The sequence below is a fragment of the Podarcis filfolensis genome (assembly GCF_964270895.1).
Source record: "Podarcis filfolensis genome assembly, chromosome: 3".
In the NCBI taxonomy this organism is placed as follows: Eukaryota; Metazoa; Chordata; class Lepidosauria; order Squamata; family Lacertidae; genus Podarcis; species Podarcis filfolensis.
This window is the reverse complement of record NC_139606.1, coordinates 43,203,371-43,266,040: the sequence shown is the minus strand read 5'-3', so window position 1 is coordinate 43,266,040 and position 62,670 is coordinate 43,203,371. Positions and strand designations below refer to the sequence as shown.

Below are 62,670 nucleotides of genomic sequence, written 5' to 3'. Positions count from 1 at the left end.
TCTAGTCATACTCAACAATGCTGCAAAGTAATGGCTGCATCCCAGAGCCAAAAACTTTCCCTAGAGTCAGATTTCTACCAAACATAGGAAATTAAATTAGAGAGGTTTTAAAAATTGCAGCAAGAATCCAGGCAGCCACTCCTACATAGCAGGATTTGTCCCTTGGTAGATGATGCGCTTGTGATGCTTTGAGACATCAGAAACTGCATTGGGCTGGATACACATTCCTGTTTATTCTGCACCCAGTGCACTTCCACTGCTGGTTTGGAATGACATTAGCCCATTAGCCACAATCAGCATCCTGTATCTATCTGGCCGTTTCTGATGAAATACAGCTTTTTGGTACAATTTCCCCGAAACCAGTTTTGATCTGATTTGTGAAAATTAACCACCTAACTGTTCTGTAAGTAGTAATGTGTAGACGGAGTCAGATCTCGCTGAGTGCAGAGAAACTGGATAGAGCTCATTATATTAGAACTTGGGAACATCCAGTTAAACCAGATATTGGAAGATTCAGGGCTGACAGATAAAACACTTCTTCATACAGCCAGAGCCATAGTTAGGTGATCTTGCGCCCTTGGCTGAACCATCCAGATTGTGCCCCCTAGCCATGAACAAATCAACTCGTCTTTCCAACTCTCCTCCAGCACCCCCCCTCCACCCATTCAATTCACCCTCTATTTAAAGCCTTTTCTTATGATGCAGCATTTTTATTTATAGATGTATTTATGGACATATTTTTAGCCAATTTTGTGCGTCCCCTTGCCTGCACCTCTGGCAGGGGCCCACCTCACCACCCCCTAGCTACGGTCCTGCATACAGCACATAATCTATGGGATTCCCTCCCAGAAGCAAGGTCCACCAATTTTGAAAGGTATTGTATTAGAACAAGAGGGTGTCTGCGTTGGAATCGTAGGAAGCACATGTCAACTTCAGAAGAAAACAAGTTCCCATTAAAAGAATGCTTCAGTTGAAGCCAGCTGTGTTGTTGCCATTTATAAATCGCTTTCCATAGATGCAAATTTCAGGAAACAAAATTGAAGCAAGGTGATTGTTGTAATTTTAGGGTAGTGAATCACAATCACTAGATAGCTTTGGGTTTAGAAAGAGAGGAGGATTAAGCAGACTTTCCAAACATTTATTTTCAATCGGAATGATGGGTTGGTGGGATGGGAAGCCCACAGTGATCGGCATGACAATAACTTAAGCATAGAGAAGAAAAACTCAGATCCTAAACCTCTGCTGCCTTGTGGGGAATCTTCAGGAGAAGATAATGTAGGGAGTAAAACCTACACAGAACCAGAGTGCAGTCCCTAAGACAATTGGATGGCGCCCTGTGTGCCTCCTTCTGGCAACTCCTGCAGCCAAGCTGCTGCCAAACATTTGCTCTGCTTCCCTTTGGACCGCATTGTTATCTGGCATCCCAGGACCTCCACACACACTGCCCAGGCTTGCGCCCCAGACAGGTCACTTTGGTGTTGCTAATGGTTTGACTTCGGAGGCACACTCCATTCTATCTCTCAAGACACATGCATGGCAGCAACAACAGAGGTTGGGGTATATCTTAGTAGTATTGGGATCCCACCATTCCTCCAATGGACTCAGAGCAGTTTTCTCCTGTGTCACAGTGTCTTAATGGCTAGGAATGTGTGCCTAGCCCAAAGTCACCAAGTGAGCTTCATTGCTGACACAGGGGCATTGGAGACTGCCCTTCTACCAAGTCATGCCACTAGCTCAGCACCGGCCATGCTGACTCGCCGTGGTTCTCCAGGATTTCAGGCAGCATACACTCCAAGCCCTACCTAAAGATGCCAGGGTTGAACCTTGTACCTTGTGCATGCAAAGAGATGCTCTACCCCTGAGCTATTGCCCTGCCCCAGGTCTAATACACAATCCACTATACCATGCTGTCTGATGAGAATTTTCAAATTATACATCAGTCTTGGGAATCTGAATGTACTGTGTATATATGTGTGTGTGTACATACATACAGCACAGCAGCAATATATGGCTTAAAGCATTTGTTCTTAGTTTCTATTTACCCTGATACTCCTCTAGACACCCTCATTTGAATAGTATGCCTGAACAAATGATCAGGTTACACCTGTTTAGGTTACACTGCCTAGGAAACCATCATACTCCATTTTCAATGCTTGACGCTGTAAAACTCCGTTTCTGGGAAAGCAAATGATTAATTTTTAATGGTACCAGAAACCTGCTGCATGCTTTTTTTTGACAGCCATCTGCTGCTCTACAAGGTAAGTCTGCTTTCCACTTATGATAAAGTGTGCGTATATGTGTGTTCTTTTTAAACAGGATGGAAGTATAACAGCTTTTTAAAATCTTAAGTGCAGCATCAGCAGCAACAGAATACAGCCAAGCAAAAGTGTTTTGCTCAGAAATGTACAAATGCTCATGGAATAGGAGTCGGGGGGGGGGAGCTGGTTGTGGAAGTGGGTGGGTGGGTGTTTTGCTATCATAAGTAGCAAGAAGACCTGTCGTTCTGTAATGGTCAGTTGCGAGGGACTTAAAGCTTGGATCCCGGTCCTTCTCCATTTTTTACTGTGCTGGTTGTTAAAAAGTGTTAGCGTTTGTAAACACGACCACTTGCTTATCGATTACTCTGGGGACTCTCTTTACACTCTATTAACTCTCACCAAAAGAAAAAAATATTTCCAATTCAACTAACAAGAAATTATGATGAGAATTAGTAGTTGTAGCCAAGAATGTGCAGGAAATCTACTTGCAGCATTGCTATATGTACCTTTGTCATCCATGAAAATATTTCAATAAAAACTTTTTTTTAAGTATAACGATACAAAGTGAGAATTAAAAAGGCTAATCCTATATTGCAGGAGCAAATTTAATAGGGGCCATGTCACTTAGAATTGCAGCTGCATCACCACCAACCTTACCTAGGGTGGGTCGCACCCTGTCTTAGGTCACCATGTCACCTTTTTTAAAAAAGGAGAATGAGAAGGAAGCAAAAGAGAAATAATGCAAATGTAAAACTAAGGCAATAGGAGGGCAGATCTAGGAAGGAATAGGTAAGAATTAGCCTTCACCCACCTGGTGTCTGGCCATCACTTGAAGTTGTGGCACCAAATCCTCTGGAGGGCAGCAGGTTGGCAAAGGATGTCTATGATGAAGAGTCTGATGTGAATCCCCTGTTGAAGGCTGGTGTGAAATGCCCCCCCCCCCGGATACGGGAAGGATGGAGGCCATTGGAATGTGTGGTAGAGCTTTTGTGCCTTTGGTAATGATTTAGGAGGGAACATGGTAGAAAGATAAGCTGTTCCTGCATTGTGGTAGGAGAACCTGCATCTGCTGGAATTCTCTTAATGATGAACCTACTGAACTACCCAAGGGGATAGTTTCCTTAAGTAGGGGTGCCCAAACTTTTTTCAAAGAGGGCCAGATTTGATGAAGTAAACATGCGTGAGGGCCGATTTTGTAGTTGGAAAATTTAGGATTTTACCCCAGGAGATAAACTGCCACAGGGGCCAGATTAAACCAACTGGTGGGCCGGATTAGACCCCCGAAATGGACTTTGGACATGCCTGCCTTAAAGCATACGGGACTTCACAATGTACATGATCATTAAAGGCCATTATAAAATATAAAGACAATTAGTTCCTGACAAGACATTGCGCCGAACAGCTTATTAAGTGGAAATAAAAATAAAATAAAATAAATTTTCCAGTAGCACCTAATAGACCAACTAAGTTTGTTCTGGTATAAGCTTTAGTGTGCCTGCACACTTCTTTCAGATGCACACAAAAGCTTATACCAGAACAAACTCAGTTGTTCTATAAGGTGCTCCTGGACAATTTTTTATTTTTTAAAAATTTAATTTTTTGACTATGTCAGACCAACAAGGCTACCTAACTGAATCTACCTTATTAAGTGGTTCTTGTGGCTTCTCCTAAGTATTAGCATTAAGTACTAGCAGGATGGAATTTCACAACTGATAATTATGAAAAGATTGATGTTAAGGTAATAACGTATATGAAAGCGTTCAATGTTTCAGTTCTCTCTCGTGTATACATTTAAAGCGCATCACTTCCCCCCAAGGAATCCCGAGAACTGTAGTTCACCCCTCAAATAACTACAATTCCAAGCACCCTTAAACTACATTTCCCAGGATTCTTTGGGGAAAGCTATGCCCTTTCAATGTGCTTTAGGTGTGTGTGGTGTACATAGCCATCACATACAGAGGAGGCACGTTGGGGGGGAAAGGGCAAAGAGGCGTAGGCAGAAAAGGGTTGATGTTTGCTGGATCTCTCTCCATGTTACATAGCAATGGTTTTAAAATTTTTAGGAGGAAGGGAAGGCTAATCAACAGAATTCTGTCATAACACCTGATCTTACAAGCTGCTTTGCTCATACAAGAACTCACAGGATTGGTCTGTTATGTCCTTAACCCTAATGAGGGTATTGTATTTCCCTGTGGCACACATGCTTCACCTTTTCACCGCCAGGCTAGACAAGCACAGATGCAACAGCCACTCCCTTGCTTGCAATGTTGCTGTGCTGAGAAAGGAAAAGACCCACTGAGTGCCCCAATCTGATACATGCCCCTGGAATGTGACCAGTGTTCTCTGTGCTGTGTGTTGCAACAGTACCTGTGGCAAACATGATCACCTGTAAAGAGTAAAGCAGTCTCCAGAGCCTCCATCAAATGACATGTCTACTTACATTTCTTCATATGATGGGAGCGGCAGCTGCTGTGGAATATTTAATGTTTAACTCCCTGTTACCTGTCAATATTTTCCCATTTTGGTGGACAGTGCTGTTTTTGATTCAGAGTTCCATAGACCTAAGGAATCAATGGCTACTAGCCAAGATGGCAATGTTCTCATGCCACTGTATGCTTCTGAAGGGGGTATAGGGGGTTAGGGGAGGTGTAGTACCTCTGATGGGGGACATGTCATGCTCTTTTTGGGGTCATTTGTCCACCTTTGACCCCCACTTTGCGCTCGGCTCTCACCTGTGGCTCCTAGAAGCTGTCAGCATGCGACAGCGGCCACCAGTGGCGTAGCATGGGTTGTCAGCACCCGGGGCAAGGCAAGTAATTTGCGCCCCCTAACCCGTGGATTTTAGCATTCGAGTCTCTTCCACTAGATTAGCGCGCCCCCCCTCAGATGTTGCGCCCGGTGCGGCAGCCCCCCCCCCCACGCTACGCCACTGGCGGTCACACCCTGGGAATGGCTTTGACTGGCCGGCTCAACCGGGTGAGGGTAGCCGATGGGTTTTGGAGGAAGGTCATGATAAAAATGTAATAAATAAACCAATGATAAAGAAATGATCTTCTACAGAAATGTATGCATGGAAGTGATGCAGTCTACAGCTGCATACACGCTAACCTGTTTGTAGCGTAGCATTTAAAAAATGTTTTTTTTCTCAATTTGCAATTGTTCACGCTTCTCCTCAACAGGCTACTAGATCCTGCTGTCCACAAGTGTGGTTGTGGTTCCTGATACATGTTTGAAAACCCTCCCCTTCATTAGGTTATCCATGCCTTTCCCACTCTGCACATGCCCCAGATGCATAAAGAAGGCACATGATGACTGCAATCTCAGCATACCCACCACAACATTGGACGGGTGTGGATACACACACACACACACCAATTGTGGGGACTGCCTGCACCCATTTTCAAATGGGCGCACTATGGGGTAATGCAGAATCAATCTGCAATGACCTTTTGGGAAAGGATAGCGCAGTTGGTAGAGCATGTAACTCTTAATCTTAGGCTTGTGGGTTCCAGCCCCACATTGGGCACAAAAGATTCCTGCATTGCAGGGGGTTGGACTAGATGACCCTCATGGTCTCTTCCAGTTCTACGATTCTATGAACCCACTTTTCAGGAGCAAAAAGACATGCAATATATCTAGATTGTGTGTGGACTGTGTAGAATAAATAACTACTCAATCGCTATTGAATCTAGAATCAAATGTCACATGTACACAGCCTATATTGCCTTCCATGAACAGGCTACTTTGGATGCAAGCTGGTAGTTTATTAAAAAGGTGCAAACCTTGCAGCTGATTGAAATAAGTCCTGCACTGACCTGCTCCTCTTCTTCATTTGAATTCCCCCCCATCATGAGCTTTCTTTAAAAAATGGGGGGTGGGAGAGACTTGTATTCATGGATGTATTCCATAGGGAAGGCTAATCTTTGGCCTCCAGATGTTGCTGAACATCCTTCATCCCTGACCTTTGCCCATGCTGACTGGGTCTGATGGAACTTGCAGGTCAACAACACCTGCAGGACCACAGGTTAGCCACTCCTCCCCTATTGCCTTCCACCAGCAGCCTGCTCATTTCTCTTAGCGGAAGGCACATCTAGTGATTTCACTGTGCATGTGCACTGGGGTCAGGATCTCCTCCAGTATCCTTATCTAAAGGTTCTTCCTCAATCCGTATGAGTAGCTTTCACAACCCTGGGGAGCTAAAGTTGGCAGAAGTCAGGAGGCAGGGTTAAAACAACGGAGTGCATGTGATGTTCTGTGAATCATTGTTAGAATCTTTTCCAATCACTTTAATAGAATCCTCCTTTTCTTTTTCAAGTATCCACAGCCTAGAGAGTGTGTAAAATCATAGAATTGTAGAATTTGAAGGGACCCCAAGGGTCATCCAGTCCAACCCCCTGCAATGGAGGAATAGGCAGCTGTCCCATACGGGGATCAAGCCTGTAACCTTGGCGTTATCAGAGCACACTCTTAACCAACTGAGCTATCTAGGCAGGCATGACAACGGATAATTAAAGGTCAACTGAAGGAGTTACTAGAAGAGAAATGGTTCCTTGACTTAATTAAGTTCTTTGGATTTGCATGGCTGGCTATATATCCAGGCTCCATCTGTGCTTTACGTTTAATTGATTATAAATAAGATTTAGAAAGTTTCCACTCCACTGATGCAAAGGGCCTCCGCGTGTGATGGGCTTTATGCATCCTGCCATGATGCGCTCTCTCCTTGTATCTGTTTCCCCCTTGTTATTTGCAGCAATCTGTTCTGAATCAAGGCCTCGACTCCACAGTACATGACTTGACAGGTGTTATAGTAGAATAGATGCTGCTCTGGGGCCTTTTATTGTGATACAGCAAGAGAAAGTAACACAGACTAATGATAAAGTGAGAGAACAGTGCCACCTATCAGCAAAACTGTGGAACTGAAAGTTGGTCTACTCTGCAGACTATACAGCAAGGATGGGAGAATCATAGAATTGTAGAGTCGGAAGGGGGATCATTTGTTCCCTCATGCTAATGCTAGGAGCTGTAGGCTAGAACCTGTCAGCCATTTCACTTGCTCATATTTTGGGAAGTCTGATAATGGAAAGGAGTTCTTGCTATGAGAAAACATGGAAAATGACATGAAAGCAGATAGCAGGAGTAGATTAATGAATAGTAAATAATAGGTCATCATCAAGCAATTCTGTAGACACTGAATGATGCTATCAAATTCCTATTTCATTTACTTAGTCAGATTTATATACCGTTTCATCAAAAATATCTCCAAGCGTGAACACAATAGTATAAAATACAGTGGTACCTCGGGTTAAGTACTTAATTCGTTCCGGAGGTTTGTTCTTAACCTGAAACTGTTCTTAACCTGAAGCACCACTTTAGCTAATGGGGTCTCCCGCTGCCACTGCGCCGCTGCAACCCGATTTCTGTTCTTATCCTGAAGCAAAGTTCTTAACCTGAAGCACTATTTCTGGGTTAGCGGAGTCTGTAACCTGAAGCGTATATAACCTGAAGGGTATGTAACCCGAGGTACCACTGTATTATGTAAACCGAAGTACAAGGAGGCCTACAGGTACTATATGTTATTACCTTAACGATCCCTATCAGTCTTTTCATAATTATCATAATTATCCCCGCAAGTACTTGTAGGGCCCCTCAGACCTGGAGCTGCCCTCTATACCCCAGAAGCCTTTGACAAGTCCAACCATTAACATTGTGTGTTTGGCCTAAGCAAATACTTGGGGATGGGGAATTTAGTAAGACTACTGGTTTGGAAACTAGGTAACCATACTAGTCAAATCTAGAATGACCAAAGAAATCATGGACATGAGAAAATAATAAGAGGGCTTTATCCAGTGCTACAGCTCTGATGGCACCACGTGCTTTCATGCATGCCACAGAGTTTCAGATTCCTCTTCTGTCTCCTCCAGCACCCCATGCACCCTCCAAAGCCAGCTCTTGAGGGTTGGGGTACCATATGGAGCAGTTTTGGGGGTGGCACTGGGGAGGAGTGGAGACTGAAGTCATTGGAACTACTAGCATTGGCTACAACTCCCAAATCTGAACTTGGTTTTATTCTTTAAAATCATGCATGACAAAAAGAACTGCCTCATACGTTACCCGAGTGTTGGTCCAGTCGTGACCGACTCTGGGGTTGCAGCGCTCATCTCGCTTTATTGGCTGAGGGAGCCAGCGTACAGCTTCCGGGTCATGTGGCCAGCATGACTAAGCCGCTTCTGGCGAACCAGAGCAGCGCACGGAAACGCCGTTTACCTTCCTGCCAGAGCGCTACCTATTTATCTACTTGCACTTTGACGTGCTTTCGAACTGCTAGGTTGGCAGGAGCAGGGACTGAGCAACGGGAGGTCACCCCGTCGCGGGGATTCAAACCGCCAACCTTCTGATCGGCAAGTCCTAGGCTCTGTGGTTTAGCCCACAGTGCCACCTGCATCCCTGTTATATATGTTATATATATATATACATGTATGTTATATATATATTCATGTATGGGGTGATAATGAACTGTTCCCAGCACCTAAGAATACCCTTGGCATCTACATTCCAATGGGAGGAGCTAATGAGAGGAGTTAAGGAAAGTTTTGTTATTTCCAGTATACAGATGGAATTTAAACTCAAATCCAGCACTTGGTCCCCCTGAACAACCAATTATAATCGTGAGATTGTACAATTGGAGTGAACATCACTTTTACAATCTAACGAGTAATGTAATTCAGTTTGGATGTCCTGTGTGTTGTGTAAATAAAAATAAAGTGAGGGCATTCTCATTTTGTGTATTTGTTTTGTTACAGTTCCTTGCCCCTTTCAGAAGTGGAAGCAATGAGCTGGTCATTCCTCCGTGATGTCCTAAGCGGGGTGAACAAATACTCAACTGGAATCGGCAGAATCTGGTTGGCTATTGTGTTTATCTTCCGCCTCCTTGTCTACGTTGTGGCTGCAGAACAAGTCTGGAAGGATGAACAGAAGGAGTTTGAGTGTAACATTAGGCAACCTGGCTGTGAAAATGTCTGCTTTGACTACTTTTTCCCAGTTTCCCAGGTGAGGCTTTGGGCCTTACAATTGATCATGGTCTCCACCCCATCCCTTCTTGTCGTTCTCCACGTCGCCTATCGAGAAAGCAGGGAAAAAAGACACAGAAAGAAGTTGTATAAGGACCCAGGAAGCATGGATGGAGGGTTGCTATGCACCTATCTCATCAGTCTCATTTCCAAAACAGGATTTGAACTCGGCTTCCTCTTTTTGTTTTACAAGCTGTACGGCGGATTCAACGTGCCCCGCCTTGTGAAATGTGACATGAGTCCATGTCCCAACACGGTCGATTGTTACATCTCCAAGCCCACAGAGAAAAAAGTCTTCTTGTACATTGTGGTGGTGACGTCCTCCTTGTGCATCATCTTAAATGTAATTGAACTCACCTATTTGGTTTTCAAGTACTCCATCAAATGTTGTTTCAGAGGCTACATCGAGAGAGTTCAAGAGTCCAAACGTGAAGACAAAAAGTCGAGTTCTGTGAATCACAATGGAACCACCTTATTTCAGGGCAATGATGAAGTCACTATCTTCGGTATCCAAGGAGATGGAAGAATCTTGCCCACCAGCCAACAGCAAGAATAACAGGCACACAATGTTAATTAAAATGCATTTTAATGAGTTCAGGACAGCTTGGGATTTTAATCAGCAGGCTGTGTTTTCCAGACTTGGGAGTTATTTAGGTTCACCAAGTTTAAGATGCAAAACCTGACATTTCCTCAAGATGTATAAATATTGATATTTATGATATAGAATGCTGAAAAGAACAGTAAATTCAATAGTCACTTTGAATGTTTTCGCACAACAATTCAGTTTAAAAAGACAATTTAATTGGGTGAAATCCAAGATTGTGTAAGTAGAGTAACCGGCTTTCCCCTTCTCCCCCAGGTGTCCTCTAGATCTGCTCTGGTCTCCCATCTATCTGAAACAGATTTTGGAGGGGTCATGAGCTAATGACTGTTCCACTTATACATGGACATCATAAGATTCAAGCCCCCTCTCTTATTTCAAGCCCCAAAGACAAGACCTTAGCCATTAAGGCAACCCTGCCATTGGCTGGTTATAGTAACTTACTAGCCTCAACTGTGTAAGTGAGACTCCGGTTACCATTCTCAGATCCATCCCTGTACTGACACACTGCATTTGCAACTGAAGCTTCTTGCCTCATGTACTGCCCCATTTTACTTATGAGATAGTTTAATTCTGTTTCTACTTAGTTGCTCATATGAACGCTATTGTGTATTTTTTTTACATGTCATTGTTATTTCTACTTATATCTCGTGTTAACCACTTCATTTTTGTAAAAATATTATTAAGCAGTACATAATAAATACTACATTAAATACCTGTCTGGAAGCACCCTAAAACTAGGTTTCTATTTTCCTACAAAAATAAATGCAAATAAATAAGATTGTCATCACGTAGCCCCCATTGGAGGATTGGTTGTGTTTCATCACAGTCTTGGATTTGCATGAAGTTGGAGTAGCGAAAGGGAGCAAAAAGGAACTGTTGCACCACAGCAGTAGCTATGGCATGGGGAGAGGAGGGAGGGACGCAAAGAGGGGGGAAATGGTGGTTTTAAACACTAAAGGGCACAGAGTAAAATAACAGTTTTAAAGAACAGCAGAGGTTTGAATAAAGCAGGGATGGAGAGAAACTTAGTGGCGATTTTAAACAATGGCAAAGGTTTGAGTAGAGAAGGCAGGGGTTATAGGGCAGTTTGAAACAATATTAGAGTACAGTGAGAAGGAAGTTGGAAAACACTGTTTTGTGTTACTTTTTTGCATTAACTTTTGCGTTGTACCCATCCCTGCTCATTTCTCTATGTTCAAACTGGTTTGCTTGTTTTTTAAAAAGAACACCCCTCAGTGTAACTCCACCCCTACTTTACTCAAACTTCTGCCACTGAGTACAGCAAGAAGGGAGCAACACTGTAAGGGGCGGGGTTTTTTTCTGTTTTAAACTTCTCCCTCTTCTATTCCTCATCTGCGGCAGCAGGAGGCCCCATTAGCTAAAGTGGTGCTTCAGGTTAAGAACAGTTTCAGGTTAAGAACGGACCTGCAGAACGAATTAAGTTCTTAACCCAAGGTACCACTGTAAAGGAGACAGGGAAATAGCAGTGATCTGTGTAGGAGAGTTGAAAAAAAGGGGGTGGAAAGGGGGGAATGTAATGGGGGTACGAAAGGGGTTGCAGGGGGAAAAAAGAGGACGAGGCATGTGAATAGGGTTTAAGATGAAAGCAGGGGCATGAAAAGGTCTGAAGAATAGGAAGAGATGGTGGCTTCATAGCTGGGTGGAAGGTGAAAAGGATGCTTAGTAGTTGCAATGTTCGGGAGTAAGAAGATGCAGGAGTTAACCATGGGGGTGGTTAGTGTGCAAGGAAAGGTTGCACAAAATGTGGGGGGACATGGAGGTGAAGGTGAAAACAGAAGACCAAAGTGGCTTCAGAAATAGCATTGGGTATGTGACAAGCAAGCTTGGTAGCTGCATGGAATGGGAAGGGGGAGCTCTACTGTGTTAATGTGGGAGGAATGACAGCGGATTGGTTAGTGGAGTGAGCAGGAGCATAGCCCTTAACATGCAGGATATAATTCCAATTTTGGCTGACCTGCACTGGTTTCGTTAGTTTCTGATCTCACTTCTAAGTGCGGCTTATTATCATTGAACACCTAAAATGATTTGGGTCAAAAGCATTTAAAGGAATGCTGACTATAGCTGTCAACGTTTCCCTTTTTTAAAGGGCAATTCCCTTATTCCAAATAGGATTCATTGCAAGAAAAGGGAAAAGTTGACAGCTATGATGCTGACTCCCACAATATTAATCTTGACTGTTAAAAGATCTTCTTTCTTTGATGGGCTCTTTGTGATCAATTCCCACTTCACCCGTTAGAATCTGAAAACTTGTTCTCATTAATTTTGTAAGTTAATTTTGCTGCCATTTGTTTTTGTTTTCTTGGATTTTAATTGCCTGTGTTTTGATTTCATTTTTGTAAGCCACTCTGGGCAGAAAAACAGCATAAACACACTGAGGAGAATCAAATGCTAAAGTTTCCCAGTATGTTTGGCTTTGAAATCCAAAATGATGTGTCTGGAATAAAATAAGGCAGCTAAATCTAACGTCCACCAAGATTTAGAAGACATAAGCTATTGGTGATTTGTGGTGTTACAAGTAGTTTATCCAAGGGCACAAGAACACAGAACGCTGCCTTATAACTAGCCAGGCCATTGCTTCGTCTAGCTCAATATTATCCATCCTGACTGGCCGTAGTTCTCCAGGGGTTCAGACAAAGAGCATTCCCAGCTCCATCCAGAGGTTTTGGGGATCAAACCTGTGACCTTCTTGCATGCTCAACCACTAAGTTATGGCTCTGGTAAAGCTCATCTGAAAGCACTGCATGAGGATTTGACATGAGAAAATGTCAAAGAACAAAAAAGGCCACTGTTGAAGGCTATTAAATCAATTACCTTTTTGTTACAAAGTATACATATACAATTCTCATGACATTTTTACAGAAATAAGCTTAACACACCCCAGAATACTAAATGCTAGCTGGCAAGTTGCTTCCACTTTTTCTGAGCGACAGTGTGATGTCAGCAAATTTAGATCAAGGCAATTTTTGCTGAAATAAAATATGAAATAAGCAAACATATTAAAGTTATTTCCATGTGAACACTGACTTCAGTTTTGTATTTTTTAAAAAAACTACCGTTTATTAAAGTGAAAAAGATTTGCATCTTCACCACTCTAATTGTATTCAAGCCTATCTTATTTGCCATGTCTGTGGGCCTTTTCCTACATGATGTTTTGGAAGGGAACACAGACATCAACATGATATATCCAATAGCTGAGGGCAAAAGTGGGTTTTGGGGTCTGCACCCATACAATTTCCTAACAAGCAAGGCCTCTGACTTATGTATCAATTTTCCCAACTCTTCCGAGGGCTAACTTCTTTCTAGCTGCCTAATGAACAGATAACCTAACCCCCCCCCCCAAGAATAGATTGCTTACCAAAAACTGGGGGGAGCTCCTGAATGAAGATACATTAACTATGATAGAATGATTGTTATTAAGGGTGGATGCTGGGCCAGTGACAGTGAAAGCAGGGCTCAGAGGGTAACCAATAGGGATTCCTATTTGCAGGAGGATGGGGAGGGGCATTCATGCCCTATTCTGGACAATTCGTTGGGTTCTACAAAAGAACTATGAAGGGGGCGGGGGAGAAAGGGTTGTCAGGCAAATTGCCATTCATAAGTTGTCCACAAGTGCAATTTTGTGTCGCATCGTCTCAACGCACCTGTACTTGGTCTGGGTTAGGGGTGAGCAGTGAGGTGGCCAGATCTGCCAGATACGAAATCATTCATGGTCATTAAAACAAAAAGGGGCTGTGAAGAGCTCCAAAAGGACCTCTCCAAATGGACTGGATGGTAAAATGCCCAATGTCATTCAACGTAAAGAAGTGTAAGGTGACAAACGTTGGAGCAAAGTATCTTAATTGCACATATATATTTAAGGGGTTTGAACTGGCAGTGACTGGGTCATAGCAGGTAGCCAGAATGCGGCAATCCAGTGTGCAGTTGTAGAAAAAAATCCCATGCTACAGATCATTCGGAAAGAAAATAAGACTAAAATTACCAGTACCGTTACATTATACAAATCTGTGGTATGACTATATTTGGAATACTGCATACAGTTCTGGTCTCCTGAAAACAAGATAGAATCATAGAATTGTAGAGTTGGAAGGGACCCAAAGGTCATCTAGTCCAACCCCTTGCAAAGCAGGAATCTCAGCTAAAGCATCCATGTCAGATGGCCATCCAACCTCTGCTTAGAAACCTCCAAAGGTGGAGAGTCCATAACCTCCTGAGGGTGATATTATAACTAGAAAAGGTTCAGAAAAGGGCATCCAAAATTATCAAGCGGATAAGGAAAGGTTGCATTACTTCAGACTTTTCAGTTAAGTGAAAGGCCATGTAAGAGGAGAAATGATAGAAATGCATGGAATTATGCATGACATGGAGAAAGTGGGCAGAGGCGTTTTTCTCCCAGTCTCATAAAGCTTTGTCCTTTCTTTGGGCTTCCCACAGGAATAGGGTGGACATCCAACAAAGCTGAAGGTTGGGAGAATTCAGAACAAAGTACTTTTTCATAGTTAAGCTATGGAATTCACTCCCATAGGAGGAAGTGATAGCCACCAATTTGTATGGTTTTGAAAAAGGTCTAGACAAATTCATGGAAAATAAGGCTATCAATATCTACTAGCCATGAAGGCTATGCTCCATCTCCATAATCAGAAGCAGAATGCTTCTGAATACCAGTTGCTGGAAACTGCAAGGGAGTGCTGTTGTGCTCAGGTCTACCTTGTATACTTCCTATGGGTATCTAATTGGCCACTGCAATAATAGGATGGACTAGACAGGCTACTGACCTGATCCAGGAGCTCTCATGTTCTTACCCGTTTCTAAATCACACAGCATAAAAAAGGCTGAGACAACATTATGTGAACTTGTTGGGAATGAGGAACTTGAAACCCTTCAGATGTTGTTCACCTACAAATTCCATTACCTCTAATCACTGGAGCTGGCTAGGTTTCATAAATGTTGGGGGTCCCAACAGTATCTGGAGGGACATATTACCAAACTCTGTTGTGGAGGGACAAAACAAGAAAAAAGGAGGGCCTCTCCTTTCATGTTTGCCTCTTCCTCCTTTTAATCCCTCAAGTATTTTCATGAAGCAAGAGTGAGAGAAGCAAGAGGTGACCAAACAATGCTTCTTGAAGAGTCCAGGCACAACCTGGGGGGTGGGAGTGGTTACTGTTGCATATTTGTTCCTTTAATAGACATTTTAAAATTAGAAACAGGTATTTTATCCATACTTCACATTCAAATTCAACTTATCAAGTGAAATATGCAATAGTGATAACCTGTGGAAGATAAATTAGTCAGTTTTATCTACTATAGGCTTCACTGAAGTCTAACAATCAGTAAGAGAATCCACTTGACCCATCACAATTCAATCCTTTCCCAGCTGCATCAGCCATATATTTATATATGAAAAGTAAGTTGTGCTTATTTTTTTTGGCTTGTGTGTACATGTACTCTTTATTATGGCAATATCACACTTCTATTTTGACCTTGGTGACATAAAACATTTAAGTAGGAACAAGTATTTTGAGCTCAAATACAAATCTTTACTGCTACCATGATGGCAAGTACTGGGTTGCTAATAATATGTCTCAACCTGGTGCCAAGTGAAGGAGTAAGTCTATACTGCACCAGCTCATCATTAATTCCTCTTTCTCACCTACTGCTCCCTTGCTCTGCTGCCGGGAAAGACGTTTTTGAGATACTAGGACAGAGCCTGAAGTCATTTGTTTGATGTCTCAATAGCAGGGTCATCTTGAGTGAAGTTCAATATGGTGGATGAGACAGTGGTCTCTCTGCCTTAATACTACCCTGCATCAACCTGATGTGCTATTAGTATCTTTGCGTGCATGTAATGTAAACTTCAAATGACAAGGAAACTTAATTCTAAAAAAGGCAGAAGGAAACTTACATTTTCTACTGTAACTCTGAATGAGAAGAGAGGCTATCATCTATTATGAAAGTTGTGTAATTAGAGCACTAACTCTCATCTTCCATTGAAAAAGCAAATATTGTGTTTCTAATGCTGTTATAGTCTATATTTTACAAAACAGATACCAAGGTGGTAATATCAAAACAAGTAGTGTAAAAATGCATTCATTAAAAAAGATTGCTTCCAAAGCTGTGTTGTAGATGCTACCCTATAAATAAATCTAAATTTCAAAAACAAAAAGGACCTTTGTAAGATAACATGTATAAAACAAGAAATGAAATGTGATTTTATTTAAGGCAATACTGGGCTACTTCACAAATCACCACCTCAAAAATATACACTGCTCCACACTACTAATTTTCTATCACATTCACGATGGGTTATTCAATACCAAAATGTTGTTTAAAATCTTCAGTGTCAGCAAACTATTTAAAATTTACATTTCCATTATATTATGGAAGTGGAAGAATTTTGATCCAATTAAAAGCAATGCAAATGCAGTTATAGGAAAAAGTTTGAGTTAAGTACATATGAATACCATCCAAAGATATTGGATGTTTCAAGTTACAAACACAACCGTGTCAGTATGTATTTTAACCAATTAAGTGTGATCTGATCAATCTCTTCTCCTGTACACACATTTTATGCAAAACGAAACTGGATATGGTAGACTTACCTAGTTGTTACTTTAAAAAGTTTAAAAGAATATTTTAAAAACTGGATCACTTAGTTACAAATTAAAATTCTGAATATAAACGTGTCATTTAATATTTCAGACTTACAGACTGCTAACAGCAGCAAATGATTTACAATAATAAATATATACAAAAATGTATCTACAAATAAAAAGTACTGTTATATATGAGCTGTGACCCAGTGAAAAATACCACAGACAATACACAAATATTTGAGTCATGGAAAAGGACAAAAATCTGATAAAAAATTGAGGTTCTGATCAATTATTTACAAAACTGAAACAATGATTCTGTTCCAAGTCCCATAGGGATAAAAACAAAGAAATTTACATGACAACTGTCATGATTTTGCTAGGTTAAATCACTTCAACAGAAAACCTTAAGAAATAGTCTCATGCTCAATGGCTTCCTACTAAAATAAAATAAAAAATGCAGTACAGGTCATGTTTAGACATTAATCATCAGAACATAGAGTCCACATATATTACCCGATTATTTTGTAACCTCTGGATTTTTCTCCAAATGTCCATCAAGTCTTATCAGACTGACAATAGGTTTCATTTCCTGAAGCTGCTTCAACACAAGCTCAGTGCAATTTTTAAAAGTCTTATCTAAAACTATTTTTACAGTACCGCTACACTGAAATTGTGATGGGTTAGCAAACTGTACAGAGATTTCACTTTCAGAACATGATCGTGTTCTTGCAAACGAGGACTTGTCATTAGATTTTCTTGAGTTTGAATGAGAACCTTTTCTGGTTCCACAGCTATTGCAGGCTCTATCTGTAGGTTTCTTTTGCTTCACTGCAGACTCTTCAAGGAACTTGAGGAAAGATACTTCAAATCCCATAGGCTTAAATGAACTCCAGTCAAAAGATGCGGATTGCTCTTCAGCAGTTTGAACAGCGACAGCAGTTTCCTCCTCTCTCCGCACACTACTTACTTCAACAGCTAAGATTTCTTCCTGTTTCTCAACTTTCCGCTTTTTAATCTGAGGATTTTTTTCTTTGTTTGCTCTTTTTAAGTTACCATTTACGTTTTGCTTTTCCGAAAGGCAAGAACTAGTTTCTTGGCAGTCATTATTTACATCAGAAGAAGGCTTTCCATGATTCTCTGAACTTGTGAGGTCCTCATTAACAAGTTTGGTAATGAACATTTCTGCAAGCTCATCCACTTCATCCTTCTCACTCTTCTCAGGTTCTTTTTGTGCCACTGGTGTAGAGGCTCTCAAGTCCTCAGGGGTTTCAGACAAATGTGGCTGCAATTCTGCATCACATGTTTTGTCCTCAATTGCCTCATTTTGTGAAGATACTTCTTTCTCCAATGAATCAGGATGTTTGTTTGAGACAATCAGGATATTTCTGTGTTTTGAAGTATATGCTTTAGACAACTTGTGACATTTATAATGTCTAATTATATTATTTTCACTTGTGACAACTGACGAACAGCCTTCTATCATACATGGATATTGTGTGACCAAAGTGCTTGAACATTCTGATAAAGCATCATGCCTACTCTTTATTGAGTACACATACTTTCCACATTTCAAAGTATATGCCTTATTTTCAAGGATCTGGCCCATTTTTGAGTTCTTGTTTTCTACAATTATAAGTTTCCTTCGCTTAGTCCTAATTGATATTTTGTTTCCATGCTTTCCTGCCCTATATTTTAATCCTTTATGCTTAATTTTCATGGTTTTTTCCTGATTAGCCTTACTTGAAATATTTTCCTGACCTGGTGTCAAGAATCGCCTCGGTCTTATCAGATGATCTTTATGCCTGTCATTATGCTTATTAAAAATATGTCGTAGGAGATTAGACCTTGTTGCATAAATACGATCACAGCCTTCACAATCACACTTGTACATGCCATCCTCTGTTTTTGTTTGTTTTATCTTTATTCCATGATCCACTTCTAAATGAGTAATATAATTAATATACATTGCAAAGGATGATTTACATTCAGACTGATCACAAGGGAATCTTCCAACATCCAAGGCTGACTTCATGCTTCCAATTTCCTCAGGAGTCATTTCATGAAGCTTCATGTAGTGCTGAATAAGACTAGTGACTTCCTGAAATATCCTTGAGCAATTTCTCACCTCACATCTGAATTCTTTTACAACTACATTTGTTTCAGTTTCATCACAGTCTTCTTCTTTACAAAACTCCTCATCTTTACTCGGCTCACTTTCTTCTTCTCCTTCCACAGAGAAGGAGGGCAGATCAGATTTGTGTACAGCTTGATAATGAAGAATCAAATTCTGCTGTATTGTAAAAGCAGCAAAACAACCTTGATGTACACATCTGTAAGGTCTGTAGGGACTATAACTAGTAGGAAGTTCTAAAGTTTTACATGCTGGTTTGGGGTGTTTTTTCTCCTCTTTCTCTTTCCTATGTCTTCTAATTTTGCGTACTTTGGGTTGTACCTGTATGTTTTTTAGTGTGGCAACATTATAAAGTTCAGGAGGAATGGTAACCACTTGTGGAGGTTTTTCCATTTTTTCAGAAACATCTGGTGTACTTTCTGGCACCACCTCCTCTGGGATCACTCTCTCTGGCACCACTATTTCTGGCACTTTCACAGTTTCTATACATGCTTCTTTCTTTATTTCAAGATCTTTAGTCAATTGCGCTTCCTGTGCACTTTCCATTAGCACACAAGGTATACTCTTTAGTTCAACAGGCCTTGGTGTTAAGTTTGCAGTTTTGTTTTGGGATCTTCTCCCATAGGGTCTTTTTAGTTTTAGTTTTACCATTTCCTCTGTTGTAAAGTGATGTACCAGCTGACAGTGGGCCCGGAGGTTAGAATTTCTTGTAAATGTTTTTGGACAGGTAGCTACAACACATTTAAAGGGTGCATATTTCAACTGGTGTTTCTTAATTTCCAATATCATTTCTGCAGTGTATTGATGTATTTTGCTGTAGTGTTTAAATAATGCATCCTTGGTCATAGCACTGTAACTGCAGCTTGGGGCCTGGCACATAAAAGGTTTATGGGCTTTTTCACTGAACCGATTATGCGTTTCTGAAGGTGGCTGGACAGGAGAAGTGGTTTCAGTTGTTACAAATGGAAGAAGAATCTGTGGTAGTGAATCTGCTGGAAGACAATGAATTATACTGTCAAACACTTGACCTGAAGTTTCACTTTCTAACTTCAGCTTTTTCAAACCTTCTAATATTTCCATAATCTGAATATCATCTTTGTGAGAGGTGTCATACTTAGAAGGGCTAATTTTATCAAGGGTGACATTCTGTATGTCTGCTATGTGTTGCGCAACGTTGGATGGTTGAACAGTTTGTGAAGGGTTTTCTGATGTACACTCAGCAGTACCGATTTGCTGACTCTGCAATGACTCAATTGACACTTCCTGGTTTTCCATTTTAACTTCTACCATCTGAGAGTTCATAGCTGTTTTAATTATTTCAAGGGTCTTCTCAAAGTTTTCAATTACATTCTGCTCTGAAATCTCCAAATTGGAATTTTCCTGAATGCAGGAATCTAAAGTGACCTGAGAGTTGTCATTTTCAGATTTCACTGATAAGCAAACTGTTTCTTCATGAGTGTCATGACTAGTATTAAAGTTCTCTTTGACACTGGCAATTAACTCGCTGTCCACATTGCTCAGTTTTTGTGTAAGATTTTCCATTAACACTTGAGACTCATATTTTGTCAATACATTTGACTGGAGATTCTCTGTCGATATTTGCACATTTTCTTCAGCATTTCTGGCTAAAAGCCCCAATGTTGACAAATCATTAATTACTAATTTCTGTGAAATGTCAGCAGCAGCTTTCTTCTTTTTCTTCGAACCACCGACCCCCTTTTTCTTTAAGTTACTCAATTCTGAATTTTTGATGCTGCTTATGACTGAAATACGTGAAGTATTATTTCCAAAATTATGTGCTGTGGCAGTAGAATTAGAAACCAAGCTGGAACATAAGCCATTTTCAATAGTCTTAAGTATTAAGTCATCTGGAAATACTGGTAAGCTGTTGCATTCTTCTACTGAGGAAATTTTGGTGTTAATTGTTCTGTTTTGGTCTGATAGCAAGGTAGTTGGTAACGAAGGTGACACACCTGGATTTGGCAAAACTGTTGCATTTATTTCAGTAGTACCAGTGATACAGCTAGTTGTAATTACATGCGGTAATATTTCTGTAGAATCAAAAGTACTTGGAATGCCTGCAGTTTCCAAGGCCTGTTTGATAATTTCATTTCCTTCTTCATTTTCACTTGCATTGAAGGTAGTCGTATTAGTCCGTGGAAACAAGTTCTGGAAAAAAGCAGTTGACCGATTTTCAGTAGCCAGCAGCTGAAGGAATGATGGCTCTTTAAAACACACTTCTGGATTAAAAGTTGGCTCCTGTTGCTGCTGTAAGCTCAATGCATTTGAAGAAAGAATCATACTGGCAAGAAGAGAAGATTGTCCATTAAGCTGTAGAGCTTCATGAGAAATTTCCGATTCATCTAGGGGCTTACAATAGGAGCGTTTAGACAGGTGGCCACCAAGTGATCTAGGATTAGAAAAAACCCTATAACATCGACTACAAATAAATTTGCCATCCCTGATTATTGCTGGCCATTTTGCCCGCTTGTTATGCTTTGGCTTCTTTTCTTTTCCATCTGGATCTCGCCTACGAACCTTTTTCACTTTTTCTGAAACAAGGAGTTGCGGAGTGGTTTCACTGAAATTACTCTCATTATTTACTTGTGAAGGGAAGAGCACATCAACACTTTCCTCTTTTGTAAAAGCAGAGTTATTGTTTCCTTCTAGGGAGGAAAAGTGACTGGTATTGTTCTCCATTTGTGAGAAAACAGAACTCGGACCATTATCAGCAAGAGAAGGAAAGAGAGAAATTGGACCATTTTCTGAAGGTAAAGGAAGGAAAGGATCTGAACCACTGTCAATGTTCAGAGGCATAACTGTTTTTTCTAGTTCGTCCAGCTGTGAAGGTAAAGTTGCACTGGACAAACTTCCCAATTGTGCGCCTAATGTATTCTCTGTTTCACTTTTAATATGGGATGACAGACCTACATTTATAACATTTTCCACGTTGGGTAATAGGGAATTAGTCATACTTTCCAGACGTGTTGGAAAAAGAGCGTTAGACAGCTGCTGCAGTTGGCTTGTACAAGGGGGATTTGAAGTGGTCTTGGCTTGTTGAAGAAAAGCATCACTAGCGGGAGTAGATACTTGTGATGGTAAAAAATAAACAATTTTGCTATCATTTGACAGGTTTTGCAAACTGCTTGTTTTTTTACTCCTTTTATTCTTGCGCTGCATCTTAAATGCAGCATATTGATCAGGATGGGCTGTCTTCATGTGTTTGCCAATGCTTTGGCAAGAATTGTAGACTCGAGTACATCCATCAACTTGGCAAGTGAACTTCTGAACTGGAGCTGCCAGTGGTATGACTGGAACAAATGGAGTGCCGAGGCTGTTCTGGGTTGGAGCAAGTGCAATCCCTTCTAAAGTCTTTAGAGGCAAATTATAAAAATTGGGAGCAGTCTTAATGCTCTCTTCCATCTGAAGTTTGGGAGAGAGTAAATTTTGACAGCCAACTTGATTCGGCATGAAGGACATAAGACTTATCTCTTTTTCAGGGCTTTTTGATGCAAGAACTTCAGGTTCAAGTTTAACTGAATGCATGGAAACTGTTTGGGACTCACCAACACAGTCATGTTCCTTTCCTTCCTGGAACACTGCAAGATCATTACAAGTATCTTCAACTGTTGGGCATAACTGTTGGACTACAGATGCACCAGTATCTATTTTACTACTCAAAGCAGGTAATTTACCTTTTCTTGCCATGTTTTCTCTAATTCTTTGGCCTAGAAGAGGCATCAAAACACTGCTGGCCACAGCTACCGGTTCTGCCTTTGCAGGAGGAGCAGGTATAGGTTGCTCCACACTTTCTACAGAGATTGAATTAATCTGTTCCAGTACACTAGCTGGCATTTTTGTTCCCTCAGTCCTGAGAGATTCATCTTTGAACTGATCCGAGACATAATTTTCTGCTTTGGCACAGATATTTATACCATTTTCAGGTGGTACAACAAACGTTTCTTTTGGATGGATTTCTTCAGCATTCTCATTTTCTTCTAAAGGTTGGGAAGAATTATTCTCACCATCAGACAGCTGTGTTTTTTCAGATGATTTAGTATGGTCTTCAATATGCTTTTCTAATTCATTTTGGGAGCGGTAAACTTTTCCACAACCTGCAAATTTGCAGGTGAAGGTATTATAGTGCTGTGCTTCATGATCATAAAGTAAGTATGCTTCTGAAAACACTCTTCCACATTTCGGAAACATACACTTTGCCTTGAAGAGTGGGTGCTCTTTCCGATGACTCAAAAGTTCAGCATAACTATTAAAGCTAGATTTACATTTCATCTGGATACAGATGTAGGGTTTGCTGCCACAATGCATTTGTAAATGATCATTGAGGTGGGTAACACTTACAAAATGGCGTCTACAGTACTGGCAAATGACTTTTTTGCTCTGCATTTCAAGAAACCGTTTAGCTTCTTCATTGTCTTTATGACCTTTCGCATGTGCAATCAAATTTTTAAAGTATTTAAAGCCTTTCTTACACAAGCTAACAGGACATGTAAACTCATTGACAGGCAAAGGTTTCTGAACTGGTGTTATCTCTGGAATGTAAGGTTTGTCTTTTTCAAAATTTTCATCATCAGAACCATCATTATCATTAAAAACAATGAAGTCTGCTGCATAAAGGCTGTTCTTTTTTATGTGCCGTTGTTCCTGCTTAACTACAGTATTGTTCTTCTTGTTCACACCAGTGGTTGCTGTTTTAGGTGGTCTTCCTAATTTTCTCAGTGGTTTCATTGCAGCCAGTCTCTCTTTACTAGACTTCTTAACGTGTAGTGTGACATGCGGAACAAATGTTTCTTTAGAATTAAAATTCTGTGCACATATTGGGCAACTATAGATTCCATCCTTGTAGTGTTTCTGTGCATGCCTTACTATTCTATGTCCAAGGAATTCTTTGTCACACAGTACACAATATTGCATGTATGCTTGCCAGTTCCTGAATCTAGCAGATATGAACCCTCGCTCTCTCAGTTTCTTTATTTCTCGGTTTTTCTGCTTTTTATCTCTAATGCTTCTAAGTAAGTTTGTAGCTTCATCAAAACATCCAGAAAGTCCATTCACTAAAGTTTCTTTGTTTTCATCTTGGCAGTCCTCTGCTTTTTCATGCATTTCACTGTCATTCAACTCATCTATTGATGATACAATTGATGCCTCTTCTCCCATCAATGCAAGACACTGACGTTTTAGCATTTTCCAGTCCCAAAATTCTGGATCGAAAGGCCATTGAGTTTTTAATACAAGTAAGAGCTCACAGCGTAATGAATTTGGTATTGGAAGGTTTTCTTCATCATATTTCTGGTCAGGCTGATTATACAGCATTTCAACAGCATAGTATGCATCCACATTTGGCTCGAGGAGAAATTCACTCAGTTGACAAGCACGTTTAACCTCCAAATCATCAGGCAACAAACAAGATATAGTCTTGCAAATGGAAATCTTGACCTCTGTATTCTCACTGGCTTCCAAACGCAATGCTTTCACACAAAGTTCAATGCACGTTGCAAGTCCAGCAGCATCGATCTGTAAAAGAGACAAATTAAAAAGTAATTTCAAACATTATGTAATGCTTACAATTGATTTCAGTAAATTCTATAAATGATTATTCAAACTCTTTCCCTTACATCTGAACATTAAACATACAATTAAAACCCATATTTTTGCATTAAATGGATAATGGTCTACATTTTGTCAAAATTAATCACTTCTTCCAGGAACAGTTATAGAATTCAGTTTTTGATTAATATGAAAAAACCCCATAATTATTAAGTGAAACCAGCAACTGCCTTACAATATATAGAAGCACAAAAAATAATATTGGGGAAAAGAGCAACTTCTTTGTCCTTAATTCAGTTGTGTCCCGCAAGGCTCAACATTTATCAGAGCTATTACCTGTAAATGGCATTCTCAAACATCTCTGGGTTGTATCCAGAGAAACGTAAGCATAAGGATGTTTGCATGAAAAGAATTTCCCAACCCAAATTGCAGCTACCTGCATCCATCAAATAAAATGTTTCTGATGGCTGGAAGATGAAATGCTGGAATGGGAATGAATGAGCTGAAATCAGACAGCAGTATCATGCAGCTTTTCATGTGAAGGACACATGAAGAAAATCTACTTGTGCAAATGTCCTCTTCTCTGGATCCAACCTAGTATCTTTAGCAACTCTTGGGCAGACATCGCTATACAATTTAAGGCAGAGTCAAGCAAACTAAGGTCCCAAACTAAGGAATACAACTGACCTACTAAGACCTATTCCCTGGAAGAACTTCCACTTGCCCACATCGTCCTGAAACAGGATGTGGAACTATCTCCCCTATACTTGTATTACCTCCACACTATAGGCTGTTCTGTTACAATTGTTTTATTATTTCATTGTTCCTTTGGTCTTGATTTCATGCTGGCCTGGTTTCTTGCTGTATTTTGATGTTTGCTTTTTAACAGTTGGAGGTTGTTTTGGTGCTGCTCTGCATTTGACTTTTTTTTCTTTATTTTGTTTAGCTGTTGACTTCTAAGTTTTGAGCTGTTTTTATTTGTAACCTGGTTTACTGGCCTTTGGGCAGGAAAATAGCCTAGAAATATAAACATAACAGGAAAATAAATACTTTACCCAGGATGCTATTGAAACAGAGTGAGCAAAATTTGGCTGTATTGTACCCAATGCAATCTTTCTACTTCATAAAACTGATGTAGGAGTCAAGGCCATCTAGAATGGTCAAAAGCAATCAAAAGCTCTCTCCCACAGATGGGCTCATCCTCCCTCCCTTTCTTTAAAAGATGTTCTAAGCAAATGGTTAGTGTTTTGGACATTTTTGGCAGCCAGAGATACTGAGCGCAAAGTGCACACTGTCATGCCAGCATTCTCTGAGACAAGAGGAAATTATGCTTCACAGGAACTTCTGACTGCTAGTTTACGCATGCAGATACCATAGTTGGAAGTGCGAAGAACTGTATTTTCATGAGGTAGGTGCACTATACTTTGCAAGTCACTACCAAGTGGATTTTCAATTCACAGCATCACAAATAACCTTACTGCACATCCTTACCTCTGAATTGATTACTTTAATTAGGAAGAAAATGTGGTATACTGTCTTTGTTAACACAGAAAGTTGACGACATCTCTCTAGATATATTTGTACAGAAGGCTCTACCCTTTGCTGTAGTTTGCTCCAGAAGAGTGTCAGTTCCCTGAAAATTGAGATTTACAAAGTTAAAACTATACTAACATTGAAACACTGTAGTTACTAGAAGGGTGTGTGTGTCTTTCTCTCCTTTTTCCACTGCTCCTGGAAGGAAGTGGGAATTTCAAAATGCACACTTCATTCTGGCAGAATGCGATGAAAGACTTTCTCATCTTCTCACCCTCTCACAGTGGATTGGGGTGAGCTGTGAGAGATGTGGAAGGATGGGGATTCACAATGGGGAGGGTAGTGTGTTGGCAGGGGTAGCAAGTGGGCAGGGGTGAAGGGAGGGGGCTGGGAGTTGGCAATCAATGCAACAGAGGTGGCAGCCCCATGCCCTATAAATTAAGGTAAACAATTGCTAGTATGGCACCTTGGGAATTCCCTGCAGCTTCTACTTATTGGGAATTTTTGGAAACAGTTGGAATACAAAGAAAAATAATAGCTTCAGAGGCAGCCTACCTGCATGATATTTTGGCCAAAAACAGGAGAAAGATTACAGTACATTTAAAAGAGAACTGTTTGACTTAAAGTAATCTAAACTATGCCTGGACACATGGAAAGCAAGTCATTCTTTCTGAATACTTGAGATGAGGAAATTGGCTTGCTTAATGCATCTTGAGCAGCATAAAACTAAGAGTGATTTACAATCCATCATTCTTGAACTTGTGATTGAAATCTTATTTTAATAAAATTTACAGAAAAATCCTAAATGTTAAATGTGCTAACATTTTCATGACTAAGCATTTCATTCCAAGTATTATATTTTCCCACTTAACACTCAATATCTATCTTATACAGATATAAATGGTAAAGATGCAAGTTTCAGCGTTAAATATGCTCTGGGTTATTTTCACAAGGAACAGTCTACTAGTCATTTCACTGCATAGTACTTGGAAATGTACTGGTACAATAAAATCTCGCAATGATGAGGTAAGTATTTTAGATATATTAACTTAACTTCTATTACAGCAGTCTGCTAAGAGCTGTAGAATTTGGTTCCTACAGAGGTAAAACTACGGTTGCTTTGTAATATTTGATCTGCTATCTTATCATTAATTAGGATAAATTAGGGACGCCAATGGCACTAGCTATCACAAGTTATGACAAAATACTCAATTTTATAATATTTCTGTTCCATTACTCCATTTGTATATTTGCTGTATAATATATTCTAACTAACATACTTCAAAGGATTCAAACCTACCATGCACAATACATCTCTCCCTGCTGCAGTTGACGAGATAAAAATGCTGCACATAAAATAAGAGCACTCTTTTCATCTCCTTCAGATTCTAGATTACAGATCATTTCTAAAGCATCTTTGCAGTCTATATCTGCAATCTGAAGAGTGAGGAAAAAAAGATTAAGTAATTTGTTTTCAGTTAAAATATTAAATCCGATTACATCAAAACATGCATAGTACATATCAGCAGTTTAAGCAATTGCTTTAAACAGTGATAGTCTATGTAAAAACCATGATTATTTTTCAAAAAGAAAAAAATCTAACTTGTACAGTTTATACATTACATAAATCATCTCAATGATCTCCTAAATTTATACACCAGCATCTTCTATTACACTTATCCAGAGAGACTAAAAATACTGCTAACACAGACAAAAATACTTAAGTCTCTATGTATGTTTTATTAGTTTATGGGAGGAATTTAACGTCACACTCTTCTGATCCTTCTGTCAGTGCAAGCATTTCCGTTTGCCAAACAGAATAACCACTCACCTCTCCACCTTCTGAGTACTGTTCTGGGGATTCGCCTTACCAACACACATGGGTGGGTGGAGGGGAAAAGCCCCACTGTGCAAGCAAAATGTTTTGTGCAGGGCTTCTGCTGATAGGTCTTGTTAGGGAAATCCTACCCTATGTTTGTAAGGACCTGTACAAATCATTCCCAAATATAAAATAATCCAAGTGAAAGGACTCCAGGAACCAAAGGACTTAATTTTGGTTAAGAGATTGGGAGCAACCTCTGGGCTTCAGCATGTTCATGAACTGCCTTCCTTTCCTTATACAGTACTAGAATCCCTTTCTTCTAACCCTTTTCAACTTTAACAATGCTGCAGCAGAGCATCTGCACTGAGGTCAATGCCAGCCATGGTTAAAGGATTTGAAGGTAGTCAAAAGCTTAGCATTCACCAGGTAGTGTGGTTAATGCTGAAAGAGGAAGGGCATTTTAAAAGATATTAATGCCAAATGGAGTCATTCTGTCATTTCTCTTCAAAAGCTCGAACAAGGCTGTCAGTTCCTTTCTGATTACTGCCAAAGAGGGTCTAACAGATATGAATGTTTCAAAGACTGACCACTGAGCATATTTAATTACCCCTTATATTAAGAGCTTCCATGAAACCCTTCATCTCCCAGAATTATTCAAAACCATGAATTCCCTCCTAACCTTTGTATGCCCAATTGTTCCAATTTAAAGGCCATTATATCCAAATACTGGGTACTATACATTAATGAATAGACCCCCATATAATAAAATATGGCGAACACCTCAACAATTCTTTTTTAAGGGATAAGAGTCAATGGGTGGAATTAAATATACCACCAATGAGAATATTTCTGCTTGCCAGATGAAACAATCTTCCTTCTCCTTCCTGCCATGCTGTTCTGGGGGTTCTCCCAACTCTCCAGGGAGGATTTGGGGCAGGTACAGGGGAAGAGAGGGGGAAAGCTCCATTGAGCTAGCTGGAGTCCTTGTGCTAGCTTCCATGAATGGGGTAGTTGAATCTGGCCCAGTATGTTTTATACCTTGCAGTTTGCACTGACTCAAGCTTAACTGTTCTAGAACACAAGTAATTCTTTCTTCAGAGAATGTTACAACATGCACTTCTGAACCATGTTTCCCAATACTCTTATTACTGATGCTTTGAGAAAGTCACAAGGCATATTTCTAAAACATACTTACCTCCTGCATTAGCTTTTCATTTGGTGACCCAGAACAAAGGCAGACTAGATAGGTTTGCTTAAAACTGCCTTTGCTGCTGATTTCTGGATTGTCAGAGCACACTTTTGCCAGGGCAGTTGCTTGAGTTAACTGCTTTGTTTTCATCAAATGCTTAATGCGCACATCCAGTAGCATAGGGCCTTCAAAGGTTAAAAACTGATTCACTGAAAGACAATTAGACATATTGTTAGCTCACCATGCAGTAAGTGTTAACACAGGTCTACATACCAGTATTTATCATGAAAGGCAAAGGCACTAACTGTTAGAAGGATTTTGAAAGGGCCCAACTTGACTACAGTAAACCTATTTCAATTTTTAAAAAGTAAGCCAGAGCTTCAATTCTTCCCTCTGATCATCAATGTGGTTAAGAGTTTGGACATGATTTCACTGCTGTACATTCCCTCCTCAATCCCTCTCATCATAAGAGTATAGAAGCTCCTGTTCTGTCACCAGTTATCATGAAAAGAGAAGTAGAAACATGGGTAAGGGTGTTCATAAACCCAAATTCTACCTTGATTCCTTCTCAGGGATAACTTCTGAACAAACCCTATGATATACCAACTTTTCTAAATTATGGTATGGGAAATAAGTGAGATTACCTTTTTTGCAGTAATATTATTTGTATTTCAACATAATTTACTTCAGAGAACACAAGTTATAATGAGGGGAGAGGGGGCTGAACAACCTTCTTAATGAACAATTTACACTGGATGGTGTCAAGGTAAGATTTCATTCGGCACACAATTGTACAAATATATGACTACAGGATTGGTACAACCAACAAATAATCCTAATGAATAAGACCACAAACTAGTCTGCAATTATGTATTTTTTTATAACAGGAGAGGGACTGGAGGGGCTACAGAGGGAGACAAAGAAGTATTTCCTTCCTGCAACAATTCATTGTATTTTTATGCTAAGCACCAGATTCTGGCACCCTACTTGGTTTCTACACTGGGTGCACGGTAGGAACAGTGTTCCATTCCTCCTCCGCTAGCTCGTTCACATGCATGGAATTCCATGCACCCTCTGACATGCAGTTCCTTATCACCTATGGCTCTCAAGCTAGCAATTACAAAGAAAGCTGCAGCAATGAACATATATAAGAGCCAGTGCCATAGCGTGGGGGGGGGGAGAACAGGATGGGGACGGTCGCAGCTTCAGACACATTTCTTTCGAAGGCGCGCAACTAGGCACCCCCACAATAGGTTCCCTCATCGAAGGAAGCCGCACCCAAGCCCAGCCTTTGGGGCTGGGGCAGCAGTGGCAGCAGCTCCTTCTCTTTAGGGCCACTCCAGGGCCAGCTGAGAGGGATCTGGCGCATGAGGGATCTGCAGAGACAGCTTCCTTGTGTGGCAGCCCAATGCTGCAAGCTGGCCACACCTCCACCCCCGGGGTCAAGCTTGACCAACAGGCGGAAGTGTTGGGAAGGTGGTGGCGACACCCCTCTCTATTGCTGGGTGGCAGCATCCTTGTGCAACAGCCCAAAGCCAGTCGCAGCGCAGGTGGAGGGTAATGACTGCTATGCACACCTATGTGAACAAGTGAAGTGATGAACTGGGGTGCACAATGCAGTGGGACCGAACTGTGACCCACCTTGAAACCCACCTGGCCGGGCTAGGTTCCATCAAGAGAGACACTCCAGATATATTTTAAGTTGTACATATTAGAACCAAATTTAAAATTATTTAAAAGGTTTTTTTAAACAAAACAAAACAAAAACAAAACCTGATTAAAAGCTACTTGTTTTTCCCACATGCGCACACACTAATTTTTGTATTTACAAAGAGATTTTAGACACTGGTCTTTAGAAGAAGGGTAAAATGAGAGAGAAATTGGAGAAGAATCCAGATGGCTTTATATATACAATTATGACTCATCTATAGAGTCTAAAGGTAAAAAACCAAAATAAATCAATAAAGCTAGGATGCAAAAGTTAATTAAAAAAGATCCACCAAAAAGGTTAAGGAAATAGATTAAAATCAATGTCACTGCAGCTTGTCTGGATTAAGTAGCTTTATAATATGAAAACAGATATTCTTGCAGATAAATTAATCGTTCTAATTACTTTTCAGAGGGCAAGCTGATGAAATGGGACGAAAGAGGCAGATTCAGTATTATTACGGCTGCAAAAAGACAATTGTGATTTATGATTCAGAGGTCAATCTCATCTGAATTCCGCCATAAATTATTTACAAAGATACTTTCCAGTATAATATTATATTATATATTATATAATAATAAATAATATTTTTAAACTAACACACTGATTAAAAACAGGCTTTATCAGTGATATCCACTGAATGATAATACAACTCACAATAATAATTTCAAATACTAGAAACAAACACATTTTATACTATCTTCCAACATTAGGTACATTGCTAGAAATGCTCTTTACAACTTAGGAAAGAGACTTAAATGCAATTACTGAATATCCCTATAATTCAAATTTCAGAAGCCAGAGAATAATATGTATTCATCAACAGACAAACTTGCCTTTTGTCTGTTCTTGTTACTGAATCTCAGGCACATAAAAAGGTATAAACCCAATATTAAGTGTTAAAATTACTACATCAAAACACACAATACAGTATCACAATCCAATGCAGCTAAGCACTGACTTACATTCTAGAATGTTACTACATTAATGCTGCAAAGCAAGAAAGCTTCACTGATAACAATGAGGCGTACTTTCAATTAGACTTGTTTCAGACCAAACTGTAAGGTGATTGAACTTTCCACTTTAAAATGTGAAATGCAAACAGGGCGAAACAACAATATGTGATCAGTAACTGTCCATTAAATATTTAACACCAATGTATGTGTGAATCAGTAAAGACCAGTTAATATTTACAACTAGTATTTATACCTTAACCATGTACTTGTATTTTTGTTATAAAGCCTTCACAATTAAATTTCTAAATTTTGTAAATTAAAATTGTGAATTATATCATAAATTAAAATGAACTATTCAGCCAATCTTTATCTTCATGTTTTTGAAAAGTGAAACAGTATGTGCACTATTTTCCCATACCTTTTAAGAAAGACAAAGTTTTAACTTAAGTGAGCATGGAAAGCAATTGTAACTTTGTAATTTTGGAAGGGTCAAACAAATATGTAACAGGCAAAAACTTATTAATAACAGTCTTCAATAAGTCTCCCTATACTGACTCGAAATGCTTTGGCAATGCTTTCCAAAATCAAATGTCAAGGTATATTTTTCATTAACTGCAGCAGCAATTAAACGAAGTGATGTGCTGGCATGGGAATGGTGAGAGAGCTACATGTACATCTAATTTTGTTTGATGTTTTGGTACAGCAGTCCCAATGGCAGAAGAGAAGCCTCTTCTTATACTGAACAGTGACTTTGGCAATGACAACAATTGTAGTGAATGCATGTACAGGCAACTCCCCGCTTGTGCAGGAGTTGTGTTCTGGGTCACTATAAGCCTGTTCCACCTCCATTCCAGGGCCAAAAATGATGTGTACAATGGTGGTTGTGCGTCAATTGGACACACACAAAATGGCACCACCTGTAATCCTACTCAGGTTGCACATGTAGTTCTCCCTGACAATCATATACTGCTTCCTTGATTTGCAGCCTTAATTTTTAATAGACACTTACAGCTTGCTCAACTAACAGCATTCCCCGACCTGGTGCCCTCCAGATGTTTTTGGAATGTAACTCTCACTAGCCCCAACCAACACCACCAGCGGTCAAGGATGATGGGAATTGTCATCCAAAACATTTAGAAGGCACAAGATTGAAGAAGGCTGACATAAAATAAGGCACTGGGCTAAATAAAACATACTCAGAAAATATGTATGTTTGGAGGGTTCCCAAACTAGAGAAAAAATGGGGAAGGTAATTGGATAAAGATACCGTATTTTTTGCACCATAACACTCACTTTTTTCCTCCTAAAAAGTAAGGGGAAATGTCTGTGCGTGTTATGGAGGGAATGCCTGCGGGTGGCATGCCTACGGATTTTCCTCCTCTAAAAACTACGTGCGTGTTATGGTCGGGTGCGTGTTATAGAGCGAAAAATACGGTAAATAAAATTATTTAGACAGTTTTGGGATGATGAGGAATAAAGAAAAAGAAAATAGGCAAATAAAGAGCAATGAAACAAAGCAGTAATGAATGAATATGGCTGATAGTGACTTAGGACAACAGAACACTTTAATTACTTTCCCTTGGTATAATAGAGTCCATGTTTGTAACCCTGTCTTGTTCAGCCATTATATCTATGTTATAAATAGTTCCAGTCGCTACCTTCAACAACAATTTTTGGTACCCTCGCCCATCTGACTAGGTTGCTCCAGCCACTCTGAGTGTCTTCCAACATATATAAAAACATAATACAACATTAAACATTAAAAAACTTCCCTATACAGGGCTACCTTCAAATATTTTCTGAAGTTGTGTAATAACTTATCTCCTTAACATCTGATGGGAGGATGTTTATTTATTTTGGTTTTATTTTATGTCTGTTTTTGTTGAACAGTGATCTATAATTGTATGTGGACTATGTATATTGTCATCAGATTCTGTTTGATAACACTGTGTTTTGCAGAATTTTGAATGTTTCTTTAAAATTAAAATAGAAAAAGAGAGTAAACTATCAGGATCACTTAAAAGCATGCAAATGAGACACAAAATTGCTTTGTTTTGCCACTATTAAACCACTACTTTATAATCACTAAACAAAAAACCAGACAATGCTTATATTGTATCAAAACTGTTATGTTTCAGAACTTTTAACACAGCTATACTCAGACATTAAAATGTCTTGCAAATTTACTGTGCCATATCCACAGAAAAACCTTGAATAGCTTTACAGAAGCTCTTTAAACACTGTTCTTTGGAGAACAGATGTTGATGTATCACCTTGTTCTTGTATGCTCTGTGTTCTTTGCTAGTTTTGCTAGCAGTGCTCACTTGAAAATGCCGGACATTGATGCCCTTTTGCCTTTGTGCTACACATCCACTCCTATTTATCAGCTTTGCATTGTTTCTGGAGTTTTGGTGCCAAACGTGATTTTTTCCAATCGTGTCAGTCACTAGCCCCTGCCCCCATTCCTCTGAAATTTTGCACGCTCCTTTCTTATAGGCACCCCTATGATATATGCCATTTTAAAAAGTAGTTGTTCACAAAACCACAGGGCGTAAAGCAAACCACCTTTAGTTCTCTCTGTCCCCTCAGTCGAGTTTACAGGTGGCTAATACACAAACCTTTGTCTGTAATTTGGCAGGTTTCTTACCTAGGCTTACCTAGCCAATCCTCATGTCTACAATTTTTAGACCAAGTGTCCACAACACACTCCCATCCATTTGATCTAGGGAACCACCCAATAACAATGTCTCAGTCTTATGTAGATTGTCAGTTTATTGGCTCTTGTCCAGTCCATTACTAAGGCAAGACAACGGTCCAGTGTACCACATCTTGGTTTCAGTATCTGGTCTGGGTACAAACTGTGGTTAGTAGTAACCATCATTTGCCTGAGTCAAGCAATGTGACATTTAACTCTTAACTATTTTTGACACCATGGCAGGGGTGGGGAGAAGAGCAGACTGTCTCAGTTCACAATGGCGCTCCTGATAATCAAATCATATTTTGAGAAGTTACTCCATGTTATGTGATTAGAGTAACTGCCTCACTTTGCATATTTAATTGTGCAACTTATTAAAATCAGCTTAAGTTTTAAAAAAAGATAATGACAAGCTAAGTAAGAAATTAGAATATATTTTCCTAAGCTATGCAACACAGGGGTGCTTTCTTAACAAGAAATGCACACACAGGCCATTGTGAAATCCGGGAGAAAGTTATTTTAATAACTAGAGATGACAGTTCTGTATATGCAAAGGTTTAGTACTGTTCATTGTTAAACACAAAATGCTGCATTTATTCAAGGTTCATTTTCCATGCCCAATCCAAAACATTCATATTCTTTTCCATCTTCCACATGATTGAGTGACTAATTACATTTCTTATTTTTTAGCCTTGCTCTTCCACCCACGGTCCCTAATAATCCTTTAAACCACAGTGTTTATCATTTCAGGTAACCTGTCTTGCATTAACAGAGGAACATTCTCTGCTATCAATGAAATAAGATACGGAAGGACCTTGAGGTTTAAAAAAATGTCCATTTTTAACTCATGAATCGGAACTGTACGTCACATTAATATTATTAACATCTGTAGTTTTAATGTCAAGGTTTTAGTTTTCCTCTTGCAAATCCACAGCAACCTTTAATTTCACGGTACAGTTAACCTGCGAGCAAGGATGATCACAAGACCAAGTTATGCTACAAAAACACAACCATGACACAAATAACACAGTCAATGCAGAAACAAGATCTATTTTAGAATACAAAAATAAATTTTAAGCCGCTAATAGAAACCCAATATTTAATCTCTCAGATGCCCACCCATACCACATCTAATACAATTCTTTATCAAAATAAATCCTCAATCATTAGTTTCCCCCTATCATGTTCTTTCCTTTCTCCTAAAGGCTATCCCTACTGTGCAGGACATTTTTAATTGTGCTTATTATGGTTTTATTATAGTTTTAGTTGTATTCTTACATAAATAAACTTAAGCCCAACCCCTATTTGGCAAGAGGCCTCAATTCAAGATTTAATATTGTGCTAACCAAATTTCTACTGTGAGCAGCACTATTCATAAACATACCATTTGTATGTACTGTAGATGGTAATTAATAACAGCGTGGAAATTAATGCAAACTTCATTCAGACCATTATAACTAAGGGACTAAACTCTTAAAGTACCTCAACACCTTGGTAACCCTGAAAGTGTCAAGGACACCATCTCAAACATTGTGTCAGTCTTCCCAGACTCTATGGGTTGTATCCGACGAAGCTGTCCAATTTGCACAAGGATTTCCACTTCTACAATGAAACTTCTCCTCCCTCTCCTTGTACCCCGCTAAACTGTTCTGGAGGGTGGGGAAACCCCTGTAACAGATTTTTGGGAAGAAGGGGAAGGAGGAGGAATCTGCCTTTGCATGAATAGGACAACTTCGTCAGATACAACTCTATGTCAGTATTTCATTTTAAATTGTGTTTTTATTACGTGAAGTGTTTGCCACCTGGTCCTTTGGGAAGAAATGTGAGATATGCACTTAATAAGTAAAATAAAAATAAAATATTCAATTAATTCCCAGATTTCCACACATTAAATAGCTTTGCAAGCAATTATTGGGGTGTGGCAAACATCACCATCCCGCTTCTCTTAAGACAAAGGAAGCTTACAAATACAAAGCAAAATCAAATTCTTTACATGCCTTCCCATCATGCCAGATGAGCACTTAAACTGTTTTCCAACCACTGCTTCCCAAAGGAGGCAGTAGCAGCATTCCTCATATCTCTACTATGCATGTCTTCATACTCCCATTAAGCCCAAGTAGTCCTTAAAGAAGAAGGGAAAGAAAATGGCCCTTGCAGCCATGTAACACGGCAGTGACAAATCTTAATATTTTGTACGCAGGTATCTCTGTGCCATGCCAATTAAATGCACGGGTAGCATTTTTATTTATTTTTGCCTTAATTCATGCATGCAACCAGCTGATCCAGCTGAATATGGGGAGCGCGAAACTAGTACTTTAAAGACGAGACGAGACACCAAGGAAGTATTGAACACACGATTACACTAGAGCTAAATAGTTTGCCCTCTGGATGCTTGCCACGGTAAGTATTAACTCACAAATCTTAAAATATGGGTGCTTCCACAAGAAAGCTTTACCATAGAAGAATTGACTCAAAAGTAATGGTGCATTTCTTTTTTTCCGTCATTAATGATCACGTATAAACTAATCACTATACATGGAATTACGAAGAATTTTCTTCTCTAACTTGCATTCTCTAATGCCATTTCTCATGGAGAGAAGAGATTTAAAAATGCTGTATCTTAGACACCATGAAGAAAGTGGAATAATTGGGCAACATATGGAAAACTATTGTCTATACAGTTGATTCACAACTTGCACAGGGGTTAGGTTCCAGGGACTGTGTGTAAAGCTGAAATTGCACATAGTCAGAACAACCCCAGAACCAGCCCCTGCATAACTATCTCTACCTTTCTGGAACCAGTACACGAAGTGGGCTTTCCCCCGTGCAAGGCATAAAACTTTTAAGCTCTCTGCTTATTTCCAATTCTCTGTCTTCCCATTTCCACTTAATACAGGAAGATATAACAATTGGTAAATAAGGATACATTCACACTTTTATTTTATAGTAAGAACTAATTTAAATACACATAACTGTCAACTTCTAAAGTTGGTTAGTATCTCTCAGTTCACAAGTCTTTTCATGTAGCTGTAGCCTACCTGACAGTGTGTGAGGATTTCTGCAAATTCACCTTCACCTAATGATTATACTACGTGTTGGACAGGGGGCAGAAACTGAAGTGCAGAAGTGCCTTATCCTGCAAAGAATTAATAGCAGGGTTGGAGAACCTTTCGAGCTCAAAAGCCACATTCCCTTGTGATGAACCACCCAAAGACTGCATGGGGCCAGGGGCAAAAGCAAGCAGACTAACGGATGCAACTCTTAGCTTTGTACAGTAGGCCACATTTCAGCCTACATTTCCTTTGTAAACTTACCCTCATCCTGATCCAGAGGCTCTTGGGAAAGGATACTAGAAAGAACTGGATTCTTCCAAGTCCCATTTTCTTGAGCAAGAAGAGATAAGAAATGCAATTGGCAGCTGCCACTTTCCATCAATTTTGTGTGTGCCATCTTGGAAAAAAACAAACCACCAAAATAGTTTTAACAAGTATATGTACATCAAATTACATAAAACTCATAATAGCTCTTGGGCTTTTAATAATCAAACGTTCAAGTAATTTTTACTAAGCACGTTGCCACAGCTGACATGACAGACGTTCAGTCCTGAATGCAACACTGGTAAGAACTGTTAATGAAGAATGAAGTGGAAGCCAATTTTAAATTAAATATACATTCATATCAGCATGCCTTTTTGAACAAGGATACTGCAGTACACTGAAAACATTGTGAAAAAGAGCTTCTTTTAGTTTTTATAGTTTCTCTCTGCCACTTCTATTTGCTCTTTTGAACTGTGACCATTTTCAATGACTTTATCACACTGCATGATAGGAGAAGAGGGAGCATGTTTAAGTTGAAGGATGCTGTTCTAAACAGAGAGCTGTTGTTTGAAGCTGGCTTGTTTAGCAACTGCAATTTTCAACTACGATTCCTGGTTCCTAAGCTAGGATTCCTGGCTGTGCAGGAGAAGCAAAGGGAAACATACAAGTCCAACTCTTTGCTCTGGCTTGCTGAGTCTCATCCACCTAGCTCTAAATCACAGCTTAAAAGCATTTGGTGTGAACCAACTCAAAATGAATGTTGGCTCTGAAAATAAAACAACGCCCTGGCACCTTCTGTCGGAGTTTAACTGCTAATTATCTAAGCTCTACTATCTTTTCAATTGAACAATAATACCAGAAAAAGCTACCAAGTGCTCACATACTCTTCTATTCAGGCACCAGTGTACTAGGTATGCAATCACAGCATTGAATGATAGGAAGCTGGCAATCATATGATATTCCTCAGCCAGCCACAGATGAAGAAAGGGAATGTAGCTTCATACAGCAGAAGGGTCTCTGTAGGCTACAAAAATGGAATTCCTAGTCCATCTACCAGACACAGTACTCTCTGTTTGAGAACTTTGAAAGCATTCTGTGCAAAGCAAACTAAATATGTTAAAAGATGGGAGAAAAGAGATGAAAGGAGTCATATCCTTTTAAAGCTGTGTAACAGGTAGGAATTCAATAAATGCAACAGTGGGTTACAGTCACACCTTTTAAATTTCTGCCTGATATGCTGCCTTTTAAAGGGCAGTTGATGATCAATGCTGTACTGTACATGGAATTTCAAAGGATATTCCAATGTCCTGTCTGGTGGACCTTGTATAAAATCTTCACTTCACATCTGTCGAGTGCAGGCTCTAACACTGAAGAGTAAAAGCGCAGCACTTCCCATTAATTTTCTGGCCACGTAATCATATCTTTGTACCATTCCTCCTAATTCCAAATTACCATCTTCCCTGTTTCTCTGTTAAATTGAATAAACTGAGCAGGGATTGAAATGGGTCTCTAAACTATGTTAGCTGGATAGCATCTAACGGATTGAGAAGAGATAAGAACACTGAGTTTTCGAAGTGCTCACTGCTATCCGCCTTTCGCAACTCACTTCCAATCATACTTTTTTTTAATAAAAAAAAAACTAACTAACAGACCTACAACTCAAGGGGTTATGCTAACAGATTATGAAGCAGGATCATACACTAAGCAAAATAACTTGATGGGATAGAAAGCATACTTTTTAAAAAAGGTACCACAATCAAAGAGTTCCTGCACTATTTTGTTCATATTTTTATACAGATTTATGTACGTCAATACTATTCTTGTTCAGAATATGGAGGATTATGATAAGAACTGTGGAGTGCTTCAAATTTTCAATTCCCCTTTATCACAAAGTTTCTTTACCTTGCCAAAACACAAGAGGTGAGTAGCTATGTGACTTACTTGAAAAAATGGAAGGCTACTAAACTAAACCAAACTTTCCATCTGAACCATTTTCCCCTGGCAGAACTATAAACCATCATCTCACTGAGATTTAGATCACAATAAATCTGAGAGACTGACACACAACAGAACTCATCACTGTAGGAGAAACACGAGGCACCAAACATTATATATTTATGACTCCAGATGAATAGGTTGGTTAAGAAACCAAATTCTTACCTGAATAAAGGACTGAAACTCTTTCCATTGGTTTTCAGGCAGTTCAAGAGGCAGGGATAGCAGAAGTTCAGCATAGCTTCTGAAAAAGAAAGATTGCAAAATCAGTTAATTTCTCACTGCTCACAACATGAGTGGGGAACCTCCAGTACACAGGCCTAATTGGGTCTGACACAGATCCTAATTTGGCCCATGAGGTAGCGTCCCACAAACCACATTCACCTTGTGTCATATGTGATGTCAGCTGTGGGACAAGTATTCCCAGTGCCAATAATAAGGTATCTAATTGCCAGTGGGCCGATTGGTGGTAAATGTGACTGGCCCAAGGTCACCCAGCTTCATTACTGAGTTGGTATTTGAACCCTGATCTCCCAGGTCCTAGTCCAACACTAGCTGAATCTAGTCCCATTTCCTCTCACCAATGTATTAAAGATGTAAGTCAGGCCCTCATTTACTATCTAAAAGAACTATCCATCACTATATACAGCATTATATTCCAAACTAGCTTGAAAATATAAAACAAGTGTACGTAAAACTAATTATAGTATACTCACAGTGCTAAGCGTTCAAGCACCAAGGCTACATTTTCACATTCAGAGGTAAGGTAAGACCGCACTTTAACATAACTGTGGATAGCCTCTGTGTATACCTCCAGCAAAGGCAAGGGATCCTCAGATGTCTTCCAATTTTCTGCATATTCAAGAAGTGTCTGTTGAGAAAACATGAAGATGGAATAATCAAGACTGGAGTCCATTTTTCCATTTTATTCACTGATATGAGACTTGACACATTCACCATTTTTCCCCTCAACATTATACTGTACATTTTTAGAATCTACCAAATGAATAAGACTTTTCTCTTCCATGTCCCACCAAAGAGCATAAGAGAAGGAACATTTATGTGCTTTGAACCTCAATATGTTTGTTGCAAAGCACTGTGCTGACATACCAGACACAGCAAACCTCAGACACAAATGGGATTGAGAGACCGCACATCACAGCTGCTCTGCACCACTATTAATGCAACAGCTCCAACACAAAGCTGCAAGCATGTGGCATCCTATTCCCTGGCTGGTAGCTGTTGCAACTGCTGCAATCAGCCACAGACATATTACCAGTTGTTGCACAGCAACTGGGATGTGATTCTCTAATCCCAATTATGGTAGCAGGTACTTAAGAACACTGTATTCGGGCCATAGCTTTATTGGGAAAGGAGTTATTTAATAGCAGGACTGGACAATTAAAGTAGTGCATGATGTAGCTGGTTGAAATAATGTCACTCACCCTTCATAACAGCTCCATTGGACAAGCAGAAAAGACTGGATTTCTGATCTAGTACTACAACTCTACAGGGAATTTTGTGAGTTGGAAAATGACCTATTAGCCTTACCTTAGGAACGAGGGACAGAGGAGAGTAGAAACACTAAGAAATATCTCTTGCACTTGCTTTTGGAAGAGTTCATTATTTCCTGATGAGACCAGTGTATGCAACTATGCATGTATTTGTGTATTTTATTACTCAGCTTTCGTCAGCCAATTTGTAATAGTACAGAGCTATGCAGAGCACAAAAATTCCATTTTGGAGAAAGAGAGGCTCTGAGGTACATGGTGTTCAAGCTTTCAGTCAAGCATAGCTGGGCCTGGACAGTGAGAGAAAACTGTGCAGAAAACTCACAGCTCATTCAACATGATATGTAGAAGATAAATAAACCCTCTGTGTACTGTCTAACCCCCTCTGGCTTCTGAGATTTCCAGGTACTGCCTAGCTGTAGAATGATTTTTAAAAATTTCCTTCTCTTTAACAAAGCAATAAAGCTTAAAAAAAAATGCACTGAAATGTGATGCATGTTTACTCAAAAGCAAGTCCCACTGCGTGGAACTTACTCCTATTTAACGGTGCATAGAAATGCAGATCTAGACTTGGTAATGTTAGAGCTAAACTTGGTAATGTTACTGTAGACAAGGGGTATCTTCAAATTCTGCTACTGTGCCATGAGCAAGTGAGACTATTCTATATACAATTAAAAATGAAATATTAACCATAATGATTTTTGTCTCCTAATCCACTAGAATAGCAGGAGGATAGGAATAATTCAAGAGACACAAATATAAATCACAAAGAATTCTCCTAGCACAGATAACAATGAACGCTTTGCCAGTGAGGCACACTAAAATGAAATTCTTAATTATTATATTTCCATGACCTTTTTGTTTTGTTGCCCAAAACTAATATGGTCTATCACAAAGAACTACATGCTGTCAACTGAACTTTGAATGAATTCTGGGGGATATTAGAATATTTTGTCAACTAGTGTGAAGAATCATTTAATTCTAAAAAACCAGAGTTACCAAATGGGAAGTAACTCTTATGAACATTATAGATTGATGCCATGAAACAGAGGCTTCAATTGGGAAAAACCCAAAGGAGAATATTTCTACATAGAGAATAATACATGAACATCGTATTGGACCTTTTCTTCAAAGAATCTGAAGTGTGGCAGAAAGCATGTATTATCTATTAACATGCAATAATTTATACATAATAAATTTCATTTTACATTACTAATACATCTGAGCAGGATCACTAAGGGAGGGGGTATCAAATACCTGTGAAGGAGGACAAATCTGGCCCTCTCTCTATTCCCTTTCTTTATGAGAGCTAGGCCAATTGTTCCAAAGCAGTACTGCCAAGCGCAAATTCAGAGTCACTATGGACTTTTGCACCCAAAGAATTTCCCCGAGACTGTGAGAAGGACAACCTGGCTTCTGCTAATGTCAGAACTAAGGATCGCCAGGTTGCCACACCATGCCTATTTGTTCAAAAACACCAGTAAGGAAAGATCACCTAACCTCAACTGGATACAAATGCCTGATTACAACTAATCAATTTATTTTGGCATTTTTAAATTGATCTCCCTCCTTTACCTTTTCCCTCCAGTCCCCTTCCCTTGTACGTCTTGTCTTTCTAGTTTGTAAGTCTGAGGGCAGGGCCAGTATCTAACATTTGATTGATGTAAGCCATTTTGGGATACAATATTTGTCTGAAAAGCGAAATAAAAATATAATTAAATAATTACATTAATACATGAAAGACACCAGGTGAGTTCAACCCTGGAAATCATTTTCACTTGTTAGAGCACCATCACACTGTGGTGGAGAGTTTTTGATAAGTTCTCTTCTAAATAGGCAGGCCTGTGTCTGGCCTGCCACTACAATGAAGATGCAAGGACTTGAGAGAATACAAAGGCAGGTAAAAGGAAAGCCCCCTTTAATTTTACACGGTATACCATTCTTTATCCAAGCTTCTATAAAGCTAAGAAGTACTCGACTCTCCCAAATTTCTTTGATTGCAAAAGAGGCATAGCTATAAGATACGACTGCCTTTTAGCTAGATGTAACATCTTTCATAAACACCCATCACAAAATTTCTTTTAAAATTGAAGGATAAATTAAGTATTAGAAAAGGGGGGGGGAACTATCAATTGAAATGCTATAGATTTTCCTACTATTATACCCTATTCTGGCATTGCTGTGAGCCAGTTTGAACACGCCTTATCACAGAAAGGGGCATACACAGCTAGGGAGTCAGGAACTCTCACTCTTGTCACTGATAGTACAGTGGTGGGGAACCTCAGACCCATGTACCAAACATGGCCCACCAGGCCATTTTTAGGAAGTCATACCCACACATCCCACACCTGATACCATGCATGACATCAGATATGGTGTGGGTAAAGATGGGACTCCAAAGGAACCATCAGGAGCCAATGTTCCCGGCTGTTCCTTGGATCCAGCAAGGCACGCTCCCATCCACCCATCTTGTTTACATAATATGATTTTTATTATTATTAATCACATAAACATCAATATCCATAATAGTGAATGAATCATAGTAAATATTAAGATATACATATACACAACAAATAAGGTAGAGGTGTGTGTGTGTGTGTGTGTATACACACACATGCACACACACAAACTTATAATTAAGAGCTAGATTGTGTGTAAGAGAAAAGGTGGAAGAATGGAATAAGAACAGGTAAAATGGAAATAATTATAATTTCATCTCATAAAATCAGGATTATCTATTTTATTACATCAGCTTGAACAAAGGTTTTTTGTTTTTTTTCAAAAGGCAACTGATAAAATTAAAAGCCATAGCTAGTTCACATGAACAAGGCCTGATACATTTTAGAAATACATAAACTGAAGCCTTCCATGGCTTGAGGCATGCTTGAAAAGAGTGTCAAGCATGACTCCCTTTCTCTCAAAAATGCACAATTTCAAATCTCAATTAAGATATATGATCAAGAGACACTGAGCTGATGTACAAGAGCTCAACTACACTGTTGATTTTATTCACTCCTACTTTCAGGAGTTCTCAATAGGCAAAAAGGAACATCTTATTCTTTCTAGCTCAAGTATAATGCATAATGTCAAAGAAGATGGGAATTTAGTCTATGACAGTTGTTCTACAGAAATTTTTAACCTAGACAAGCGAGAGAGGACCAGCCTGTAGGAATACTGGGACTTTTTTCATTGTTATTGTTAAATGGCACTGATGCAAACTATGGTTAACAAAAAACGAGGATCGTTCATCCTTTGGTTGACAAAGGATCTTAATTTGCTTGCACCTGTGAACTTGCAACACAAAACCATGGGAAATGATGGGATGGTTGTAAATGGTTTGACACAGGTGAGGAGTAAATCCTAAGGCTGACTCCCTATTGACTATGTATACAGAGGGACAAAAACTGAATGTGATCCATTATTATAGGCCTAAATTAAAAAAACAAAACCATTCTGACCTAGAAAAAGAAACTTAATAACAATTAATTAAATTCCACCCAACACAGCGGGATTTTCTTTTGAGCAAACATGCACAGAAACAGAAAGCTGTCTTATACCAAGTCAGCCATACACACGAGTGGTAAACAAAACACAAACCTTGGTTTACTACTCATAGTTTAGAAAGAAACCAATCATGAGTTCGGGTTCAGACATAACATTAAGACCAAACTATGGCTTAGCAGCCGGAGTAAGACATTTCAACAGCATGCCACTTAGGTGAATGATACTTTAAGTGACACGAGAACCAGGCCAATATGTTATTTTTGTGTGATTGTATCAAAAAGTATATGTTTCAAGCATGATTGTTCAAAGCAGTTCATGTCCTCCATTCAAATATGTAAGTTTTGAACTAAGTGGATTTCTGAAATGACAGTTTCCCAATCGACAAATTGGTGGAAACAGACATTTGATGGGCAAGACATTTGTGGAAAGAGCAATAGTGTGCATTCTGAGTAAACACTAAAAATACCATGTTCGTTTAGAGTAACCTGATTTAATTGACAAAATCCAAGGGCAGTTGGAAAGATCGTTCAACCACAACAACACTGGCTTAAAGATACTCCGGAAACCCTGATCACTGGACTGACTCTTCCTATGCTCGTCTATGGGGGTAACATATGAAGGGAGCCTTACGACTAAGCCTCCCGGTGCGCTACTGTGGGGCAGATGCGCGCTAGCTCCCATGGGCAAGCTGGTGGTTATATTGAAATATTTGTGGCATAGGGGGAAACCGGGGCAGGACTTCCTTCTCTGGCACCTGGAGCATGAGTCCTCGAGATACAACCGAGCGGGTGAGGGAGCCCTCATAGCCACCCCCTTCCCTCGCTTCCTCCCGCTGGAACAAGCTACCCTTCCCCTCCCCTCCTTCACGCTCCGGCTTATTGCTGGGCCAGGGGCACGGGCTCTCCGCCGCCGCCATCAGCAGACAAAGGCCCCTCCAGACCCGAGGCGGCGGCGGCAGCAGCAGCAGCAGCAGCAAAACAAAGGGGCCGAGTCGAAGAGGGAGCCGCGTGGGGGGTGGGGAGCTGCCGGGAAGACAGGTTGTGGGGGAGGGGACTCCGGGCCCGCGATGAACTCCCCTCCCGGCGAGGGGGGCGGGCCACTTCTGCCCGCCCGCTCCCTCCCTCAGAGCCAGTTTCAAGGAGGAGAGCAGCAGCAGCAGCGCGGCCCAGTTCCTTCCTGCTCCCGCTGGAGGAGGAGGAGGAGGAGGCAAGGAGAGAGAGGACCCTCCCGCCTGCCCGCCCCGGCCCCGTCCTGACCTGGCAGAGCTGCTGACAGTACTCGGCGGCCGCCTCCACGGCGGGCTCCCGGCTCTCCCGCAGCCCCGTCTCCAGCTCCAGCAGCCGCCCCTTCAAGCGCCGCGTATCCAGAGGGAGGAGGCCGCTCTCGCCGCCAGGGCCGTGGCTGCCGCTGTCCTGCTCGGCCTCCTCGTCCGCCATCTTCGCACCCCGCTCCGTCGCGTACGCAGCCCCCCTCCCCCCACCCTACCACTACCAACCACAACCAACCAACCGCCACCGCACTCGCGAGCCCTCCCTCAACGGCCCACCTACCCCCCCCCTCAGCTCTCCCCGCGCGCGCGCAGGCGCGAGCCCCGTAAAGGGGGGTCACGTGATTACACAATACCACGTTCCGGGGAGGGGGAATCACGTGCGGGATCGAAGGGGAGGAGAGTTCGAACAGGCAGTTCGCCCGCTCTTTACCCGTCCTCCCCCCCCCCCAGCATTCGCAGAGGGGCTGGGAAACGTGGGCTAGTCCTGTCACGTGCGTCTGCCGGCGCGCGCCTAGTGGAACAAATAGCCTCGTGACGCGCTTCGCGGACTTTTTTTTGGGGGGGGGGAGAGACGGCAAGGAGGCAGGACGAAGAAGTGTTTCAGTTTCGCTCGCGGTCTGCCTGGTTTGGAGCGGCTTCGCTCCCTTGCACAGGAAGAGGCGGCGCCGCCACCGCAGACTTCATTTTTTTTTAAAAATGAAATATTTATTGAAGTTTTACAAAAACACAAATACAAAAACACATAATAAAAGAAAAAAGAAAAATAAAGATACAACATATAAAAGCACAGAAAAAATAAGAAAAATTAAAAACAATTCCATTTTTCATAACTTAAAACTCATTTGCTTGTTTCTTTGACCTCATACCTCCCCTTCTTGTATTCCCATTTAAATAATCAAATCAGCAAATCCTTACCCTCTTTCATTTATCTTAACTCTATATCTTAACATTTTATACGCCACCGCTGACTTCAACGGGCAGGCGGCGCGCTTTTTGCCCGCTTCCGTTCGCCCCTCTTTTCTCTCCCTGGACACGCGCACCTGGCTGCAAAGTTTCTCGCCCCTCCGTCTGCGAGGGAGGCCTGGTGTTACGCAGCTAGGAATCCAAAAACCGATGCGCATTTATTGCTAGTCCGCAACTTCCGAAACTGTTCGACAGGGCAGCTGTTTAAGCTTTGGGGAAATTATTTTAAATACAAACTATCCTTTTAAGAAAAATAAAGGAACAAACACCCGTCGAATTTATTTATTTATTTATTTACTTACTTACTTACTTACTTACTTACTTACTTACTTCCCACCCTCCACCCTAAGGCAGGAGGGCCAGTGATGCAGCCCACACACTATTTATATGGCAATGGTCATCAACTTCGGGGGTGGGGATCTGGCCCTTTCAAATATTGTATTGGGGTGGGGGCGAAGGAACCTCAGCCCCTAGGAGCTGGCTGCTATGCCTAAGGTCCCAGAGCAAGATACAGTATAAAAACAGCATTGAGAACAATTTTAAACTTGCAAAGGTGGGTGCTAAAAACATTCACCTTTCCAAATATTACCTTTGCTTTCTATAGGTACGTTGAATTTTGAAGCAGCACGTGTAGGGGTGAGGTATTTAGCTTTTTATTTTAGCATATTCAGGGCTAATTTAGATTTAGAAAATGGTATGAGGGAGAGGATTTTTTTAAACTTCCTTCCCCACAGCTGCTTTTAGGTGGGGAAACAGTTGGGAGTTGTAATTATGAATCCTATATTTAGGGGTGGCGCAGGACATTTTGTCGCCCCTGCAACACCATTCACCATCCTGCAGAACCAGGGCCCCTCCCTGGCCCCACCGTCACACCTGTACTGCTGCCAGTCCCGCCACTGCAACTGCCACGATGCAGTAGCAGTTTGGTGAGGGATGGCTGTGAGGACAAGGGTACTGTGACACTGACAAAGCCACAGTGGGGCTGGAAGCACCACAATGGGGCTGATGGCGGTGCAGTGGCAGGGGTTGAATCTGCTGGCCTGTATGAGATCTATTTTGGTCATCCTGCTAACAGGCCTTCGTTCCCACAAAATGGGCGTACTGGTTTCTCTAAACAGAAATACCAAAGAGATAGAAACAGAAATGAAAAGGCTCTGACATCCTTGCTGGCTTTCTGTAACAACTTTGCAAGGCACTTTAGGGAGAAAATCACTCAGATTTTGACAGAGCTGGATCGCATTCAAATCAAGTCTAACAAAGTTGTCTAGAGCACTGTCTGCTCCATCGCTACTGGATCAGTTTACATTATTGCAGCCTGAGGATGTGACAACCTGCTTGAAGACGTGGCCATCCGCCTGCCACCTTGACCCTTGGCATTCTGGCTTCTTCAGGGGGTTGCCTGGTGGGGGGGGTCCAGAAAGTGATTAATGTTTTAATGAAGAAGGCGCCACCTGCCTTGAAGGAGGCAGTGGTGTGTCTCCTTGGTAAGAAGACCTCACTGGATCCAGAATTGTTAAAATAACTATTGTCTGGTGGCAAATATCCCCTTTTGAGGCAAGGTGCTTGAGAAGGTGATGGTGGTCCAGCTTCAGGAAGGAAACTAATTACTTGGATCTGTTCCAGTCTGGCTTCAGGCCTTGTCATGACACTCAAATTTCCTTGGTCCTCCTGGGTGATTATATTTATCAGGAGAGAGATGGGGAGAGTGCAACGCTGCTCATTCTCAGTCTGTCGGTGGCTTTTGATACTGTTGACCACAGTAGCCTTCTGGAGCAGAAGTATCTTTCTGGTTCACCAGAAACAACCCCTTTTGGACATAAATAACCTGGCCACTGTAATACATTCTCTGGTAACATACTTAGGATGACTTGGAAATGTCAAGTGGTGCAAAATGCAGCAAGCAGACTAGTGGCTGGGCTTCCAATTAGATCTCACATAACCCTTGTTTTAAAACTGCTGCATTGGTTGCCAGTTCATTTCCAGGCTTAGATCCAGATGCTCACATTAGCGTTTAAAGCCCTACAGACCCCCTCAGGGGTGCAGAGGAGGCCCTATTAGTTGTTCCATTTCTCAGAAGCTGTAAAGTAAATAGTAGAGGTAGACTCTGCCTTGTAATATTATTTCTTTATCCACATATGTCTTTTATTTGGCCTTTATTGAGTAGATCTTCTTTCACCAGTAAAAACATAAAACTATACAAGGTACATAAAAATGGTCTCTGCCCTGGCATTTTTACTGCAGCATTGTTTGTTCACAGATATATTTCCTTGTATTTTTCACCTAATTAATATTGGTAGCTGGAAGCCTTGAGAGGGAATTGAACTCCCCTGCTGTTCCATCACTGATTGCAAACTACAGGTATAGTTGCTGTTACGAGAATATTGATTTGAATGGGGTATTACATACATTGAACAGGGAAAAACAAAATTACTTGGAGTGCAAATGAAAAGCTAGATGCATAATAACATTTCTGATTCACAAGTGGATTTTTAGAATAAAATGGGGAAAATAATAAGTGATTCTAAAATTAAGTTATTCTAGCAAAGGGAGTAACATAATGTTGCGAGTATAACCATTAGGTGCACTTCACGCGAAGTTTAGCACTTTGATTTGATTTTTAAAGATGGAAAATGGATCATGCATTTAACTCTCACTGAAATAAATGGAATATAAAAGTGCTTAATGCGTCACTCAATTATTCTAATACTTACTAAAATTTATTTTAACACAAACATCTGTCTTTAATATAATGCACATTTTGTATAAGAATTCCATATGGTCTGAAATTATCTTCAAATACAGGTCTGTTGTAACCTACAGAAAATATGCTTCCCTGCAATAGTGCTATCATGCTACCTGGCACTTTATTTTTTTAAAAGTTGCCTTACGTTGCAACCTGTTGTGGCCTCAAGGCCCCAAGGGGGGGCTGGTTTGAAGAAGTGGCAATTACTAGAAGAGCAAATGGAATTATGGTAAGCTATGGTGGATCACAAAAAGCAAGGCAGTATCTTTTGCCAGGACCCTGGACAGATCACAAAGGCAAACATTAGTTGGAACTCACCCAAAGAGAGCTATTGTTTCTGCAGCCTGCTGTGACCTTTTCAAGATGCCATGATTTTCACCTGCTGTTAACCTCACCCATTCAGAAAAAAAACTGTGTTTCCTAAAGGCCAATTGCCTGAACCTGCAACCACTGGAAACTATGGTGAGGTCTCCGTGTGTGGGTCTTCTGTGTCTGAGATGTCAGGTAAAGTCAAGCCCTCAGGTTTGGAAGGTTCTGGAGTGTGGGATGAAGGATCCCTGGGCAATACTTCTTCCCCTTCTGAGATGGAGATGGGGAGATTGAGGCTAGAGACATGACACAGCCTGACACACAAAAATCTGCGGGACTCGTGTGCACATGTGTAGAACTATGTACTAAATATAAATGAATTTACTTGCACTATTTGCATAACGCTTTCAAAGAAATAGTGGCTTGAACCCTGTGTATAGCTTTCCACTCATATAATCTCCCATCCACAGACGTGAGGAAAGGCAGTTCCCTCCCAGTGGCGTAGCGTGGGTTGTCAGCACCCGGGGCAAGGCAAGTAATTTGCGCCCCCTAACCCGTGGATTTGCGCCCCCTAACCCATGGATTTGCCCTAACCCCAGATGTTGCGCCCGGTGCGGCCGGCCCCCCCTGCACCCCCCACGCTACGCCACTGTTCCCTCCTACAGCTCCATTTGGATGTCTCTGCAACAATGTGAGAGGTGATGGAGGATGCTGCAGGGGGAAGGAGGAATTGGTGATAATTGCTTCCCCTTCCCTTCTGTCAGAGACAACCTCTGGACCACCAGCCATTCCATGAATGAAATGAATATGAAACGAAAATGTTGCAATATGAATCAAACAGGGTGAGTGCAAAAAGGATGGTTTGAAACTGCATTATTTTTCATCATTTTAGCATCATAAAATCATACAATTGTAGAGTTGAGAGGGACCCTGAGAGTCACCTAGTCCAAACCACTGCAATGCAGAAATATGCAAGTGGCTCACATGGGGACTGAATCACAACCTGGGCTAGGTTATCAGCACCGTGCTCTAACCAACTGAGCTATTCCCTCCTACAGTCATACCTTGGGTTATAGCTGCTTCCGGTTGCGTTTTTTTGGGTTGCAGACCGCCAAAACCAGGAAGTACCGGAATGGGTTACTTCTGGGTTTTGGCAGTTGCGTATGCGCAGAAGTGCTAAATCACACTTTGCGCGTGTGCAGAAGTGCCGAATCGCAACCCGCGCACGCACAGACGTGGGTTGCGAACGGTGCAAGTTGCAAACATTCATCCCGCATGGATCACGTTCGCGACCCAAGCGTCCACTGTATTTTGTTATTTTCTAGTTTTCTTTTTATTTTTTTAATAACATTTTATTGATTTTCCAAAAATAACAAAAAACAACAACCACAACAATGCAAAAACAAAACAAAACAAATTGACTTCCCTCCAATCCCTTGGTTCTATTATTTATCAAGATACTGCAGGTCCATTGTTAAATTTTTAAATGTTATTTTCTAGTTTTCAGCTCTTAATATAATGTTGCAAAGGGGAAAGAGACTACAGTGGTACCTCGGGTTAAGTATTTAATTCGTTCTGGAGGTCCATTCTTAACCTGAAACTGTTCTTAACCTGAAGCACCACTTTAGCTAATGGGGCCTCCAGCTGCTACTGCGCCCCCGCCGTGCAATTTTTGTTCTCATCCTTAAGCAAAGTTCTTAACCTGAGGTACTATTTCTGGGTTAGCAGAGTCTGTAACTTGAAGCATCTGTAACCTGAAGCGTATGTAACCCGAGGTACCACTGTACAGGGAATGAACATTCTCCCCCTGTGCCATTTTAGAAGCTGGTAGGAAATCTGGTGAAGTCACTGTTGTCTTTGTTGTTCTTTTTTTAATGGCTGCAATTACTGAAAATGGCAGTAAACTGTGGTTGACAATGCAAGAGAAAACTAAATGGTAAACATCGTTGATTTTTGTGCCCACCATCTGACCTTTCTTTAATATTACAATGCAGGAAGTGATCTCTTTAAGAGTCAAGGACGAGATAACATCAGTATGGTGGAATAGTAATTACATCAAGCAATAGTTGGCCAATGAGGAGACATCACAGTTGATCCATTGGCTTAGATCTAGGTGGGAGATATGACTGAATTTCCTAGTATAAAAGAAAAACACAGGGTATATTCCGTCTCAGTGTCGAAAGACAAGCTGCCACTAAGTTTCCTAACCCTATTTTTTTCAGACCCTTAATCAACTGTCCTCAGCTGGAAAAGAAGAAGGGTAATGTTATTTGTTAAAATGGTTTAGATATGTTTATTAATATGAAATCTAATATAATCTCTTTTCTTTAAAGCAGACTCTTTGTGAAAAGACCAAGTACTGTATTTCTCTTCCTAGACTGAGGCTGCAATCCTATATCCACTTACTTGGGGGTAAACTCCACAGAACTCAGTAGTGCTTACTTGTGAGTAACATGGATAAGGGTTGTTTTGCGAGATGCGTTGGGTTCATTTGATGTGTTGGGATCATTTGATGAAGACACAAAAACGTGTCAGCCAAATGGTGATCAGCTCTTTGTGCGCAATGTATCTCAGTCTCTGAAATGGGAGCATGGTTTAGATAAAAACCTGAAGCTGAAAATTTTTGCTTTAACAAAAACAAAAACACCAAATGTTGTGTTTGCTGTTGCAGGGGTATAACATGTTACTGTTTTGAGAGTGTTGTTGTTAGGGAGAACTCTCTCCAGGGATAGACATAATGCAAGTGGAGCCACATGCAGCTTTTCACTTGGATTCTCTTGCGCAGCTTATGCCACATAACCCTGAATACATCAGTGGCCATGCAGTCTTCTCATGCTTTCTCTGTCTGGTGAGTCCCCTGGTTTTCAAGAGCGGGGTTTCTGTTCGTTTGTTTTTTGGTGAGGGGCAAAAGGCTGCAACGGGAACGGAGTGAGAAAGCTCTGTTGTACCTGAAGTTCTTTTGATACAAGCCATAGTTCTCTGGATCAGGGAAAGAGATCAGAAAAAGCAACTTTGGATGGATAGTGGCTAATAAGTAACAATGCCCTTAGGCTACTTCACACATTATATTTTACATCTAAACTTGTAAAGTGGGAATGCAACAAACTTACGCATCAAACTGGTTGGGCATTGGTTGCAACTATCTGTCAAGGTAAAAGCAACAACAGCCTGTGTTACTTACATATCGTGTTGGAAATGGCTTCATTAGGGAGTATTTAGCTAAGAGAGCAATACATATACTTTCTCAAAATTATCCCATTTAGATCTCTGATACTGCATTAGCAGTGGAAGAATCTGCTAATTTCTCATTTTTCACAATCTTAAATTGGATTCTTTATATTCCTGCAGCAATTTTTCTTTTAAAAATATCCACATTAGAATTCTTAAGCACTTTAGTGTGACTTTTTCCTGATAAACAATTTTTATGTCATTTTGACTAATGCACACATCTTTGCAAGCAATTTCTATTGATTTATGTATTTTTGTATATTATTTCCACTAATATATTTATTTTTATGCACCCTTCTACCTAAAATATGCATTTTTGGTAAACATTGGTTTGTTGGGAAAACTGCCTTGAAAATTTCAAGTAAGTGCGGATTTCAAAGGATGGCTATGTTTTAGTTCTCATATTGTTTCAAAAAGTGTGAATCTGGTAAATCCAGTTTTAAAACTTAATAAAATTGTCCTCCATCCCTATACTACATTTATAAAATTAAGGGAGAAAAATGGCTATTACCTTAATACATTTTTTTCCTGGATTATTTCTGCAAAGGCTTGCAGTGCAACCCTGCACAAGTCTAGTCAGAAAACCCATTGTGTTCAGTGCGTCTTACTCCGTGTTAAGTGTTCTTAGGACTGCAGCCTAAGGCAGTCCTCTCCTTTTAAATGCCAATTTACTAGAAATCATCACATAAATATAACAGACTCATCAGCATTATTACTTTATAACAAAAATATAAAAACAAATTGTGTTTGGTAATATAATATATTGCTAATATTTTATTAATTTAATTCCTTTGAATGATTTGCTTGTCAGTTGCCTTTATCTTCCACATTTTTTTGTGTACATGGCCTAAACAGCACTATCTTCTTGTCTGATTGCATTTTTTGTGTTGCATTGTTATTTCTGGAAAGTAGTTTTTCTGTTATTTGTTTTCTGTTTAGAATAAATATGAATAAAAATACTGTCCTTATAAGCTGCTTAGGGCCAGCTCCAGCATAGTGCTTTTACAGTTAGGAAGTGTGATTCTCATAAAGATGCATGGAAAATTTTATGTCTAGTTGTCTCATGCGCCTAGTGATAATTGTTGACACTTTTTTCTCTGAAGATCCGGCTCCCATAGCTTTTTTGTGGCATGTGTGTCTGCTTAATTTTTTTCCAGTTGGGCATCGATGCCCTATTGTGCATGCAGAATGACCTTTTGTGGGTTTTTGGATCCTAGCTAAATATTTCGGTAGATTTTGCAGGGAGCATTCATGAGCAGGATGCTAGATTGTAGCTTGTTCCTGATCTACTGGAAAGTGATACCATATTTTTATATATTTTACTCAGTCTAGAGGCTTACACCAAAGTATTCCCATGGACAGGGGAAAATGTTAAATTTAACTATTGCTTAGCATCACTTCATGTGTTTCAGAGATACTGGGCACGTGCCTATATATCAAGTTTACGCAAGGTATTCCTCATAAGAAGTGAGAGGCATACGTACTCTCTGTGCTGCATCTGTGTATGATGTGAGATAGCTGTTTGGCTCTTGGTCCACACGCATAATGTGTACAATATTTTTTTTAAAAAACAACCACCACTTGTGAACATAGCTCTCATATGTTACTGGAAACTGCTCAGATAACTTCTGTAACAACATCAGTCCTATAAAACATTTAGTCTATCTGAGCCAATAGGGTGTTTTGGCTAACATAGGTTTATGTAAGTCAAGCCATGTGGAGTGCCTTTGTAAAACACCCTCTAGTACAGGAATGGGTAGCTCACAAAACATTAGCCACTTCTGAACTCATAGGTGTTCTACTTAGTTTCAGACGTAGTTGGTCTGTAACTCCCTGAACATTCAACAAGCTGACTGGGACTGATTTGAGTTGGGATCCAACAACATCTGAAAGGCATCTTATCCTTATTCTACAAAGACCCCAAACTTTTGACCCAAGTGACAGCATTGTTCATGCATCTGTACTCACTTAGCATGTATGTTAAAACTGCATGGTAAATTCAAGATGCTAACCACACTTTTATCCCATATTACATTCAGAGACCAGAATCCAAATAAGTGACTAGTCTCTTGAGGCTGCAGCACCACCAACAGTCCTACAGGTCTGTGCCTTCTCCATGGGTAGAATTTAAGAATATGATGAAAACTGTGTTCCTAAGCTACTTTCAACTGGAATCAACTGGATGTCTTTCCAAATAAACATGCCTACGACTAGAAGGGAAATCCTTTGTTTTTCTCTCTTTTGCAGGAGGGCCATGGTGTTCTTTGGGAAGTATGCAGCTGTTGCTTTTGCCATATTGTCTGTGTCACTGAGTATTCTACATTCAGTGCCGGAGCGAGAGTTCATCGCTCCAGGTGAGATACATTAAATATTGGATTTTATTTTTTTTTAAAGCAGACAGTGATTTGGATAAATAAAACTTACCAGTTAAGCTGCCATCATCTGTGCACCATGAACAGAAATGACATTTCCTGGCATGGGAAATTGTGAAATAAGAAAGAAAAGAGAAGTGTAATGGAAGTGGTCCTCTTCGCCGCACTTTAACAGAAGTTGCAAAATCTTTTCTCTCTTTCTTGTTAAAACTATTTAGCAGCTTGCTGGATTGCATCATTGCATTTAAAGCTTTACAAAGAGGAATACTTACATATACTTACCTATACAGTGGTACCTTGGGTTACAGATGCTTCAGGTTACAGACTCCGCTAACCCAGAAATAGTACCTCAGGTTAAGAACTTTACCTCAGGATGAGAACAGAAATTGTGCGGTGGCAGCAGTGGGAGGCCCCATTAGTGAAAGTGGTACCTCAGGTTAAGAACAGTTTCAGGTTAAGAACGGACCTCCAGAACGAATTAAATACTTAACCCGAGGTACCACTGTACTTACTCAGTATACTTACCTATACTGAGTAAATTTTCAAAAGATAGGGCTGTGTGACACTTCTAGAATCTTCTGACTGAATAGCACTTTGTACATTACACCCCTGAAAGTAAATGTTAACCATTTCATACTGCAGATTATTGGATAGGTAGCACTTTTAATCTCATTGACAAGAAAGGCATTATATTTCTCCCCATAATCATAAGAAATCTTTTTTTTAACTAATGAAAGCTTTCTGCTAGTACATGTGTATGCTTTCTTTTCTATATTTTTTCTTTCTTTTTTAAAAAATAAATTTTATTAATATTTTCCACAAAAAAATAACAATATGCATTGCAATTAATGCAAATTAAATTTTTAAAAAGATGAAAAATGAATGGATATGGCATTAACTAATTTACTTTAACACTAACAGTGCTTTTTTGATTGGGGGCTTTCCACATAATATTTTTGATTGAGTTGTTTTTTAAAGCAGTATTATCTGTCAGCATCTCCAAATGTGGGAAATGAAGAGCTGCAGCTGTTTAAGCTTCCCTAACATCAAAAGATGATTTACTACGTTACTTGTTAATAATCTGATTAACAGATGACCTCTATTTTCTGCCATATTCATAAACATGCATTTAATTACCCGCTTGACTTGTGATTTTGAATACCTTAGTGTTTTTGGTGCCCTGTATGTGACAAATTCTTTCAACTGGCATTTCTTTTTCTGAAAATGTGCTGCGTGTTCAAGGAGTGAAATTGCATGTTCTGTCTTGAAAACCCCACTTCAGAGCACCTTGTTAGTAGCTCCCAGTGAATATTTCACAGTTTTTGCCTTAGCTACATTTTGGCCCATATAGTCATTTAAGCTAATGGCACCATACTGATCTTTTTTTTTTAAAAGGAAAGAAGTGGGGAGGGGGGTTTTTTCCTTTGGATCTTGAGGAGGTGACCAGTTTAAGCAAGCCTTAGCTAATTCCAAAACATTTGATAGAAAGAGGGCCAAGATCAGATCAGAAAGTTTATCTTATTTCCTGTAGACTAGGGCCTGGAGGACTTGTTGGGATCCAGTTCCCATCAGCCCCATCCACCATGGCCGATGGTAAGAGATTATGGGAATTGTGGTCCAATCAATATCTGGAAGGCTCCCATGTCTTGCTGTAGACCATTTTGCCTTCAAAGTTAGATGTGAATTTAGCCATTCATGAATTGATGGCGCACAATGAGAAGCCCACCCTACCAGTTCAGCTCAAGATTGGAATGCAGCCCAGCCCGTCGTATGTTGCAATGTGAAGTACAAGTAGAACCAAGAACAGCACTAATATCTAAATATATTCTTTTCTGTGTATCTGAAAGGCTGCCCTGAATGTAAACTGATCTTGAACGCACGCATGACGGAGCTGTTCAATGGGCGACCTATTTATCAGTGTGCTGGATGCTGTTTCTCAAGGGCTTATCCCACTCCCATGAGATCTAAGAAGACAATGCCGGTTCCAAAGAACATCACATCAGAAGCAACATGCTGTGTGGCAAGAGCCTTCAAACAGGTAATGAGGCTACTAAACACCTACCTATGCAATATGTGTTTGTTACCCTTCCACCCTGGAATAATATTGGAATCCTCAGGCATGCTTGAAGATTGTGCCTGAAAGCTGCAACTCCATTCTTCTAAGTCCACAGTCTGCTCTCTGACTTACTTAAGGTCTCTTATAAATCCAGATGGCTCCAACCCTTACATAGCAATATCAGATCTATTGGTATTGACTTTGAACTCTTGTATAATTCAAGTGAGCAATATATGTATCACAACATTCAAACTAGATTAAGGGTGGGTGAACAGGAGAATTCCTCACACTATCTTGTAGCTGGCTTTTGAATGTACCCTCAACCTCATTTCTGCAAAGGTTAAGTTAGCGATGTGTTGCAACTACATTACAACGTATTTGCCCTGTAGATGAGCAGCTGCTGTTCAAGAAATGCTAGTGAAAAATCTTTTTTGAGCATATGGAACTAATTGCATTTTGGGGCGGGGTGTTCTTTAGGATTCTATCTACTTATAACTGCCAATGAAAATGATAGCAGAGTGAGTCTAGATAATAATTCTCAGTGTTTCTTTATTTACATTTATTCATATATGTATAGAGAGAGAGAGAGAAAGTATCAAAATGGTGTACAATTAAAACAGTACCATAAACTTCGCTACAACAAATCACAATATAGAAGAAGAAATTGCATAATAAACACATAGCTTTTATTTTAAGTGAGAAAATAAAGCTTTAAGGTGTTCTTTGCAAAAAGGGTCTGATTTTTGCAATGAATGAAAGTATAATTCTATTTTTTCTTTTCTTTTCTTTTATCCAGGCTCCCATTCCAAATCATGAACACACAAAGATAGAGAATCACACCGATTGTCACTGCAGTACTTGCTACTATCATAAATCTTAAGACCTTCATGAATGGACCGCCGATGACAACGAATGATTTGATTTTATTTGCATTGTTTGCATTATTTGCATGTATAAGATCATAACTTTTCTGATTGAAAAAAAGGAAGCTTTGAGCTTACCTACTATGATATATTCCCTGCTGTTATGTTTCCTCTTTGCTTCATCACACATTGAGTGAAACTGACAAATATGTTTCATTATTTCTCTTAGAAACCAAATATAGAATTTTGCATGACAACCAAAGTCTTGTTTATTTTGTACGTAAGGTGTGAATTAATGTATAACTGTCTTCTCCGAGAAAAAGGATGCTATACTAATTTGAAATAATTTCTCACCCCATCTGTGGAGAAATATGTTGCATTCTTTTCTTTTAAAAATAAGCCAGTTAAATATATTACGACTTGTGGATTATCTTCTTCCCCTGTTGAAGAACTGAATAACATTGTTTCAGTGCTAGACATAGAAAATAATGATTCTCACCACATGAAAATATGTCAATTGAAAAGAAGCTTCATAATAATTTTCAAGTTTCTCTTATAACCAATTATACTTTGAATTTGGGTATGGGTAGTGCCATTTCAGAAACATTTTATATTTTCGACAGATGCTTGAACCTTACACCTGACAAAGTAGCTTGTTGTATATGAAAGTTCATGCTACAATAAGACTCTAGGGAAATCTCAAATGGACCAGAGTGCCAAAACCCATCCTCAGCAAATACCTGTGTTACATTCCCATATGCCAACACATCTGACTTAGGAAAACCATTGGCCTCAGCAGTTTTCTAATTGCCATGAGTGATGTAGGGGTTCCATGGGAAATTATAGGGAACCGGAGGGTATGATAGCACCGCAGGACATTATGTTTGACACTCCTCCAGTATCCTATAACAAACTGACCCAGACCCTGTGATCCTCATCTGAGGCTCCTCTTCGCGTTCCTCCTCCGTGAAAGGCCTGGAAGGAAGCAACACAAAGGGCCTTTTCTGCAGTAGCTCCCATCTTGTGGAGTGCTGTCTCCAGGGAGGCTCGCCTGGCACATTCATTAGATATCTTCGGGCATCAGGCAAAGACATTCTTCTCCTAGGCTATGGCCTTTTTAAATGGGGTGAAGGGTATGGTTTTTGTTTGTTACTACGTTATGGAGGGTGGCATGGAAATTTAATAAATAATAAAATAATAATAAATAATGGACTTTGCTACCCAAACAGTCCTGCTATATTCTGGGATCTATTTAAGAACTCCCCTGTCACATACTACATCTTGCTACACTGAAACACTGGGTCAGCAGAGGTAGCTGTAAATTCAAACCTGTTGTTCTCTTAACGTAATCCTGGGGTATAAGATATAAAGCTTCCACGAAAGCACAGAGATGGGGAAAAACTAACACCACACATTACTGCTTCCATTGCATTGAAATATACAGTGTGATAAAATGTGTGTGATAAAGGGATATTATATAATCCCTCTTAAAAAGGTAAAGGTAAAGGACCCCTGGATGGTTAAGTCCAGTCAAAGGCGACTATGAGCTTGCGGCGCTTATCTCGCTTTCAGGCTGAGGGAGCCGGCGTTTGTCCACAGACAGCTTTCCAGGTCATGTGGCCAGCCTGACTAAACCACTTCTGGTGCAACAGAACACCGTGACAGAAACCAGAACGCATGGAAACCCTGCTTACCTTCCTGCCACAGCCATACCTATTTATATAATAATAATATAGTAATAATTTATTGTTTATACCCCGCCCATCTGGCTGAGTTTCCCCAGCCACTATGGGCGTCGCCCAATCAAGTGTTAAAAACAACACAGCATTAAATATTAAAAACTTCCCTGAACAGGGCTGCCTTCAGATGTCTTTTAAAGATAAGGTAGCTGCTTATTTCCTTCACATCTGAAGGGAGGGCGTTCCACAGGGTGGGCGCCACTACCAAGAAGGCCCTCTGCCTGGTTCTCTATAACCTCACTTCTCGCAATGAGGGAACCGCCAGAAGGCCCTAGGCGCTGGATCTCAGTGTCCAGGTTGAACGATGGGGGTGGAGACGCTCCTTCAGGTATACAGGACTGAGGCCGTTTAGGGCTTTAAAGGTCAACACCAACACTTTGAATTGTGCTCGGAAACATACTGGGAGCCAATGCAGATCTCTCAGAACCGGTGTTATATGGTCCCAGAGGCTTTTGAACTGCTAGGTTGGCAGGAGCTGGGACAGAGCAATGGGAGCTCACTCTGTTGCAGGGATTCAAACCACCAACCTTCCGATCAGCAAGCCCAAGAGGCTCAGTGGTTTAGACCACAGCGCCACCCGCGTCCCTCTTAAAAAGCTATACCACCCCTAACTCCTGTTCCTGTGTTCTTCACTTATTTTACAACTCATTTCTCATATGAAAAACCCAAGTTTTCAACCCAGAGAGGAAGGAACTCATCCGCTTGGCCCATAACTACCGTATTTTTCACTCTATAGGATGCACCAGATGATAAGATGCACCTAGTTTGGGGGGGGGGAGGAAAACAAGAAAATATATATTTTGAATCCCAGAAGTCAGAACAGCAAGAGGGATCTGGCTTCTGGGATACCGTGTGGCTGTTCTGGCTTCTGGCTTCTGGGATAACCACACCAAGCCTCTTTAGGGCAGTGGGATGAAGGCTCCCCCTATCTGAAGAGGCTGCGCGTGGCTAAGGCAGAAGCCAGGGCAGGCGCGTTGCTGAAGGGGTGCTGCGCAGTTCTCCCTCTCTGCGCAGCGCCTCTCCTCTGAAGGAGAGGCGCTGCGCAGAGAGGGAGAACTGCGCAGCGCCCCTTCAAGCAAAGCTGGAGAAGGAACAGAAGGAGACCCTTCTGTTCCTCCTCTGGCTTCCAGGCAGGCACGTGGCTGAAGCCTTTGGAGCGCAGCGGGACCTCATGCTGCGCTCCAAAGGCTTCGGGTTCCTTTCACTGGAGCCAGGAGAGTCTTGCTCTCCCGGCTTCAGCAAAAGGAACCCGAAGCCTTCGGAGCGCAGCGCAAGTTCCCGCTGCGCTCCAGAGGCTTCCCGTTGCTTTCGCTGAAGCCTGGAGAGCGAGAGGGGTCGGTGCGCACCGACCCCTCACACTCTCCAGGCTTCAGCGAAAGCAACGGGAAGCCTCCGGAGCGCGGAGGGAGCGTTCCCTCTGTGCTTCGGAGGCTTTGCGTTGTTATCGCTGAAGCCAAGGCGCCTGCATTTGCGCCATAGGACACACACACATTTCCCCTTAATTTTTGGAGGGGAAAAAGTGTGTCCTATAGAGCGAAAAATACGGTAATAATATTGTTTTTCTAGCTTACTGGCTTTATCCTGAGGGTTTGGATCTGCTGATTGTACCCAGCTATATCTCTCTAACACAGAGCCTCTTTGCTACTGCCCAGTTCTGCATCTCCACTTACCTGTTACCTACCTGAAGGTCTCATTATTATTTCAAACTCAGTATGTCCAAGGCTGAACTACTTGTCCTGCCACCCACGCCTTCCTGTTGACAGCTTCAGCAGCCACCATGATGATGAGGCACACAGCCTTGGCATTTGCTGTGCCATTGATTCTTATCTCCTCTTTCCTCTCTAATTTCAGTCAGGGCTGAATGAGTCACTTCTCCCAATACAGCACTGCAAAATATCCTTATCTTCCCAGCTAAAACAGTGGTTCACATTCTCAATATGTGATGCCCTTCTTCTGAGGCTAACCTATATACAAGAAAAGAATCGTCGTCCTTACTGTTTGAACAAAAAAACCCCAAAAACGTCCTTACTGTTGGAACAATTTTTTTTTTATTTTTTTGTTTGTTTTGACTATGGCAGACCAACACGGCTACCTATCTGTAACTTACTGTTTGAGTTCCTTATGGTCTTCATCTCCCTTATTTCTCAGTTTTAATTTCTCGACCGTCTGTTCTTTCATGCACCAGGGGATTCCCTCAGTGGCTAAGGTTCCAGTTATGGGAGACCTTAAAGGTAAAGGTAAAGGGACCCCTGACCATTAGGTCCAGTTGTGGCCGATTATGGGGTTGCAGCGCTCATCTCGCTTTATTGGCCGAGGTAGCCGGCGTTCAGCTTCCGGGTCATGTGGCCAGCATGACTAAGCCGCTTCTGGCGAACCAGAGCAGTGCACAGAAACGCCATTTACCTTCCCGCCGGAGCGGTACCTATTTATCTACTTGCACTTTGATGTGCTTTAGAACTGCTAGGTTGGCAGGAGCTGGGACCGAGCAACGGGAGCTCACCCCGTCGTGGAGATTTGAACCGCCGACCTTCTGATCGGCAAGTCCTAGGCTCTGTGGTTTAACCCACAGCACCACACGCGTCCCTACGGGAGATCTTAGCCTCCACCAAATCAGTCACCAATGAAGATACAGTTGCAGATCCAGTACGGCCCAAACAAACT

General features: G+C 40.6%; 3 protein-coding genes across 6 annotated transcripts; 2 read left to right on the top strand and 1 right to left on the bottom strand.

Annotated features, from left to right (window-relative positions):
• The first annotated feature begins 2,115 nt into the window (after positions 1–2,115).
• On the top strand, positions 2,116–10,718 carry GJB7 (gap junction protein beta 7). The gene is made up of 2 exons (XM_083608445.1): positions 2,116–2,258; positions 9,059–10,718. Exon 2 carries the CDS (start codon positions 9,087–9,089, stop codon positions 9,879–9,881), a length of 795 nt encoding a protein of 264 aa, XP_083464571.1. The 5' UTR covers positions 2,116–2,258; positions 9,059–9,086; the 3' UTR covers positions 9,882–10,718.
• A 5,415-nt stretch (positions 10,719–16,133) lies between these two features.
• Positions 16,134–46,995, bottom strand: ZNF292 (zinc finger protein 292). 3 transcript variants are annotated; one of them, XM_083608262.1, is made up of 9 exons: positions 46,699–46,995; positions 45,723–46,414; positions 40,168–40,322; positions 39,617–39,695; positions 37,454–37,589; positions 28,787–28,989; positions 27,070–27,206; positions 25,728–25,869; positions 16,134–24,203 (listed from the first exon to the last, which is right to left on the bottom strand). In XM_083608262.1, the coding sequence occupies exons 2-9, from the start codon at positions 45,900–45,902 to the stop codon at positions 17,058–17,060; spliced, it is 8,178 nt and encodes a 2,725-aa protein (XP_083464388.1). In that variant the 5' UTR covers positions 45,903–46,414; positions 46,699–46,995; the 3' UTR covers positions 16,134–17,057. The 3 variants fall into 3 exon arrangements, with proteins under 3 accessions (XP_083464388.1, XP_083464389.1, XP_083464390.1); XM_083608263.1 differs by lacking the exon at positions 46,699–46,995 and adding an exon at positions 42,538–43,992 and having other exon boundaries at positions 44,264–46,410; XM_083608264.1 differs by lacking the exon at positions 46,699–46,995 and adding an exon at positions 42,538–42,653 and having other exon boundaries at positions 45,723–46,410.
• Positions 46,996–50,411: 3,416 nt separating this feature from the next.
• CGA (glycoprotein hormones, alpha polypeptide) lies at positions 50,412–58,829 on the top strand. Of its 2 annotated transcripts, XM_083608456.1 has the most exons (6): positions 50,412–50,593; positions 51,974–52,011; positions 52,537–52,599; positions 55,227–55,333; positions 57,199–57,389; positions 58,204–58,829. In XM_083608456.1, exons 1-6 carry the CDS (start codon positions 50,570–50,572, stop codon positions 58,285–58,287), a joined length of 507 nt encoding a protein of 168 aa, XP_083464582.1. In that variant the 5' UTR covers positions 50,412–50,569; the 3' UTR covers positions 58,288–58,829. The 2 variants fall into 2 exon arrangements, with proteins under 2 accessions (XP_083464582.1, XP_083464583.1); XM_083608457.1 differs by lacking the exon at positions 52,537–52,599 and having other exon boundaries at positions 50,415–50,593.
• Positions 58,830–62,670: the final 3,841 nt, after the last annotated feature.

Excerpts from the sequence above, each read along its gene's own strand:
- ZNF292 (XM_083608262.1), bottom strand. The coding sequence starts at position 45,902 with ATGGCGGACGAGGAGGCCGAGCAGGACAGCGGCAGCCACGGCCCTGGC. Across the intron at positions 40,323-45,722 it reads ACTGTCAGCAGCTCTGCCAG|ACACTTCTTGAATATGCAGA; the intron begins GTCAGGACGGGG and ends TTTTCTCAACAG. Across the intron at positions 28,990-37,453 it reads GCCTCTGGATCAGGATGAGG|TGAATCAGTTTTTAACCTTT; the intron begins GTAAGTTTACAA and ends ATTGTCTTTCAG.
- GJB7 (XM_083608445.1), top strand. The coding sequence starts at position 9,087 with ATGAGCTGGTCATTCCTCCGTGATGTCCTAAGCGGGGTGAACAAATAC.
- CGA (XM_083608456.1), top strand. The coding sequence starts at position 50,570 with ATGTTGCAATATGAATCAAACAGG. Across the intron at positions 52,600-55,226 it reads TCTCATGCTTTCTCTGTCTG|GAGGGCCATGGTGTTCTTTG; the intron begins GTGAGTCCCCTG and ends TCTCTTTTGCAG. Across the intron at positions 55,334-57,198 it reads GCGAGAGTTCATCGCTCCAG|GCTGCCCTGAATGTAAACTG; the intron begins GTGAGATACATT and ends TGTATCTGAAAG.